We start from the raw sequence: 67344 nt of genomic DNA, 5'->3' as shown, positions 1-67344 counted from the left end.
CTAGAGGGGCTCCAGCCCTGGAGCAGCTCTGTGGTCTCCTCTTTCCCATAGCTTTGGGCATCCCATTTTCCTCCTCAGGTTTATCTTTCCTGACATTTGAGCTCCTCTGGCATTAAGATGGGGTGACCCCTGGATGACCCAAGGACACCCCACAACCCTGAGTGTCCCTCCAGCTGCTGCCCTGGGAAAAGGAACCGGCCTGGCTGATCTGTCTGATCTTCTCTCCCACAGATTTCCTTCCCCGGTGCCACTTGTGCTTTAGAGCTCCAATTAAATTCAGCAGCGACACTTCCCCGTGGAGCCGCTGGAATCCTGCTGGGGGCAATTACCGGCTCCTGCCGCGGGTTTGTGGGCAGCACTCACTGTCCCCACCCTGGGGGGAGCACACGCTGTCCCCACACTGTCCCCGCCCCTCGGCTCTGGGACAGCGCTTTGTTATTCCCGAGGCTGCAGCAGGGACAGGGATGGGCAGCTGGCTTTGCTGCTCTCCCACGCTGCTTCCATCCCCAGGGATGCTGGGTGGGAATTTTATTCCCCCTGGCATGGATGGGGGGGATAGGACATTTCTGGGTGATCCCAAATGAGGGATCTTCAAATTCCCTCCAGCTTCTCAAACTTGGGTGATGTGAACAAAAAAGAAAAAAAAGGTGGATAGAAGTTTCCAGCTGAGCTGGAAGAGCACGTTGGGTTTGGGAAGTGTGGGAAGGGGGTACCAGGGTCAGAGCATCCCCAGGGTGCATCCTCAACATCCCAATGCCCAATCCAAACCAGCTGCTCCTGTGCCACCTACTGGATCCCATCATCTCAGTGCTTGACTCTGCATGAATCCTTCTGTTCTATGGGATTAATCCAGCTGGGAACAGCACTGGGAGCTTCCTGTGCAGCTGGGCCAAAGTGCTCTGGTACCCAGCCCTGGCACAGGGCCCTGGCAGTGCCAATGGTGCCAGCTAGATCCCCAGGGAATCCAGATCCCTTGGCAGGAGGCACCAAGCTCAGGTGCAGAGAGTTGTTGGAGCCCCAAACTCGTGACACAGGCGTCAGAAAACCCAGCTCAACTCTCCCTGGATTCTCCTTTTGTAATTCATTCCTGCTGTTCAAAAAGCTCAGCAAGAAGGTGAGGGAAAAAATAAAAAAAATTCCAAACTGCAAAAGGCACCTCCTGAAAGACCTTGGAGCCCTGGGAAGGAAGGGCCATCCTGGGAAGGAAATCTGGAATAATCCAGATTTTCCTCCATCATACAGCAGCTGCCAGGAGGAGGCAAGGTGGGGGCAGGGATTTTTCTGAGGGCTGGGGTTCCTTGGAGGGGAGGTGCAGTTCCCTGGGCTGGAGGAAAGCTGGACACTGGTACCTGCTGGCATTGGCTCCCTGTGTTCCAGGGACTGTCCTCCCCCTGGAGTGTCCCGTGGTGGGCAGGAGCTCTGCTGCCCTGTTCCTCCCAGGTTCTCTGTGAGAAAAAGATCAGGAATTGCATAAATTATGGAGATGTGCTCACAAACATCACCCTGTGGGTATGGAGCTCACAATTCCATCTTTTATAGGAATCTTGGAGGCCGGGAATTATTTGGGTTGGGAGGGACCTTAAAGCTTATCCAATTCCACCCCTGCCATGGGCAGGGACACCTCCCACTGTCCCAGGGTGCTCCAAGCCCTGTCCAGCCTGGCCTGGGGCACTGCCAGGACCCAGGGGCAGCCGCAGCTGCTCTGGGCATATGTTCCAGTTTTACAGGGATGTTCGACTTTGCAGGATCTCGGTCCATGTAGGGATAATGTGATTGCAGGAAATGCCCTGGAGATCCTTCATCTAAATTAAATCAGTGTTTGCTGAGTGCTTGTGGATATCCACGGGCTGCAGGAATGGCTGGAATGTGGGAATGCCTCCAGCCTGGAATCGAGGCTGCATTGCCTCATCCCTGGCAGTGTCCCAGGCCAGGCTGGACAGTGGGGCCTGGAGCAGCCTGGGACAGTGGAAGGGGTCCCTGCCCACGGCAGGGGGGATTAGGTGACCTTTAAAGTCCCTTCCAAGCCAAGCCAGTCTGGGATTCTGTTCCATGACTCCTGAGCATGGGATGCTGCACAATTCCGACCTTTTTAGCCTTTAAATCCTCGTGTGTGTCGGGACTGACAGATGGAGATCTAACTCCAGCCACCTTTTGTTATCCAGGACTTCAATCCCTCGGAGCTGGAACAAACCCGTCCAAGGTTTTTGTGCCTTTAATTCCCGGCCAGCTCCTGCCGGGATCTAAATCAGCCCTGGCCACTCCGCCCCCCGAGCCAGCCGATAACCATCAGCACCTAATTACTGTTCCCGTTTATCCCACGGCGCCTTTCATCTCCAGTTCCTCCTGATTCTCCCGATTTCCTGCCCTCCCTGGAGCTGGCAGGGCCCACGCCCAAGAGCTGAGCGAGGGGAGCAGTGTTTGGGGCTGGAATTTTGGCTGCCTTCATCACAGTTGATTCCTGCAATTCAATCCATCCCCTGTGCAGCTGTTCTTGTTTCCAAAACATTCCCTTTTTTGTTTTTTTGGGAGCTCTGCTGTCGGTTTTAGGCAGTTTTCTGTGGATCTGTGCAGTCCAAGTATTTTTTTCCTGCTTATTTTTATCCATATATATAAAACAGACACATTTAGCAGTGGATATTCCCTTTCACTGATTAATTTAACATCTGCTCTAATCTGCTCCAGTTTTGGCATTCCCAGGAAAACAGAGAAAAAGAACAACAAATCCCCCGTCCAAAGGTCTTCCAAATCCCCCCTCCAAATGTCTCCCAAATTCCCTCTCAGAGGGAAGGTGACCACACTGACTACAAGCAATTTTTAGCGGTGTATCTATAAAAAAATACCTCCTTTTCAAAGTCCTAAATGTAGCCATGTCTAGAGGTGAACATTCTGAATTGGGCACACTGCTTGGAGAAGCTGTGGTTGCCCCAGCCCTGGAAGTGTCCAAGGCCAGGTTGGATGGGGCTGGGAGCAACCGGGGACAGCATAAAGGTGGACCAGGAGGAGTTTCAAGGTCCCTTCCAACCCAAACCATTCTGTGATTCTGCAGATTCTCCCAGTCCCCTCTCCAAAGGTCTCCCAGCTCTCGCTGCCTTCTCTCCATGGGCAGAAGTTTTGCTTTTCCCAGAGCTGGGATGCTGCAGCTCCTTGCCCAATCCTTTGGGATAGCATGGATGGGATGAGCAGGAGCAGCCTGGGGCTGCTCTGGGAGTGCAGCCAGCTGAGGGGAGGGAAGGACAGCAGCTGTCCCAGCCAGGGCTTTGCGTGGTTCCCTCACTTTTCCAGAGCAGCCACTCCAGTTTTGTGGCCAGGGTGGGAATTATGAGGGATTCAGACACCAGAGGTCCAACCCCGGGGACGGGCAGAGGCCTGGGCTGGTGGGAGCCTTGGAGCCATCCTGCTCTGCATCAGCAAAACATCTGTCTGGGCTGAGGGCTTGGCACCAAAAGCAGCTCTCCCTCCTTGCCAAGCTGTGGCCACATTTCTCTGCACAGAGAAAAGCAGGGCACAACTTCCCAAGAATATTTCTGAGACTCACATTCTCTGAAACTCAGAGAAAGAAAAGACAGTTCTTATCTCATTTACTGCTCCTGTGTTGTTCACAAGCAGAATGCATTGTAAAAGATTGCTTACCTAAAAAAAATTAATAATTAAATTCTAGTGGGAGTGTTTTGATTCATTAGCCAATTGAATCCATGTGTGTGTGTCAGAACTGTCAGCTGACAGTCACGAAATGCTGTGCAGTAAAAGGCAGCCGAGTGCTGAGCAAATTCAGTTTAAATGAAATATAATATAAAGTAATACAATACAGAATAATATAGTATAGTAAAGTAATTAATTAGCCTTCTGATAAGATGGGGTCAGATGCATCATTCTTTCCCCTGCATTTCCAATACCAAACCAATCCCTTTGGAAAACTCTTTATTCCCCAAAAAGTTTTTCCAGGCCTGGCACAGCTGCCCAGGGCTGGAGTCCCCACTCCTGGAGGGATTTAAAATCCCTGAGCATGCAGCATTTGGGGACATTGGGTATTGCCACACTTGGGAGTGGCTGGGCTATGGTCTTAGGGGCCTTTTCCCACAGAAATAACGATGATTCTAAGACCTGCCTATTTATTGGGATTGGTGATCCATAGTGTGGATGGCAAAACTTTGCCAAGAATTCTTCCAGGAGGAGCAGCTCCTGGTGAGCCTGAGCTGCATCCAGCCTGGAATTGCTGATCCCCACCTGGAACTGCTGTTCTCACCTGGAAGGGCTTCCACCGTGTCTCCCTTGAGGTCCAGGATGGGCTCGGAGGAGGACATGGGTTTTTTGGGGCTCTGCTCTGGTTCTGAAGGCTCAGGAACAGGAAGGCTGAGCCAGGAGCTTCCTAAAAATCAACACCCAAGGGAGAAAATCTTAGAAAGGAAATGATGCCCAGGGAATGTGGGAAGAGTGGTGGATGGGAATGGAATCCAAAACCCCTCCCAGAGTGCCACGCTGGGTTTCCAGGGGGAGAAATTATCAGGAAAACTCCCAGTGTGTCCCAAACCCTTCTTGGGGTCATCCCTGAGATTTGGGCAGTGCCTGTAACCACATCCCACATTTTCCACCAGGAATTGCCGTTCCTTACTTTGGTCCTGCTCTCCTGCCTTTTTCCTAAACCTTTCTATCCCTGCCTTTCCATATATTGCCTTATTTCCATGGATTTGCAAACAGGGAGGAATACAAATGTTTATCCTACACTGGGATTAGTGCTTAGCTTTCCATCATTTTCTTCCCTGACATTTCCACACAGACACTTCCATTTGCCACACAGCCTGGATGAGCCTTTGGATCCAGCTGCAGCTCCTGCCCCATCCAAGGGATTTGCCTCTCCATGGCTGAACGTTGGAGCGGGATCATCCCGTTGGCACAGAGAGCAGCAAATCCCCTGGGTGCTCCAGTTCCACAGCTCTTCCCACCAGGCAGGCAGGGAATCACGGAATCATCACCCAGGAAGATCCCCCAAGACACTTCCACTATCCCAGGCTGCTCCAGCCTGGCCTTGGACACTTCCACAGCTTCCCTGGGCACCCCGTGCCAGGGCCTGCCCACCCTCCCAGCCAGGAATTCCTTCCCAACATCCCACCTAACCCTGCTCTTCCAGAGGTGGACCAAGGCCACCCTGATTTGGTATAAAGGCAATCCTGCTCCACCTGGCCAAGGGAGGCAGGGGATGGAGCTGGGTGCTCCAGCTCCCCAGACCCCCAGAGCTGAGCAGGATTCTGTGTTCAGTGGTTGCCAGAATCCAGGATGGCAGGAATGTGCCCAGAGACAGCCTGGCCAGGCTGGACCTCCAGGATCCATCGTGATCCAGAAGAAGGTGCAGCCTCCAGGAGATGGCAGCAGGATCCCAGCAGGCCCTGTGCCCATGGCCTCCCTCATTAACTGTGGTTCCTGAGACAATTCCTGACTCCTGCCAGGCTCTACCCAGGGCACCCTGCTTCCCAGGACCACCAGCTTCATCCAGAGGCTTTGTGGTCACTGCCAGGGCAGCTGGAAAGGTTCCATTCCTAATTCCAAGTAATATCCCAGAGTGGCTGGTTTTGCACCCAGTTAAGTCCCAAAGTCCTGGAGGAGGGAATCTGAGCTGAGCTCCATTCCAGTGGGGCATTCCAAAGCCTTTTGGGCAGAACCACACCTAGCCAGGACACAGGGACATGGCTTGGGATGGAATTCCTGGCACACAAGTGGAAGGGGAAAGATTTTCTGTGGAATGAGAGCAATGCTGAATTTCATTCATTTCGTTCATTTCATTCTCACTGCTGGGCTTCTCCAGGTGTTCCCAAACATTCCAGCAGAGCTCCAGGGCTCTGGATTCCCACTCCCACGTGCTGACCTGCAGCCTGTGCTTATTAATGATTTAAAGGCCAAGCTGTCAGTGCTGCTCTGGGAATGGACTTTCCTCTTATAGCTCTATCCCTCTAATTCTAATAGGATTGGGGGGAGGAGGCGGAGGCTGGAGCAGTGCCAGGAGCCGAGGGAGGGTTTGCTCCTTCCAGAGGCTTTGCACACCTTGGTGGAGCTTTCCAGAAGTTTGTTCCTCTTCCAGCTCCTCCCGTCGGCTCTCTGGGATTTTGGGTTAATCCCTGGAACACTGGGAGCAGAGGAGCTGCTCTGTCCTGGTTTTCCCTCATCCCAGGGATAACAAAACCCCCTCCATGTGCTGGCTGTCTGTGCTCTGCTCTGCTGGAAAAGCTGCATTAATCCCATTTTATTTCAGATGGGCACTTGCTGCTTCCCGGGGTATGGAAGATTTCAAAGCCACCACTGGAAAGTGTTGGCTGAACTCCACTTCTGGCCTCAAATCCATGTTGTCCAACAAACACCACGGCTTTGGGGACATCCCATGGATGTGGTGAAGGGGTGGAAGCCACCAAGGAGCCACCAAGCTCTGGGACCCTTGGGAATCACAGCCACTGCTGAAACTCAGATGCTTGGGATCCTTCCTTGCCCCGGTCCCAGGTTTCCCCCAGGACATCTTTTCCATGGATTTACCTGGAAGGCTGCAGTGCCTGGAGAGCTGCCTGGAGAGTTGGCCTCGCACAACGGGACCTGGAAATAAAGGAGAAGGTTTGGGTCTGGATCTGTGCTCTGAGATCATGGAATTCTAGTGACCTCCCTCCACACCTACACACCCACATGTGGGTCTGGATCCTGCTCCAAAATCATGGAATTCTGCTCTTCCACATCCACACCCCACTGAAGAGGGATGCAAGGAAAACGAGTGCTGTGGTTGTGTCCTGTGAAAAATCATTCCCTAGGATTTTCCCCTTGGATGTGCTATGAGCTCAGCCAGGTTTTATTTTCCAAAATATCTGGGCTCCTCCCAACATTTCCTGCCTTTTGGAAGTTGGGAAACACCTTAATCCATTGGGAAGTTCTCCAGCTCAACCCCATCCCAATTTCAGCAAGAGTTGCTCCTGTACTAGCAAAAACCAGGAGCTGCTGGAAAGGGAATTTAGATCCCAGATGTCCTGTAGGAGCAGAACCAAAGCAGTGTCCTGGTGCATCCCCTTCCCCAGGATTTGGGATCAGATCAAGCCTGGGCACCACAACAGCCCAAGGTTTTTCCATGAAGAAGTGAGGGAGCCACCCTCATGCTCCTTGGAAGCCTGAGGAATATTCCCTGCTCTCCATCCCTGAAATCCTCAGCTGTGAAATGGGATCAAGAACCTGTTTTCCACTCACAGAGAAGGAGGGGAAGTCTGGAGTCATTCCCAATTGCTTTATTAATTCCATGGCTTTTGCTGGAAGCAAAGGGGGCTGGAATGAGGCAACTCTGCCTGGCTGGAGCCAGTTGCTATTGGAGTTTTCCCTGGAAACCCATTACCATAATGAGGGGAGGGAGGTGAAAATTACCTTTAATACTGAAATATTGTTGGAAAGGGGGAAATTGGGAAATTCTGTGTGGGAGCTGAAGGAATAAACACATTTTTTACCAGAAAAAAAAGGGATTTTCTGCGCTGTTTCCAGCCCTTCCTGAAAAATTTGCACCTGGTTCTAATTAACCCTAAAGCTTCATTAATGATCAGTTTGGCACCAGTCATAATTAATCCCAGATGTGCATTTTCCCATGGAATAAAAGGTTTACCTGAGCACATTTGCAAATTCCATTTAGGAATTGCGGCTGTGTGTTAATTAAACTGAAATCATAATTAAAAGCAGAATTAAGCCCTTCTAATAAACATGGGGGGGGGGGAATCCTTTGGTTTTATGCTCAGTCCACAAATTTGTGGCTAATGGAGAGCAGTTATTCCATTTTCCTGAGGGCTCTTGGATAAAGGCCCTCCAAGAGGCTCTTAGGGAAACTCTGGAGCCGAGGGGGGATTGTTGAACATCCAGCATGGATTAAAAGCTTATTAAGGGAGACAAAAGGAGAGATGGAATCAAGAGTTTGCTCCCAACATATAAATAATGGAATAATGGGATGTTCCCCAGAGGCCAGCTGGGGATGAAGGGCTTTTACTACCCAGGAAAGGGGGAAAGAGGAAAAGCCAAGAGGAAAATGGAGGAAATGGAATAATGGGGTGGTGGAGGTTGGTGGGAAAGGACCTTGGCATCAGCTCTGATGGGGAATCTTCCAGTGGGATGGACAGAATGACAAACAGGACACAGGAATGTGCCTTGGGAATGTCCCCTGGATGTCTCACAAACCTTGGTGGCGTTTAAGTCAACTTCAGAGGCTCATGAGAGAGCTAGGATTGTTTCCCTGGGGAAGGGAAGGATCCAGGGAGAGCAGGGGCAAGGCCAGGAGGGCTTTTATCCTTGATTTTTTTTGTGTGGAAGAATTAATCAGGAAATTGCAGCACTCTTGGCTTTAAGGTTGGAGTTAAATCCCTTTAAATCAGTGGCTCCGAGCTGCTCCTATTATTTAAATAATGGCTGGGGATTATTGTTTTTGGTTTGATTTTGGTCTTTGGAATATAAAGAGAAAAAAGGAACCCCACAAACAAAATAAACCAACCAAAAGAAACGTCCCTGGATCAGCATGGAAGAGCTGCTCTGAGCACACCCGAAGTGCTCCAGCCGTTCCCAGCCCCCTCCAACGCTTTCATCCACGATCCAATTAATTATCTGGAGTACACGGAGCTGCTGATCTCATCCACGAGCACGGGAGGTCGCAGTGACCACTCCGAGCCCCAGACATTGGATACTGGGAAGGAATTCCTGGCTGGGAGGGCGGGGAGTGGCTGGGATAGAATTCCCAGAGCAGCTGTGGCTGCCCCTGGATCCCTGGCAGTGCCCAAGGCCGGGTTAGAGGGGCTTTGGAGCAGCCTGGGACAGTGGGAGGTGTCCCTGCCATGGCAGGGTGGTACTGGATGGGCTTCGAGGTCTCTCCCAATCCAAAGCATTCCACAATTCCAGGCTGCTGCTGCTGCAGGATGCAGGGGGAACACGAGCAGGGCAGGTGGGACCAGCCCCAGCTGGAAGGGGCAGATCCCGGGTGGGATGGAGGGGAGAGAGGAACCTTCCTCCCCCAGGGGGAACCAGCCCCTCCCAGCAAACCTGGGAACAGAACTGGGAACAAACCAGGGAACAGAGCTGGGAATAGACCTGGGAGCAAACCCGGGAGCAAACCCAGGAGCAAACATGGGAACAGACCTAGGAACAAACCTGGGAACAAACCTGGGAAAGAACCCGGGAACAGACCCGGGAACAAAACTGGGAACAGACTAGGGAACAGACCTAGGAAAGAACCCGGGAACGAACCCGGGAACGAACCCTGGAGCAAACCCGGGAACAGACCCGGTGACAGATCTGGGAGCGCGGGGAGGGTTCCTGCCCCTGCCAAGGCTCGGTGACAGCAGCCAGGACAGTTTGTCCTTCATTTCCATGACACTGCCGGATGACCTCAGCTCCGCAGGGAGAGGAACCGCTCACGGTGGAGATCCCTGGTGCCAAAACCTCATTCCTCATCCAAATACAAATTAATCCCATTGGAAGGAAGCAGCTGCACTTTCCAGGAGCTGCGGTTCGCTGCGGACGGGGGGGGGATTAAAACCACTCCGAAATGTCAGGAACTGGGAGGAGTATTTAGCACCAGAACCTTATGGCAGCCCCTCAGTGCCTGCTCAGCTTTCCAGCCGGCTGGAAGTGCTTTCCTGGCCCCTTTTGCTGACTTCGGGAAGACCGGGAATCCTTCCAAACCAGGACCTGGGGATTTCAGTTTCCCTGGAGCCAAATTCTCGTTAAAGGCTGCGGCGCGGAGTTAATGGGGGTTTTTGTGCTCCCCTGGGGGCTGTGTTAAATCCCCTCCAGGCACGCAAAGGACAATAATAATTTGGGAATAAAATGGGAAACGTTGGCTGCGCCCTCGCTTCCCTCGGGTTTGGAGCTGCTCCGCTGAGGCTGAAGTGACGGTGACGGGGATGAGGAGCTGGGAAAGCAGCTGGGCCTTTAAAAGGTGCAAGAGCTGCAGGAAAAATCGGGAACCCCAAACGTCAGGGAGGCTCTGCCTGCTCCAGAATCCCCGCTGGGAGCTCTTGGAGTGATGGAGGCCGTGGCTGCTCCTGCTTGCGCTGGGTCTGGGGGAGCAGCCGGGTTCCCCTCCCGGGGAGGGGATTTTTAGGCTGCCAGGTTTGCTGCTGCACCCCCAAACACCGAGGGGATCCCGTGGGAGCAGAGGCATCCCGGGATCCAGGGAAAAACCCTTTTCCTGGGAAGCCTTGGGGTCCGTGGCGGCGGAGAGGAGCAGGGGAAGCTCTGGTGGCGGGAGGTTGCGAAACAATTTCCTGTTTACCTCTCTCTTCTCTCAGTTAAATGCAGACTCTGCTCCTGAAATGTCACTTGTGCCCTGTCCCTGTCCCCTGTGCTGCCTTTCCTTCACCCCCAGAGCCTGCAGCCCTCCCGGCTCAGGATCCCTGCAGCTGGAAAAGGCCGCTCCCAGCGGGAGCTCCTCCGTGGCATGGAATCCTTGGAGTTGATTAGAGCGCTCCATTAACAGCAAATTAGGGACGAATGGGAACAATGGCTGCGCTCGGGGAACGGCACCGAGCACCTCTAATCCCTTGTTCTGCCGGAGAGGGGAAGGATTTGGGATTATCCTGGGGTTTCTTTGGCTGGGAGTCCCAGCTGTAAGGAGCTGATCCCAGGTGGGGCCGAGCAGTGAAACTCGGCGGGGTTTTTATCCTGCCTGGTTAAAAACAGCTGGAGTGAGCGGGAAAGCGTTGGGTGAGGCTTGGAAAAACCTGGGATAGCGGAGGGGTCCCTGCCCATGGAGCTGCATCAGCTGTAAGGTCCTTTCCAGTCCAAACCATTCCATGATTCCAGGACAGCATTCCATGGTTCTGTCAGTGTTTGGGGGTCCAGATGTGGGCAGGCTGTGTTTGAGAAGAGCAAGGATTTCCCCACATCCCAGAGGGGAGGGAACTCCTGGAGCATCCTTTCCATGGCTCCCAGCAGAGCTCTGCTCTCCAGAACAGCCCGACAAGGACCTCAAAGGGCTCATGTCCCCATGCTGGGCCTGGGGAAACTGAGGTAGGGCAGGCTGGGCGAGGCACAAGCCCCACTTCGAGGTTGTTTTGTTGTCCCTTTGGGTTCTCCAGGTCCCCAAAGCTTCCTGAGCACTCCTCATCTGACCCCAATAAACACTCCCTGTCTAGCCAATCCCACTGCACAAGGTTGGAAAACTTGATTTTTTCCTTTTTTTTTTCCAGTTTCCTTTATTTATTCTTTTCATCTTTGAGCCTTAAACATTTGGGCTTTGTTTGGGTTTTCGGGGCTGGGCCCTCCCTCGTCCCGGAAAGGGCCCCAAACCAAAGGCAAACAAACCTTGATCCCTGCAGGGCCATTCCTGAAGGGCTGGACTGGATGAGCCCTGGGGGTCCTTTCCAGTTTGGAATATTCCATGGTTCTAACTGGATGGGAACTCAAAGGCTGAATTTTGAGGGAAAAATCTGATTTTTTAGGCAGTTTTCCTTGTGAAATGACCCCAAAATCTGCAGACCCGTATGCCTGCTCCTGCTGGAAAGGGGCTGTTGTTCTCTGGGAGGAACATTCCAGGGATTTCATGGCCAGGGAACAAGCTGCTCCTCCTCCCTGCTTCCCACAGGGATCCTTGGGATGATGGCACAGGCCCATGACAAGGCTCTATCTCCCTCCAAAATTCCAGATCATGTAATCCCAGACTGGTTTGTATGGGAAGGGACCTTAAATTTACTCCTGATATGAATTCTTAGGGGTGTGGAGGTGCAGGAAGGATTCATCCTTTAAGGATGTTGGTGGGCTCTGCAAGCCAGTGGATTTATCCCACTGGGATTTATTCTGGAGGGGGGAAAGGAGGGACAGCAAACATTTGGGATGCAGAGGTTGTGCTTTGGCTCCAAAGTGATTTAGCTGGAATCTGGTTCAGGTTATTTGCAGGAACATCTTTCCCTCAGATCCTGCCCAGCCCTCCTGGAGCAGGGGGGGGATAATTCCCAGGCATCCATCACCTGGAATGAAGGAAAACACTTTGGACTGCCAGAGCCTTTGAAAGGAGCCACCTGGATGTCCCCAAGTCCAGCCTGCTTAAGCTCAGCACAAACTGTCAGTGCAGGTTGAAGGAGATTTGTTTGGCAAATTCTCCGGCACTCGCCAGAATCCAACACATCCAACGGCTCCCAAAACCTCCAAGGGACCCAAACACTCATCTGCTTTCCCCCTCCTGCTCCCCACAGCCTTGGGCAGGAGGCCCAGAAGTCTCTCTGTGGTCAGAACACAGCAGCTGCAGCTGCTAAACCGAGCCCAAAGCCTTGTTTTGTTAAATCCCTCCTAACAAAGCATCCAGGCTGCAGTTTCTGCACCAGGAATTGGAAAATCCCCCTGCTTTCCGGTGGTTTTTCCCAGTGCTGGATGCTCATGTTGTTAAAGGGAGCTTTGGGGGGTTTATTTTTAATATTAATAGGATTTTGGAGGGAGCTTGGAGCAGCCTGGGATGGTGGGAGCTGTCCCTGTGTCTGGCAGGGGGTGGGACTGGCCTGGATGAGCTTTAAGGTCCTTTCCAAGCCAAACCATTCCCTGGTTATCTGAGAGAGGAAGAGGTTGGTTCCAACTTCCAGCTGCTTCTCCCCTCTCCTCCATCACCAAATCCTTTCTATTTCAACATTCCATCAAATCCCTTGGGTTTTTGTGGCAGGATGGCATTTCAGGAGTGGGAATGGGATTTTTGTGTCCCCCTCTAACCCCCACAGGAGCCTCCTTGTCCCCTTCTCCACCCTGTGGGACTGAGCTGCTCCACGAGGTGGGGAGAGCTCGGCTTTGGGACCCCTCTGCCTCCAAAGGGTGCCCCTGGAGAGGGGCTGGAGCCAGGCCGAGGACACAAAGTGCTTCCAGATGTTCTCCAGGGGTGGCAGAAGTGCCTGATGGAGACAGATGGGATCTGGCTTTTCCTTAAGCTCTGTTTTTGTGAGGAGCAACCAGCAATTTGTGGGCAGGAGCCTGCCTGGGAGGGCAGAGCCAGCCCCAGCTCTTGCTCTGCCTCCCTCCCACCAGGGGTTTATTTTGGGATGGAGGCTTTTCCAGGAAGCTGGAAATGAGAGGCTGGGCTGTGCTGCTCCTCGGGAAGTGCCCTCGGGGAACATTCCTGGGTGTGTGCTGAGCTCTGGGGGAGGGCAGGGGAGGGACCCACACGGGATCTGCTGCCTGGACACCCCTTGGGACTTCATTGCCTTAAAACCCATCCCAAAGCCATCCCAGCCCTCAGCTCTCGTTCCCAGCAGGATGAGAGAAGCTGCTGAGTCCTCAGGGCAGGCAGATTTCAGTAATCTCAGGGATCCCTGCCGGCCCTGGTTTTCCCAGACAAGGTGGATAATTCCCCCCTGGAATGTGCCAGCCACCCCTGCTCCAGGTGTGCTCTGCCCACGTGCCTACCCTCGGGGTGCCAGCATTCCCAGGGATGAGCTGGGGCATCCCAAACCTCTGCCCAGGCCTGGAAGGCAGTGGGGTGGGGAGGATCTGGGGATGGAGCACCTGGAAAAGAGCAGGATGTGCCCCCAGCAGCACCTGGAGCTTGGCTTAACCCCGCTTGCACTGGCAGGAAGCTGAGGAGCAGGGTCCTGTCCTCTTGGTGGGAAGGGAAAGCCACCTCCAAGACCAAACCCAGCAGGGAAGGAGCTGGACAAGGCTGGATTTTCTCGGGGACAGCCTGGGGGTGGGAGGTGCTCGGGGGAGCACAAGGACAGAACAAGCAGAGCAGCTCTGGGTGATTTGAACAAGCCCAAGGGATGGCCCAGAAGGAGCTTGGGGTCTGGGAATCACAGAAATATGGGAATGTTCCCAGGAAAACCAGGCAGCATCAGGGAATTGGTTCTCCACTGTCCCCCCGAGGCCCTGAGAGCTCCCAGCTCACTCCAGCCATTCGCTGCCTGGCTCTTCCCAGCTTGCCAGGACTGTTCACAGGAGGAGACCTCCCTGAGATGATTTTCCATGCCACCATTTCCCAGCAAATTTGATCTTATTTGATCCAAGGTCTTTCCTGGGGATCAAATGAGCCAGGTTCTCCTCCCAGCCATGACAAGGACACTTCTCCTATAACTAAATACATGCAAGGAAAAGAAACAACCCCAAATCGGGTGCATTTTTGTGGAGATGGATCTCAATAAAAGGGTTTTTTTCATGAAGTCTCAGTTTCCAGGAAAACCATCGGGCTCTGGAAGGATTCAGGAATAACTCCTGCTCGTGTTTCCTGTGGGGGATCAGCCCTGATCCCAGAACCTGCCACATCAAAACCCCCAGAATGGTGACTCTGCCATTCTGGTTTCTCCCTCAGGCAAAAATTCCTCCTCTCAGGAGATCAATTTTTCAGCCTAGTTCCAGTGGGGAAAAAGATCAAAAGGGCCCCATTTCCCACAAGGCAGAAATTTCTCTTCCCAATCCTACTTAGGAAAATCTCGAGTTCAAAAAGATAAAGCAAATATGGAATGCAGGTCCCCTCCCCCTTTATTTAAAGGTTTTCTTTGTGCACACACAGAGCTCAAGTTCCTTTTTCTTGTCCTTTTAAAAGCCTCTTGTCATTTCCTCTTCCAGAGGTTGTTGGAATGAGGAACAGGACCATGAAAAATGTCAAAATACCGTTTTTGCCTTCCCCTTTTTCAGGAGAGAGGGAGAACCTGGTTTGAAACTTCTGTCGGCCCCAGAGCCCTCCCTCCTCTCCAGGAAGGAGCTGCAAACCTTCCTCCCATATGAGTCCCAAGCTGGAATGGCCCCTTGGATGCTGTCCAGCCAGGGAAGAGATCCTGCAGCTCCAGGAGCTTCACAGGGGCTGGGGTGGGTGGTGGGAGCAGGATGGAGGGTGTAGGAGCAGGGATGGGAGGTGGGAGCAGGGATTGAGGGCAGGAGCAGGGATGGAGGGTGGAGGGGCAGGGATGGAGGGTGAAGGAGCAGGGATGGGTGGTGGGAGCAGGGATGGATGGTGGGTGCCAGGGATGGATGATGGGTGCCTTGGGTGGATGGTGGATGTCAGGAATGGGTGGTGGGTGCCAGGAATGGGTGGCAGAGAACCAGGGGACAGGCACAGGCAGCAGACAGGGACATCAGGGACATCAGGCTCACCTGCCCTGCAGGCTGAGGCCGTGTGCCAGAGCTGGGGCTGGGCATCACCCAGGGTGATGTGCTACCCTGGGATCCTGCCCAGCAGGCACAGCAGGGGCAGAGCAGGGCACAGAGGCTCCCATAACTTTGTGTTCCTTCCTTCCTTCTCCTCTTGGACCCCCCCAGCAAACCTCCCCAGTCCTGTGCCAGCTGGGCACGGGGGCACACGGCCACTCCGGGCTGTCTCTTTATTCTGCATCGCCCAGTGGGGGAGAGCAGCAGCAGCAGCTCCAGCTCCAGGAGGGCCTGGAGAGCTGGGATTGGAGACACCTCATGGGGGATCACCAAAATGGCCAAAATTCCCTTTGCTGGGTGAAGCTGTGGCCTGACCACCACCAGAGCATTCCAGCATCATCCCTGTGATTCCCATTGTGCTCCCAAGAAAAAATGAAGGGACATTTTGGCTGACAAGGCTCCAAGGAGTTGGAGAGCTGTATAATCATTTTACACCCCAAGCACATCAAACCTTCCCCACTCCCCCCCACCTCCCTCACAGAACATCTGCCCCTCCCACCCTCCCCAAATCCCCCCCCAGAATCCTTCCCGAGGCATCCCGGAGCTGCGGCGATGTCTCAGCTCAGAGCTGCGAGCACAGGGGGAGCCTCTCCCTTTCCCAAGCGCTGCCAGCCTCAGGCTAAGCTGCTTACAGGGCTCCTGCCAATCCAGCCGTGCTGCCAGGCTGCCACTTCCCAACCCCCACCCCCTCCCCGGCTCTGCTTCCCACCTTTCCCATGTCTTTATCCCAAAGATTCCTCTCCGAACCCCCTTGGCAGGTCCTGGTGTGTGCAGCAGGATCCCGTGGAGCTGCATGGGACAGAGAGCCCAGTCCAGTGTCCAAGCCCATCCAGCTGCAGGAATGCCAGCCCAGAGCAGCGTCCAGTGTGTCCCACCCCTCCCACCCAGCCCACGTCCACAGCAGTGTCCGAGTCCACACATCCAGGGAGGGTTGGGAGCGACTGCAGAGGTCACAGAGAGGGAGGAAGGTTGGTGGTCAGCAGCTGCTACCAGGAAGAGCTGGGCAGGTTCAACGTGGAGCAAGGAAGAGGGAAAAAACCCAAGAACCAACTGAAAAGGAGGCAAAGGGAGGACGCCGGGATTCGGGGGTGGATCTCTACCTTCTAGGCCACAGCCAGCATGGGACGGGAAAGGGAAAGTCAGCGGTTGGTTGGCGGAGGGTCGGTTTTGTGTCACTCACGATAGAAAACATATTCGGTGTAAGAGGTCCAGATCCTGTCGTCCGTCTGCTCGTGGGCGAAGGCACAGGTGCCCGTGGAGTTGCAGGCCACCATGTGGAAGCCGGCATCGGCCAGTTTGTCAAAGGCTTGCTCCAGGAAGGTGAATTTGAGGTAGTACCTGGACGTGTACCTCTCCGGGGGCCTGTCCGGGTCCCTGCTCTCGTTCAAGGTGTCCCCAAAGACCTCCTTGGCCAGCGAGGTCTTGCCGCACACCATGATCCGGGCCACCCTGCGGAACTTGGCGTCCGTCTGGCTGTCCCTGCCCAGCGTGTAGGAGCCGCGGTAGCCAATGGTGATGAATCCTGCCCTGCGGCCCTCGATGCCGGCGGCGGCGCCGGGCAGCGCGGCGGCAGCCGAGCCCAGGCTGCGCGCCGCGTCCGCGCCGGGGGACGGCTCCTCGGGGTCGCTCTGGCAGGGATCGTCCCCCAGGGAGTTCTGCTCGCTGAGCTTGGGCACCAGCAGCTTCACCAGCTCCGGCAGCATGAAGTACTCGGCCTCGCGCTGCAGCCGGCCGCGCTCCGGGAAGTGCTCGGGCAGCACCAGCTGCTGGTCCCTCATGTAATCCAGGATGTAGCGGAACAGGAACCCGTCCCGGTCCACGAAGAAGCGGCCCTTGCTGTCGCGGGCCAGCGAGCGCGTGTTCTTCTGCGTGAACATCTCCCAGAGCCGCGAGCCGGGCACGCTGACCAGCGTGGGGTGCCGGGTGATGTACACCTGGCCCCCCACGTTCAGCTCGATGATGTCAGGGAACGGGCTGTTGTCCTCGCTGCCTTTGGCACAGCTCGCGGGGTCTGCCAGGGCCATGGTGAGCTCCCGCTGCTCCCTCCTGCAGCACAAACGGGTCGAAACCGTGTTAGAACTGCCAGAAAACACAGCCCGCTGCCCTGATCCCAACTGACTACAGGGCATCCCAAGGGGCCCCCAGCCATTGCCCCAGTCCCAGGTGATTGGAAACGATCCCAAGCCGGATCACACGTGGAATCATGGAATTGTTTAGATTGGAAAAGCTCTCTAAGATCATGGAGTGCAATCCAGCACTGCCAAGCCACCACTAAATGCCTGGTTTGGGTCAGCAGGCAGGGCAGGACCGGATCCTTGTCTCTCCAGGAGTCTGGAAGTCATCTCTCTTCCCCAGTCCCTGGCTCCTGGAACAAGCAGCATTATCCAAAGCCACCTCTCCTACCGTGGCACACTGCCCGTGGGCTGCCCGTGCCGTCTCCACCTGAGCTCTCCAGGCAGCAGAGGGGCTTGGCCCCTCTGCCCAGGAAGGTGCAGGGACGTGGGGCTGCTGTCAACAACAGGAAAGGCAGGGCTGTCACACCCCGGGGACCCGCCAGCCCCGCGCCCTGCGGGAGGCAGCAGCTGCCGAGGGAGGAGTTCCCGGTGCAGGGGCCCCGCAGAGCCGGGGCTGGAGGGGTCGTGGTGCCACACAAGGAGCACCCCGGGGGTGCTGGGCAAAACCAGCACCAGCTCCCTGAAGGACAGAGGGACAGAGGAACAGAGGGACAGAGCCTTTTGGCACTCCTGCTCTGTCCTTGCTCCTGGAAAGTGCTCAATACAGACTCGCAGCCAAGCTGGGAGATGGCAGAACATCTCCAAGGGGCTGGGACCAAGACAAATCCTGGGCTGCTGCTACAGCAATTGCTCCGTGGCAGATGCCACGGATTTGTACATTTTCCAAAGACAAGCCGATTCTTGGATATCTCTTGACACTGCAAATCAGCAGCTTACATAAACCTGGCTCAGCAGCCGGAGCCTGGATCCATGCCGTGCTCTTTGCAGGCATTTGGGAGACCACGGAGGGAAGGGGTTCCCTGGGCTGACCTCCAGCTCTGCCCCCTCCCTGGGCGATCTCAGTGCTGCCCTGGGTCTGCTCGGAGGTTGGGATCCCCCAGGACCGGTCCCACACCCACGGAACAGCCCAAGGGCTCACCCCGTCCCCATGTCCTGCTGCAAATATTCCCAGGAGCTGCTTCAAAGGATCCCAACACAAATTTTGGAGCAATAAAAGGACAAAGACAGAACTCTGTGGGCACTTTCGGGCACGGGGGCAGAGCTGAGCCAGCGTTCCACTGCTCCTCCCGGCTCACAGGGAGAATCGTCTTTGAACAAGGAGTGACTTGGGCAAGGAAGAGACGGAAGGATGGAAAGAGGATCAGCGAGGTCCCGGCTTCCCGATCCCCTCCCGCAGTGGCTCTGACTCCCTTTCCCTGCCGATTCCATGCCCAAGGCACAGCCCAGCGGGCAGCAGCCGCCCGTGCCCGGAGCTCGCATCCCTTTGTCAGGCTGGGGTGGCTGCCCACGGTGGGCTGGGGGCTCGGGGGGCACGGGCAGAGCGGCCCCGCTGTCCCCTCTGCCCGCTCCAGGCGCGGACCCGGCGGGGACAGCGGGGGTGACAGCGGCGGGGACATAAGCCGGGACAGCGGCGGGGACAGCCCGGATCAGCCCCGCAGCCGCAGCCGTCCCGGCGCTCCCCGGCCGGGGGACCCCGACCCCGCGGCCCCCGTTACCTCGGCAGGGAGGACCGGCCGCTCCGCTGCGCTCCCCGCCGTGCGCTCCGGCCTCGCCGCTCCGGCCGCGCCACTCCCGCCGCTCCTCTCCGCCAGCCCGGCCCTGGCCCCGCCGTTTTATGGCCGGGAAGGCTGCGAGCGCCGTCCCCCGCTGTCCCCGGGACCGCCTTCACCCGCCTGCCTCCGCCTCCATCCGACCAGCCCCCACCGTCCCCGTATCTCCTGTGAGCACATCCCGCATCCCCTGTGAGCACATCCCGTATCCCCTGTGAGCACATCCCGCTCCCCTCATCCCCTGTCAGCACATCCCGCTCCCCGCATCCCCACATCGTCCCCCGTCCCCGCATCCTCCCTGCTTTGGTACCGGGCGGGACTGACTGGGGAATTCCAGGGGCACCCTTGCCATCGCCTGGGAATGCAGCAGGGCTTGTGAAAAAGATGGTGCCAGGACAAGGGGAACTGTTTTAAATTTAGTTGAGACATTGGGAAGAAATTCCCCCCCATGAGGGTGGGCAGGCCCTGGCACAGGGTGCCCAGAGAAATGGTATCTACCCCTGGATCCCTGGCAGTGTCCAAGGCCAGGCTGGACAGGGCTTGGAGCATCCTGGGATAGTGGAAGGTGTCCCAGCCCATGGCAGGGGGTGGAACTGGATGAGCTTTAAGGTTCCTTCCAACTCAAACTATTCCATGATTCCATAATTCCAAACCCAGCCAGCAAAAACCTTACAGCAGCCAAACTCTTGCTACTCCTTGGATGATTTTATACTGTTGAGCTGCAGGAACTGAAATCCCCTTTCCCAAGGTAGGAATGACACAGTGGGATCATAAGGAGCTTAGGCTGTTGTGGCAGCCTGTTTGTCCAGACTGGAAAAGCCAAGCCCGAAAGAGAATCCAGCTCTTTTTAGTTTACTTGAAAAATCCAGTTTTATGTAAATCCAGGAAAATATGACAACTCCAAACAACATCCCAATATTTACACATTTCCTGGAAGTCCTATGAAGCTTAAATACCAATATTCTCTGACAGCAGACCTGGCCTGAGTTCATCCATGAATTTTTGTCCTGGTAAAATTTTGTAAGAGCAGAAGATGAGATTTCTTCTTCACTTACAAATCCAAGGAATTTTTCTGTTTGGGTTTCTCCTTGTTGTTTTCTTGTATTCCAGGGCTGTTTGATTATTTTCCCATAAATTACAGGAACTGCGCCCTGTTGATATTTTGTGGGACATATTTATAGGGGAGAGTTGGAAACCAGACCAATTTGTTGGATGGATGGATGGATGGATGGATGGATGGATGGATGGATGGATGGATGATGAATGGATGGATGGATGGATGGATGGATGGATGGATGGATGATGGATGGATGGATGGATGATGGATGGATGATGGATGGATGGATGGATGGATGATGGATGGATGATGGATGGATGGATGGATGGATGGATGGATGATGGATGGATGATGGATGGATGGATGGATGGATGGATGGATGGATGATGGATGGATGGATGGATGGATGGATGGATGATGGATGGATGGATGGATGGATGGATGGATGGATGATGGATGGATGGATGATGGATGGATGGATGGATGGATGGATGATGGATGGATGGATGGATGGATGGATGGATGGATGATGGATGGATGGATGGATGGATGGATGGATGGATGATGGATGGATGGATGATGGATGGATGGATGGATGGATGGATGGATGATGGATGGATGGATGGATGGATGGATGGATGGATGGATGGATGATGGATGGATGGATGGATGGATGGATGGAGGGATGGATGGATGGATGGATGGATGGATGGTGGATGGATGGAAGGAGGGATGGATGGATGGATGGATGGGTGGATGGATGGGTGGATGGATGGGTGGATGATGGAGATTTGCTCAAAAGGTACTTGAAGCATCTTTGAAATTGGCCTGGGGGAAAATTTAGGCACCATGGGCCTGTTGGATTTTTGGGATTGGGATGAAATCCAGAATGGTTTTGTCCCACTTTTCTGGAGGTCTGATCCAATGTAACTGCAAATTCATCAAAGAAATCCCAGAGAATTTTCAGCTCTGCTGGCTCACAACTCCCTGTGTCAGGGAGACGCTGTGACCCCAGCCATGATCCAGGTCACTGGTCCATCCCAGAGCCTCCATCCTGGGCAGCTGTGCCATGGCTTGGCAATGAAGATTTTTTTCCTAAAATCCAATTTAAACTGATTTATTCTAAAGGCTGTGCTGGGAGAGTCGGGATGGGAGCTCAGGACAGGCCTAGTGACAGGAGCAAAGATGGCACTTCCCATTCTTTTTTCCCTTTCCCTTTCCCTTTCCCCAGCTGCCTCTGTGCTTTTTCCTCACATGCCTGAGGCTCATGGGAGGTGAAAATCGCACACAAATTGGCACAAGTATTCCCATGAGCTGATGTGGAAATCATGGAAACCATCCAGGCCACTGCTGATGTGTCCAGAGGCAACTAGGGATGGGATCTCCAGGGAGGGGGAAGATCTTTGGCACCATGGAAGCGACCAGGGGGCCTGGAAACTCAGGAGAAGTTGCCAGGAGGTTTCATAAAGCAGCTTTCACAAATTCTTCCAAGAAGAGTGGAACAGGAATTTGGGTCCCTCTCTGGCTTCTGAAGACTTTTATCAACCACAAGAGTAGCAGATGATTCATCCTCACCCCAAGAGAAGGCAGGGAAGGGTTTAATGAGGGTTTGTTTGTGTCCACTCTGGGATTCCACAGAGTCATTGTGAGGAAGGCCCTGGAGTCTCTTCCTGGCTGCTATTCCCATGTTTTCCGAGCTTGGACACAAATCCCTTCACCCCACGGTGCCTCATTCTCCTCATCCCCCTCCAGAGAGTCCTGCCCACTCCCCAGCACTGCTAAAACCCCCTTGTGCTGCCCCCAAACTCCTCAAAAGTTCCTGAAATTTGCATTTTTAGGGATTGAGGAGTGTAAATTGGAAGTGAGACATAAATGTTTCTATTGCCTGATTTTTCCTTGGCTAAAAAAGCCCCAGATACAACAAACTGATTGTGAGCCACGCTGGGATGAGGATCCCATGACCCACCATGTTGCAAGGACGTTGTCCCAGAGCCCTGATGCTGCTCCATCCATTCCTTGTCCAGAGATAACAAAGGGAATTGCCTGTGGAGGCAGGAACATTTACCAGAGGAAAAATCCCCTAATTCATGGGTGTCAGAAGGGTCTACACAGAGGTTCAGATTCCTCGGTGCCACGGCCGTGATTCACGAGCCAGGGCTGGAGGCAGGAATCTTTCATCCTTAAACAAAGTGGAGCTAAAAAGTCCTAAAAAGGCAACAGAATCCCTGAGTGCCAGACTCCTGTGGGGCACGGAATTATTTTTAGGACATTTGGGGCACGGCATTGTTTTTATAGGTTTGGGGCACTGAATTATTTTTAAGACATTTGGGGCACTGAATTGTTTTTAATCCCTTCAGGGTCTTCTGGCTGTACGTCCACCAGTGGGAAAATCCTCCTTGGCAGCATCCCCGCTCCTCCTGGTGCTCCCAGCTCTGTCTCCCTCTTCCCCATCCTCATTCCCTCTTCATTCTCCCCCCGTGCAGGGTTTTCCTCTCTGGGTTAATTAAAACCTCACCCTGGGGTTTGGGCTGAGAAGAGCTCAGGCCTGAAGGAGCTCTCACCCTTGAATAGCTGGCACCGTGCAGGCTCCCAGATTCCCAAAAAACCGCAGGAAACTCCCCCCAGCATCCCCAAACCCCATCTTTTTCTCTTTCCCTCCACCTCCCTCCTCCCGGAGCTGCCAGCTCTGCCGGCAGCGCGGAGCTCTGAGCGCCTGAGCCTGAGGAGAAGCGACAGAAGCGACAGAGGCGACAGAAGGGACAGAGGCGACGTCCCCGGTGTGGCTGTGCCCGAGCCATCCCCGCGCCTCCCTGCGCCTCCCCGGAGCTCCTGGAAGCGGCAGTCGCTGCTACAGAAAGGGTTAATCTGCTCCTACCGGAGCTCAGGTGGCTCGGCAGCCCCGGGGAGCAGCGGCCACCCCCGGCTGGCCCCGGCGGTCGGAGCCCCGTCAATAATTCACCGGCCCGTCTGGTCCCGCCGCTCTCTGCAGCGGCCGCCGCCGCGCCCCGCGGCTGTCGCTGCCCTGTGGGGACAGATGGGCTCGGTCAAGGCAGGAAAAAGGCTCTGCTTGGCTTTAATTGGCTCCTCATTAGGGGAGCTCAGCGCAGGGAGGTGAGGGCAGGGCTGGAAGCTCCTCCCGGGGTAGCCAGGGCCTGGGGGCGTCGCCACGGGAGGGTTTTCTGCCGTGCTCTGATGGGAGCAGAACTGTCACCACCAGGATGATGGAAGTGCTGTGTCAGGGACCTGCTTCCATCCTGGATTTGCCGAGAGAAACAAAGGAGAGTCCATGCCATGCCATGCCATGCCATGCCATGCCATGCCATGCCATGCCATGCCATGCCATGCCATGCCATGCCATGCCATGCCATGCCATCCCATCCCATCCCATCCCATCCCATCCCATCCCATCCCATCCCATCCCATCCCATCCCATCCCATCCCATCCCATCCCTGGATGGACACTTTGGAACTGCTCATCCCTACGGCAGAGATGTCTCATCCCGACCTTTCCTTGTGGCTTTTCCAAGCTGGGTAATTAAAATCCTGATTAATGAGCCCAGACACCTCTGGATTTCAGGCCAGAGCTGTCAGCTGGAGCAGGGTTGGGAATATTTCAGCCTCAGAGGGAAAGGGGTGAGGAATGGCCTGGCCAGAGCAGGAGCACCTCCTCAGGAGCAGCACAGAGCCAGAGGAACAAGGGACTCCAGGGCCTCCCAGTTTCTCTGCCTTGCACTCTCTGTCAGCTTTCTGGAGGACTTTTCCCTCTGAGGGAATTCTCCAGACTGAATTCTGCTCCCAGAACAGGAGAAGCCAGTGAGTCCAGCCTTTTCCTGAAGCAGGTCTTGTGGCCTTTGCCTTCTCACTCCCCTACGGGTGCTTGGGCCCTCTGCAGGCTCCAGGGAAAGCTCCAGCAAACAAAAATTAATGGGTTAAAAAAACACTTGTGAAAAGCCCAGGGGATTTCCGGGATGTGGGTCATCCCCACAGCAAGCTGGGAACAGCCTGGGCTACCAAACTCCCCCCAAGCACTCGGATTTCCACGCACAGAGGATTTATTTTGGTGCTGTCCAGTAAGACCCAGCTGAGATGGGATAAGAAGAAGGGAGGAGGTGGCAGGTTGGTGACAGGAGGGACCTGTGGGGGCCTGGTGCAGCCAGTCTGTTCCTCAGGCTCTGCCAAGGCACTGCCCTGGCACGAAGGTGCCAGCTGGCTGCCAGAGCCAGCCTGGGAATTCTGCTGGGGCAGGGACAGGGAACAGGGGGATATGTCTGGGCAGCAAGGAATCCCCCAGAGCAAACCCAGGCGTGCCCTCCCCTCTCTCCCCTGCAGATGGGAGGGATCCAGCCTCAGATCTGCAGGTTTCCTGGCTTAGACCAGTTTCAGAAGGGTGCTGAGATCCTTCTCTTCTTCACTCATTTCGTCCCAGGAAGGGCTGCCCAGCACTGGAAAAGTCTTTCCAGGGCAGTGGTGCCATCCCTGGAGGGATTTAAAGGCCCTCTGGTTGTGGCACTTGGGGACGTGGGTCAGAGCTGGAGGAATGGTTGGGTTTGATGGTCCCAGAGGGCTTTTCCAGCCTCAGGGATTCTGTGATATCCAGCCCAAATGGGTCCATGGCTTGTCCTTCCCACTTCTTCCCATGCCACCCTCACCCTTTAGCACAGAGTCCTTGTCCCTCTGTCCCCTGGAGCTGCTTTCCCAGTGTCTCAGTGGGTCAGGGACACGTCCAGAGCCACCCCAGGTGGGGCCAGCCCAGCCAGGAGAACATTCCCTATGCTGGGAACACCAACTCCAGCCCTGCTGGCCGTGCAGGGAGGGGTCCCTGCTGGAGCTGCAGCTGGGCAGGGCCAGCCCAGGAGCACCAATGTCACTTTGCCAGCCAGGGGTGGGTTTTGGAAGGCACATCCCTACCCCAGCACCGTGCCAGGGAAATTGGTTGGCCCATTTCCCTGGCTGTGTGCCCCGTGTGCCTCATGGCTCCGAGAGATCCAGCAGTGCCAGGGCTCCCAGGGACACAGGGCTGGGAAGGGAGCATTCCTTGGGCTTGGAGGGGGGTTTGGAGCACAGCTCCCATCCCTGGGTCAGCTCCCCAGATCCCAGCCCAGGTCTCTGAGGGTGGTTTGGAAGAGCAGAGCCCTGCAGGGACTGAACCTGGCACGGGGACAGAACTCTGGAGCTTCCTGAATGGACAATTTGTCCTTTCAAAGCTGAGAGAAGGATCAAAAATCCCCAAATCCTGGATGGGAAGAGACCTTAAAGGCCATCTCATCCCAAGCCCTGCCATGGGCAGGGACCCCTTGGAAGGGTGGGGGTGGCAGTGACCAGGCTGTGCTGCTGTCCCCGAGTCCCTCCAGTGTCAGGAGGGGTCAGGGACTTCAGCCCTGCCCTGAGTGACAAAGTGACATTTCACACGTGCTGGGCATTCCCAGGGGTGTTCTCTGCCAGTTCTGCCTGGCCCTCAGTTCCCTGAGCCTGCCTGGCTCCTGCTTCCTCTGTCAGGAGCATTTGGAAGTGGAGCAAGGAATCATTTTTGGAGAAATGTCTCCCAGCTTCCCTCCCTCCTACTTCCCTCTGGCCCAGGGAGCAGTGCAGGGATTTGGGACCTTGGTGGCCCTGCTGGATGTGAAACCTTTCCAAGGGCTTTCATTCCCAACAGAGCTTGGATTTGGCCCTGGATGAGTTGTCCTGGAGGATCTGCAGCACCTCCCAGGCAGGCTGTGCTCCCTCCATCCTAACAGTGACAAGTGACGTCCATGACAAGGGACAGGAGGAGAGCAAACAGCCTCAGGTTGTGCCAGAGGAGCTCCAGGTTGGATATTAGGGAGGATTTCCCCACGAAAAACTTGTCCAGCCCTGGAGTCCCCATCCCTTCAGGGATTTCCCAGCCCTGTGGCACTTGGGGACAAGGCTTGGGGTGGCCTTGGCAGTGTTAATGGCTGGAGCTGGAGCCATCATTCCAATTTATCTAAAGAGTCAAGGAGCAAAATCCATGGAATTCCAGCTGATCAACTCCTGTAGGATTCCCAGCTGACAGGAAAATTTGTATGAGTCCCACTTTTCCCTGTGTCCAATTCTCTCTCCCCTCCCCCCCATATAAAATTAAATTCAATTAATCTGATTATCTGTACAGTCTATCAGAAAAAGAAATCTTAATAGCCTGCTCAACGTGATGAATTAATAGATATTAATTAGAATTCATGACATTTATCACCATCTCACTGGGCTGGAACTCTGAAAACATTGGGGGAAAGAGGGAAAATTGTCATTTTTAGTTTTATGTCAGATCATACCTTTATCTCATCTGGACGAGTGTCACACAAAGCTCCAGCCCTTGTGACACCCAGGTGGGGAGGCACACACACACAACAAAGAAAGGGCCATAAATGGCTGTGGGGTCACCTGCAGGTGGTCCAGAGGTGGATGAATGTTTTTCAGTCCTGCTGGAGGCTGGGGTGGGAAAGGGATCTCCCAGTGTGTGCCAGGTCCCGTTGGGTGCTGAGGGATTTGGGAATATCCCAGTCTGTGATCCCCACCCCTGGCTTGGGCTCACTCCGTTTGCTGGTTGTGTTTACTCGAGGGGAAAAGCGAAAAAAAGAGAAAGTGGGGCCATAAAGCAGAGGCAGTTTAAAGCTGTGGCAGCTCTGGCTGTGCCGGACATAAATCAGGAGAGAGGGAAGGGAGGGGAGGGAATGAGGCCGCAGGACCTAGCAGGGATGGCCCGGGAGCAAGCAGAGCCTTTCCGTGATTCCCAGCACCCTCTAGTGGGATCTCCGCCTCCGAAGAGTCCCAAAAAACCACCGAGCATCCCAAAAACCTGGCACGCGGGGAGGGTGAGGGCATGCAGCCCTGTCACCCGCCAGGGCTCGGGATCCACTCCAGGGCTGCTCTCGCAGGAAGGGGAAGGTCCCTGCGGCATCAGGAGCTTTTCCAGAGGAAGGGATGGCCCTGGAATTGTCCACACTGCAAAAATCAGGGCCCCACGGTGCCCCAGGAGCTGAGTCTCTCCTGTCCCCTCCTGTCCCCTCTGTCTCTGCTCCCTGGGATGGTCAATGGAGCCAGGGGTCAGATCAGAGCACCGGGAATGCTCTGGGATGAAAGAGCCCCCAGAAAGCGATGGAGCCACGGCTAGCTCTCCAGGCAGTGCAGGGGATCAGCCCAGGGTTCCAGGGTGGGAGATCCCAAATGGTGCAGCTTCCCTGCATCCCTAGGCTTGCTTCCTTTCTGCCTGCAAAGCAAGAAACCTGGGGAATGGGAAATCATCCTGTGGGGATTTGCCATTAAAGGATATGAGGCAAAACCCATTCCTGCTCTTCCCTGGAACAAAGCAGCGCCTTCTTGGCCTGATTTTTTTAGAATGGAAAATGAAATTATGGAATGGTTTGGATGGAAAGGGACTTGTCTTAGCTTGGAAATGCAAGGTGTTATTGGGGGTGTGTGCTCTATTCCCATCTGTCAGAGCTGGGGCAGTTCTCTGCTGTTCCTGGGGCAGTTGTCTTTATCTCTCCCACAGCCAACCCTCCCTCCAGGAGATCTCTGCTGTCCATGGCCAGGGAGTGTCCCTGCAGGGCTGATCAAATTCCACCATCCCATGGGGAGATGCTCCACCCAGGGGAGGAGCCAAGCATTCCTACCTGGATCCAATCTGCCCTGGGAACAGCCCAGCAGCCTTTGCCCACTGCATTCCCAGAGGAGCAGCTTTCTCCTGCCCTGCATTCCCAGAGGGAGAGCAGGCCCATCTCCAGCAGCCCTGGAGCTGCAGAGGAAAACTCCCCCCTTGTGCAGGATCCCTGCTCCAGCAGAACCACAGCTGGCACTGCAGGAGGGCTGAGCCCCCCTGGGATGGGACTGTGCCACCACCCTGAGCCCCCCTGGGATGGGACTGTGCCACCACCCTGAGCCCCCCTGGGATGGGGCTGTGCCACCACCCTGAGCCCCCCTATGATGGGACTGTGCCACCAGCCTGAGCTCCCCTGGGATGGGACTGTGCCACCACCCTGAGCCCCCCTGGGATGGGACTGTGCCACCACCCTGACACACAGGGGCCAGGGCCTGCTCTGATTCTGGCAGTGTTGGTTTGTATCCCTGCATTTTTATTTTTATTTTTCTTATTAAAGAACTGTTATTCCTATTCCCATACCTTTACTTATGAGATCCTTAATTTCAAAATTATAATAATTCGTAGGGAGGGGGATTACATTTTCCATTTCAACGGAGGCTCCTGCCTTCCTGAGCAGACACCTGGCTTTTCAAACCAGGTCAGACTTCAGAGCTCATCCCATCCCAGCCCTGCCATGGCAGGGGCACCTTCCAGTGGCCCAGGCTGCTCCAAGCCCCAGTGCCCACCTTGGCTTTGGACACTGCCAGGGATCCAGGGGCAGCCCCAGCACATTTTCCTGACTAGACCTGGATGAGATCTGTCACCCTGATATTTCCGGAAAAATCCCTTCACCAGCATTTCTTCTCCTGGGAAGGTGAGAAGTCTCAGCTTCTCCATGTTTTGCTCTGGAATGTGGTCTGGAGAGTGTTTATCCAAACATGTGAATTGTTTTTAATTCATGACCAATCACCATCAGCTGTGTCAGACTCTGAGGAGTCAGGCACGGGGTTTTGTTATTCATTCTTGTGAAGCCTTCTGATGTATCCCTTCTCTTTCTTTAGTATAGTTTTATAATATGATATGATATGATTATATGATATGATATGATATAATATAATAAATATAATATAGTAATGTAATAATGATAATATAATATAATATAATATAATATAATATAATATAATATAATATAATATAATATAATATATAATACATCAGCCTTCTGAGGACATGGAGCCAAATTCTCATCTCTCACCTCATCCTGGGGACCTCACAACATCACAGAGATCTTCCAGAGCAGAGGCTGCCCTTGCTGGGATCAGCAATTCCAGCCCTCCTGGGTTATCCTTTGGAACACTCCAGCCAGTTTTCTTAAACTGTTGGAGCCATTTTTCCAACTGGAATCCTGAGGATGTGGCTTCCCCAGGGCAATTCCATGTGACCTAAAAAGCTGCTGCTTTGTGTGTTTCAAAGCTTTGCCTCTTCATTTGCAGAGTGGCTTTTGTCCCCAAGCACTGGGTGGGGGACAAATAATGCCAGGGGACTTTATGGGGCATGGAACAGAACAAATGGCTTCTCCTGAAATATTTTCTCTCTTCCATAAATCTTGATTCTGCTGCTCTGTGCTTTCCTAACATGAAGCAGCTCAGAACCCAGGAAAAAAAAAAAAAGTTGATTGGTGAGGTTTTTATAATCCCAGGTGTGATTCCTGTGTGGGAAAGACGAGAGGGCAAAAATTCACTTTTTAGTGTCGGCATATCCAGATCCCACTCGGCTGCTGCCGCCTCCAGCCATCCTCTCCAGGAGAAGGGATGGGATAGGAGCAAGACCAGGTCATGCCACATCCATCTCCTGCCAGGGAGCTGCTTCCTGACCTGATTTCCCATTTTCAGCTGCCTCCAGGCTGTTGCTCCACAGCCTGCGAGGAATCCCCCACCAGTGGCTTCTCCACAGTCCTGCTCCTCATCCAGGGTCTGGAGGGATGACCAGGAGAGCTGCAGGGCTTGTAAATCTGGGAATGTCAGGAGAAGTTAATGGGAGCCTCTGCGCTACCCTAGTTTGAGCTCTTGGATCTTATAATCATGGAAAGGTTTGGCTTTGGGAAGGAATATAATCTATTTAATCTGTTTCCACCCTCCCAGCTTTTCAGAGCTGTCTGCAAGGTGGTTTCATCCAGAAGAGCCTGGAAAAGGCCATTTCTGCATCTTCCCATGGGTTTTACCAATTTCTCCCCTGAAAAATGAAGTGGGAACACCTCCAATCCCAAACTCTGCTCATTGCCACCAGGGAAGAGGGGACAAATCAGCTTTCCTGGGGTGCAGCTCCAGCACAGGGCCCTGGTTTGTCTCTGTGTGCAAGAAAGCAAATTGAGAGCCGAAGACAAAGAGCTCCCCTTGAATCCAGCAAGGCTCAGAGCACACGGGCAGAGCAAGAGAAATCTTCATGAAAAATGAACGAGGAGCAGGCGGCTGCAGGGAGCGGCGGAGACGGAGCTCCGGAGTTATCTGGGGCATGAAGAAACCCAGCAGGCCAGAAAAATGTGAGCAGAGAGCAGCGGAGGTGAAAAGCGAGGCTTCATGTTTAATTAATCACCCTGTTTGCATGGGAGTGGCTGCGTCCTGCTGGGGACAGCAGGGACAGCAGGGACAGCAGGGACAGCAGGGACAGCAGGGACAGCAGGGACGTGCCAGGCCTGGCTGTGCCACCTGGTCCTCACCAGTGCCACTGGCTCCTGATGTCCTGTTGGAACCCTGGGTGCTGAGAGTTTCAGACTTTCTGTGCTGCCAGGCACTGACCCCCAGGAGAACACTGCGCTGAGGCTGTGGAGAAGTTTCCAGAATGGAATGACAGAGCTGGGACTGGGGGTGTGGAGTTTGAATGGAAGTGTGGGATATCACAGGGTGGAACACTCAGGGTTTAGGGGTTTAGAATGTAGCAATATATATAAAACAAGATGGAGGTTTTAGGGTGGAGGCTGCTCCTTCTCCACCTTCTCCTCTATGGGTTTGGGTGGTTTTGTGTAATTGGATAAAAAAGTCCCCATTGCAGGGCATGGGTAGTTGGTTATTGGGTTAAAAGTAACAATAATTTAGGTGTCATTTCTTAATTGGACAGTCTAGCCTTAAAAGGCCTTGTAGAGAGAGAGATGGGGCTCCATTTTCAGTTTGTTAGAGTGAAGTGCTGTAAAACTCAGGGTTTGTGAAATTATAGTTTGGATAAAGACGAATAAACATCTGAGTCCAAACAAAAAATACAATCTGGTGCACTTAACCCCAACCCTAGCAAAAGAAACCCCAAAAACTCCACAGTGTCCCATGCAGTTTTCCCTTTTCTCTGATTTTTTGGGATGATCTAAACCAGTGGAGCCTGTGCTCACAAGCCCTTAATGCTGAACATCCACACAGGAGCCCACGGGAGGAGGCAGTGCCAGGCCTGGGAGGGTTGGGATGTCTGGGATTTTCCTGCCTTTGGCACTGGGAGGTGAATTTTAAAAGGGAGATGAAGAAAAAGAGAAAGAAAAATCCCAACCAGATTCCCCTCTGGAGCTGCAGTTCCGTGCTAGTTGGGTGGCAGGTGAGCTCATATGGAGGAACCAATTCTCCCTAGAAAGACTGACACTTTTTGACCAAGAAATAGGAAAGGGAGGCAATTTAATCCCTATTTCACTCTTTTTATCAGAGAAATAGGAAATGGAGGTGATTTAACCCTGATTTTGACTGTTTTTAACAGAACAATAAGGAAATGAAGGGGAATTTAACCCCAATTCTGACTCTTTAACCAAACAAAGAGGAAATGAAGGGGGATTTAACCCCAATTCTGACTCTTTAACCAAACAAAGAGGAACTTAAGGGGGATTTATTCCTGATTTTGACTCTTTAACCAAACAGAGAGGAAATGGGGTATGATTTCACTTTGTTTTGCTTTTCTCCCTCTGCAGCACTGATGCTCCTCCTGCACCTGAGGATTTCCTGCCCCAGCCTCAGCTCAGGGCTTCACCCAGGTTCTTCAGGCTTCCTGTTTTGCTCTCAGAGCTTTCATTTCACCCACAAATCATTTCCTGTTCTGAGGCTCCCTGCGACTGATCCCCTCCATTTCTGCTCCTCTGGTAAATCTTTGCCCTCCCCTCCCTTTCCCGAGGTGCTTTCCCTTTTCCCAGCAGCTGGGTGGGTGATGGGGGAAGCTCAGGAGCTTTCCCTGACATCTTTAAGTCTCTCAGGTTGTCTCTGGATGCCGGGGGGTGGCGGGCTGTGCTCCTGCTCTGCTGCTGACAGCTTTTCAATTCCAGCCACGGGAGGCGTCGAGCCTCCCGAATTAACTCATCCAGCAGCACGGAGCCCTCTATTACCCTGCCTTTCCATAATTTTCCTGGAGTTCAAGTGCTGCTCTAAATGAATTAGTGTTGGGAAATGGGTGTGGAAAGGGAAACACTGTTGGAGAGGCTGAAAACCTGACAGGAATGGAGGAACCAGGGTAACCCAGAAAGGTCCAAAGGGATGTGGTGCTGACAGAATCATTTTAGCTGCAAATCACAGTTTATTTTGGGGGGTCACAGGCATGGTAGGAATTTTTAATAATTGGGGATGTGATTCCAAGCTTGTTAAATGTGTGGCTGAGCTGAGGGAGTAACTGGGAGGGAGTCATTGAGGAGTTAATTGCTTTCAGTTCACTGCAGAGCAACAAATTCAACAACAAATTCCTCCTCCCAAACATTCCCAGTGCCTGTTGCAAATATTATTATTATTATTAATTTTATTTTTATTTTTATTATCCTGCAGTCTGTATTTTTATTTACCTCTGGTTCTCACTCAGACATTTACAAAACCTGATGTTTCAGCTGTAGCCCCTTGGTTTTTCCCCACCCCACGCAGCTCAGAGGCTGTGAAAGGATGGCTGCTGGTCTCCAAGCATTTATCCAGGACCTACAGGCCTTGGATTACCAGGAATCCTATTATTGCTGGGTCTGCTGAGAATGGAGAAGCACCCCAGTAATATCTCCCGTGGTAGGGGTGGGAGGGAGAGGAGCTTTAGGGTGTCTTCCAACCCAGCTTCCTGAGAGCTGGGAGTGCCACAATTCCAGAGTGGCTTGGGTTGGAAGGGACCTTAAAGCCCATCCCATCACCCCTGCCATAGGAAGGGAACCTTCCAGAACCCAGGCTGCTCCAGTGCTTCCAGGGATGGGGCAGCCAGAGCTTGTGTGGATCATTTCATCCTGGCTGTGTTTTGCAGGGAGAGGCCCCCATGTCCCAGATGTTGAGGGGATGCTGGGAGGTTTCCTTCCCTCCTGGATCATCCATCTCTAATTTAGGAAAGTCAGCCTGGCCAAACACCTGACCTGGCCAATACCTGAGCGTGGCTGAGCAGTCACAGTGGTGCTCACTCACAAGCTGGACTTGATTTTGGGGTCCTTTTCCAAGCCTGTTCCATGATCCCCTGGTGGTGCATGGACACAGCTTCCAGGGAAGGCCCAGGAGCTCTGGAGCTGTTTGCAGCAGCCCAGGGAGGCTGCAGAGCTCTGCTCTTGTCCAGCCACAGCCAGGCCCATCCGGCCATAGGGACAAAGCTCCTCGACAGACAACCCCATAAGGGATTTAAAGATTGGATTCACTGAAAGAGGGATTATGGAGGGCTGGGGTCAGCAGGACTTTGTGTCTTTAGTGTGACATTAAGGTTTTGGAGAAGTGCAGCTTGGATCAGGTTCTCCCTTTCTGCTGCTGGGGCTGGCAGAGTATCGTTAACATTGGGATAATGAGGGGTTTTATTAATGGGAATGTTCCAGAGGCTTTGGAACACGCCTGGGGTTTCACAAACGTGAAAATAAATGGGGAAAAGAGCAGCTTCCCAGTTTTACATCCAGAACAAATGAAGTACAGCATGGCTGGCAGGAAAAATCCCAGTGCAGATACCAGATCTGCTGTGAGCCCTCATTATCTCACATTTCCCACACATGAGGAGATCAGAAGCTCCCACCACACCTGAGAATTCCTTTAGCAGGTGAGCCTGGCTCCTGCAACTGCTTTGGCTCCTCAGGAATTCAGAGTAGGAGATACCTCCAGGATTTTCAGTCTTTTCCCCCTCATTTGACATCCCATGGGATAAACTGATCATACTGATCCTAAATATTGGTGTATTTTTGCCCCCCTCCTGCTGGGAGGCAGGGAGAGAACCTGGCTCTCCTTCCTGTAATTCCCAGCCTGTATTCCTGCCCCATCACTCCCACTGTGCTCTGATGTCCTTTAGCTCAGGCAGCTCTTTGCCTTCCCAGATGTATTTTTAGATTGCAGCCTCCTCTCCTTTCACCTTCCTGCTGGCAGGATGGGCAGGATGACCTCTTCACATCCTCCTCTGCTGGTGCCAGGACACAGGAATGGCTTCTCCCTGCCAGAGGGCAGGGATGGATGGGATGTTGGGAATTGGAATTGTTCCCTAGGAGGGGGGGGCTGCCCAGAGCAGCTGTGGCTACCCCTGGATCCCTGGCAGTGCCCAAGGCCGGGTTGGATGGGGCTGGGAGCAGCCTGGATAGTGGAAAGTGTTGGAACAAAATGGGCTTTAAGGTCCCTTCCATCCCAAACTATTCCTTGATTCTCCAGTTGTCTCTTCCCCTCACCATGCCTGGAGCCTCTTCCTTGCCCCTTCCTGGCTCCCTGCATGCAGCCAGCCAGAATTATCCTTCTCATCTCTCAAATGGGACCCCCTCAGCAGCTAGAATTCAAACCAGGCTTTCCCTGGCACCAGCAAATGCTGACACAGCAGATCCAGCCCTGCTAAAGCTCCCGCTGCCTTGACCAAAACATCATGAATATTCATGAGGCAATTAATTAACGTGTCCCTGCTTTAATAGCTCCTCACGAAATTCTGTGCCATCCCAGGGGCTGGCACCCGGGTGGAAGTGTCTCTTCAAGGTATTTTGGAACAACCTGGCCAGGAGTGAACACGTCTGAGGACTGCAGTGACCCCAATCAGCTCCCCATGGCTGTGATGGTGATTAGTACCCATAATTAGAAATTCTCCAGGAGGGTCAGGCTGTGCTGCAGAGTGGGGGTGGTGCAGAAAGGAGTTTCCAGCTGTGGGATATTCCAAGTTCAGCAGCCTCCATTGTTCTTGTACATACAAGAAGCTTAGTGGCAAAACTGCACCTCCTGTGCAGGAGATGCCCTCCAGGAGACAACATCCCTTGGGAAGAGGGAGATGGAAACATTTGTATGGATGGAAACAACATGGGAAATGCCAGGAGTGTTTCCTCCCTGTCCATTTTCCTTCCCCTGCCCGGACATGGGATGCTGGGTTACCCACATTATCCACACTGCCTCCAGAGGGATTTCTGGGCTGAGCTTGGGGAAGCCTTCTGGGGCTCCTCTGAGCATTCCCAGTCTGGAGTGAAGAGATCTCAGCAGGATGGGGATTGCAGAGGGAACATCTGCAGTGGGGGTGGGTGCTGAATTTATCCCAAATTCTTACCTCCAGTTGCTCACCCTTTCCAACTCATTCCCGCAGGATGCTGGAAGTGCCAATGCTCTGAATAATCCCAAAACCATTAGAGGAGAGCAGGGACGGCAGCTCCTTCAAGGGCTGTTAAACACAGGGCTGTGCACCCAGCCTCCAGCTCGGGGAGCTGCTGGATCATGGGATCCTGGAAGCTGCCAGGGAATCCTGAAGGCACCAGAACTCTGGGCTTGCTTTGGATCTCACTGGCCACTGTCAAAACTCATCCCCCAAAACTGCAGGAAAAGGTGAAGGGGTTCTGTAATGTGGAATTAAATGAGCTGGACCAGGACTGGTTGAACCTCTTTAATTGATGTGTTAATTACCTGTGGGTATCTAGGCCAGCCTGGACTGTGAGCTTCACTTGGAGAAGTTTTACAAGTGGATCTCCAGCAGCTTGGAGGAGAAGAAATCCTTCCTCGGTGCTTGTGGAAGCTGAACCAGCACTGTCCCCTTCGTGAACGACCCCTCAGTGCAGTGGAAGGTAATTAATGAATTAATTAGTTAATTAATGGCCTTGTCACACTCAGAGCGCTCTGAGCTTTTTGCAGTGTTCCTGTCAGTGAAAGGTGAATAAATTCAGGCAGTGAATGAGGGTGGTGGGACAGGGTGAGGTGGTGTCTGGAGAGGGGAGCAGCAGGAGCTGGGTTTGGGTGTCTGGTGGCACAGCCATTGCCTGATCCACTGCCCATGGATACACAGAGCCAGACTGGGAATAAAAACACTTATCTCATTTCCAGCAGTGGCTGGTCTGGGGAGATGAGGCTGGTAACACCAGGGCAGGAGCCTGGTGACATCCCCTCATCAAGGAATAAATACATCTGTGAATATAAAATGTATTTTATATACATGCATTATTTGTATGTATGTTTAACTCCACAACAGATGACTTTCAGTACATTTCATAGAAAAACACGGGTTTGGGTTGGAAGGGACCTTAAGGACCATGGACAGGGACACCTCCACTGTCCCGGGCTGCTGCAAGTGCCAATGTCCAACCTGGCCTTGGGCACTGCCAGGGATCCAGGGGCAGCCACAGTTTCTATGGGAATGGGTGCCAGGGCATCCCCACCCTCATTATCAAACCCTTCTTCCTCGTGTCTAATTTGAATTAGAGGAGTTTCTGATTTAAATCGAGGAGTTTCTTCGCCTCTGGAATTTGTCCCAGCTTTGTGTGACACATGAGGATGGCTCAGCACACAATCCTGGACACACGAGCAAGGAAATCCCAACCCAGCCCCAGTGTCTGTTTTGTCCCTCTTGCCAAGCTGACTCTTTATCCCACACCCATCTTTCTTTGCCCCACTCCATGATCTCATTCCCCCTGCTGGATTCCCCCCTCAGCCTCAGCGGGCCCTGATTGGAGCAGGGCTGCTGAAATGACCTCACCAAAGGGCTCTGGCCATCCCCATCCCACAGGGATGTATCCATGCAGGGAGCCCCCAGCCAGGGAATGATGTGCTCTGACTCCATGCTCTCAGAAGGCTGAACCAATGCTTTATTGAGCTATTCTATATTACACTAATACTGTACTAAATTACATACTAAAGAGAGACTTGACCATACTATAGAGCTAGTTTACTGCTGAGATACTAAAGAAAAACCCGTGGCTGTCTCAGACAGTCAGGACACAGCTTTGACCCAATTGGCCAAGGCATGAAAACAACCCTCACCGGTGTCCAGTTAACAAATCCCTTTGGGTAAACAATCTCCATGACACATTCCACATGTGCCAAACAACAGGGGCAGCGAGTAGAGATAAGAGTTGTTTTCTCTTCTGTCACTGTGATATTTTATGAAAATCCTTTTGCTAGGATTATTCTCCTGAGGACCTGAGAGGCCTCAGAAAAGAAATGTAAACAATAACTACCTAATGGCTGTGGAATTGGTCTGGAGATGGTTCACCAACAGGAGCATCTTTGATTGGTCTCATGTGGATTATTTTACTTGATGACCAATCATGGTCAAACTGTGTCGAGGCTGTGAGCAGTCATAGGATTTTATTATTCATTCTTTGCCTGCCTTCTGATGTCTCCTTTCTCTTTTTAAAGCATAGTTTTAGTATATAATTTTCTTTTAATATAATATATATAACAAAATAATAAATCAGCCTTCTGACACATGGAGTCAAGATTTTCATCTCTTCCCTCGCCCTGGGGACTCTCAAGCACCACCACACTCTTCTTCTCTCTGTGCTTCTCACTGCCTTGCCCAGGAAAAACCCTGAGAGAGAGCTGTGCCTGCTGCTGTCTGTGAAGAGAGCTGCGGCCCCGGGATGCAGCAGGACGGGCAGGAGCGGGCGGAGGCTGAGCTGCAGGAGGGGCTGAGTGCCTCCCAGGAGGGGCTGAGTGCCTCCCAGGAGGGGCTGAGTGCCTCCCAGGAGGGCCCGGGCACCTTCCAGGGGCTGAGCGCGGTGGAGGCCGCGGCCGTGCTGGCGCTGATGGAGGAGCACGAGGAGCCCCTGCTGAGCCACTCCGTGGCCTTCACCGAGCACCTGGATCAGGAGCTGCGGGGGCTGGAGGAGGTAATGGAGCCATGGAGTGCCCAGAAGGAGGAGCTGAGTCTCTGGGCATCAGCAGCTCTTCCCTTCACCTGGGGAGAAATTCCAGGAAGTTCTGGGAAGGGGAAGTTCAGGGAAGGGAAAGGGAAAGGGAAAGGGAAAGGGAAAGGGAAAGGGAAAGGGAAAGGAAAGGGAAAGTTCTGGGAAGGGAAGGTTCCAGGTCGGTTCCAGGTAGGTTCAGGGAAGGTTCGGGAAGGGGAAGTGTCTGACTGTGGGGTGCTGGGGTGTGGGGTGCTCTGGGGCTTGCTGAGGAAGGGGAAAGGACAAAAGGGGTCCCTACAGAAGGAAAAGCAGGATCCAGGGAGAGTGAAAAGGGGAGAAAAATGAAACAGAGCTGGAAGGAGATTGAAAAGGAAAATGTAAACCAGTAGGAAGGGCCAGTGGAAAAGGCACAGGATATTTCCAGAATTCCTGGTGAGGGTGGGGAGGCCCTGGCACCGGTGCCCAGAGAAGCTGGGGCTGCCCCTGGATCCCTGGAAGTGTCCAAGGCCTGGTTGGATGGGGTTTGGGGTAGCCTGGGTTGGTGGAAGTTGTTAGAACAAAATGGGCTTTAAGGTCCCTCCCATCCCAAACTGTTCCAGGATTCTGTGGTTTTCCATGGATTTGGAAGGGAAAGGGAGGAAATGAAACAGAGGAGATCAAAGGTCCCCTGGAAGAGGATCCTTCAGTATCCCTGGCTCCCATCCCTGGGTGGATGGAACTGGATGGGCTTTAAGGCCCTTTCCAATCCCAACCATTCCATGACTTTTGACTACTGAGCTTTACTGACTCCATTTGGGTTGCTGAGATTTATTGCATTTCTGCAGAGGAAATTTCTCCTTTAAGTGCTGGAACAAAAGACCTAGGAAAGCTGCTTTGAGCACTTATCATCTGCTAAAATATCTGGGATTTTATGGTTGGTAGCCAAGGAAAACGGGGGATAAAATAAGCCAAAGGAAATATCCTAAACCATACAAGAAACCACAAACCCTAAATCGAACCTCCTTTAGCTGCAGAGCTTGCTGTATTCCCATATATGATTTATTACACTTGGAAGTTAATCTGGAAGCCCAAACTCCTGAGGTTTGTTCCTGCCAGCTCCTGGCAAGGAATTCAGGCACTTTGTGACTGTTCCCAGCTGTAAAACACCCTGGGAGAGCAACAAATGCATCTTTATTAAGTTTTTTGAGATGAAAGGCACCGTTGAATACATTATTTTAATGCCCTCTAATGAATAAATGTGACTTCCCTCTAATACAAATTAATTAATGAGCATTTCCATTTCCGAGCCTTAATCTCCAATATTAAATGTTATTAATCCCAGCAAGTTAGACCAGCACATGCATCCATTTCAATGTTTTCCTCACATCCCTGTGATAGCACCTTGGCTTCCTCTCCCATATTAATCACCCTACTCTGACCCAGCTGTTCTGGGAATCACAGAAATCCCTGCACTGGCAGTAAGGAAAAGTTGATTTCTCCAAAGGCAAGAATGGCACGGCCGGGACACCAGGAGGCCAAAGGCTCTGATTTGGACATTGATATTCCTCCAGAATTCCAGGATCCCAGCACATGTGGAACTGCAGGCAGCTCCCAGCAGCTCTGTGCTGTAGCTGGGTTATATTCCTGTTCCTGGAGCCTCTGGAGAACCCCTTCCCACAGCACTGTCCCATCAATGTCCCATCAATGTGACAGCCTGAAGGAGTGGCAGGGACAGGCCTGGGGGAGGCTTCTGGCTCTAATTAAAGAGCAATTAATAAATGGGAAGCTCTGGGCAGAGCTGGTGGGATGGGATGGGGTCCCTGGGTGTGGCAGGGAGGCAGAATGTGGAGCATGGTTGGTGCTTTTGGAGATGAGTGTCCAGGGTTAGAGAGGCTGGGAGAGCTGGGGGTGTCCACCTGGAGAGGGGAGCTCAGAGCCCTTCCAGAGCCTGAAGGGGCTCCAGGAGAGCTGGAGAGGGGCTGGGGACAAGGGATGGAGGGACAGGACACAGGGAATGGCTCCCCCTGCCAGAGGGCAGGGATGGATGGGATGTTGGGAATTGGGAATTGTTCCCTGGCAGGGTGGGGAGGGGCTGGGCTGGAATTCCCAGAGCAGCTGGGGCTGCCCCTGGATCCCTGGCAGTGCCCAAGGCCAGGCTGGACACTGGGGCTTGGAGCAGCCTGGGACTGTGGGAGGTGTCCCTGCCCATGGGGTGGAATGGGAAGAGCTTTAAGGTCCCTTCCCACCCCAAACCAGACTGGGATTCTCTGAAATCTTGTGGGATGGACACTCAGGTCCTCAGGAGACTCCACCACTTATGGAGGGGAGGGTTTGACACTTCCTGCAGTGACACATTCCCAGGGCACACAACCAGCAGGGCTTGGTGGCCTCTCTGAAACGATGGAGATTTTTCTGCTCATGGCCAGATTTCTCTGGACACTCCCCAGAAATTTGCTTCCTGGGGTAGCTGGAAGTGCCCTGAGGGGACACCTTGCCCAGGGCAGGGTTCTGTGTGCCCTGGCCCTGGGGACATGCAGGTGGCCTTTGGCCAAGGTAGGACAGTGGCACTTCCACCAACACCCTGCAGGTTACAGCGACATGATCCCTGCCGTGCCTCAGGAGGGTGAGAGACAGGACATTTGACCCCAGGATGGTGACACATCCCCTGCCAAGTTCTGAATCCCTCTGCTCCTGCTTCCCACAGGCCAACCTCCGAGCCATCATCTCCTCAGAGCAGCAGGTGGCCCAGCTGATGAGCTCCCTTGACGAGGCCCTGGCCGAGGTGGCCAGGGTGGAGGAGACCCTGCAGGTCTGTGATGAGCTGCTGGGGGCTGTGAGGCAGCAGATGGATCACATCCACCAGGAAAACTCCCTGCTGCAGCGCCTCGCCTCCAACAGGAGCAGGCTGATGGATGAGATCCTGTTCCTCACGGTGCGTGGGCTTGCGAGGACATTAATCTTCAGCTGCTGAATCTGCTGGGAAAAACTTCCAGGGAATTTTAAACACTGAAAGCTCTGATTGTCTGCAAGGGCCATGGAGCTCCTCTGCAAGGCTGGGAAATGGGGGATGGTGCTGTAAGCCCAGACGAGGGCTGGGATGTGCAGGTCCCTCACCATGGCCCAGAGGGGTCTCTGAAAGGCCTTTTCCAGGGCAGGACTAGGAATGACAAAGCTGATTAAATAACCATGACCTGGGAATACAAAACCAACAATTAATGAACTAATTAATTCATTAGAGGCAGAACTTGCAACACCAGGCCTTCCTTGGCCACCACTGCAGCTGTTCCTGAGCAGAACATTGGTTTTCATGGGGACTTCCATGGATTGCCTGATGGACACAGCAGCTGCTGGATTCCCAGCCAGCAGCATTCCCAGTGGGATGGGAATGGATGGGAAGGGATGAGAAGGAATGGGAAGGATGAAGGGCTGTCTGTGTTTGCAGCTGTGCTCTCTGGCTGTGTTGCAGAGCCAGCTGCTGCTGAGGGCAGCCCTTGGCTGTTCCAGCCAGCAGCATTCCCAGGGGGAGGGGAAGGGATGGGATGGGATGGGATGGGATGGGATGGGATGGGATGGGATGGGATGGGATGGGATGGGATGGGATGGGATGGGATGGGATGGGATGGGATGGGATGGGATGGGATGGGATGGGATGGGATGGGATGGGATGGGAGGGATGGGATGGGATGGGATGGGATGGGATGGGAGGGATGAGGGGCTGGCTGTGTTTGAGCTGTGCTCTCTGGCTGTGTTGCAGAGCCAGCTGCAGCTGAGCAGGGAGCACCGCGCCGCCCTGAGCCGGGTGGATCTGTCCAGCCCCGCAGCCATCGGAGCCTGCACGGCTGCAGCACAGGCTCTGTCCTCCTGCATGGACCTTCCCATCCACCCCAGTGAGTAGGAGCAGGGATTCCTCCCACGGGATCACCCCGCCAGGCGTGGACACCTCTTGGAGCACAGAAAGGAGCTGGGGAAGCTGTGGTTGGAAATCCTGGTCGGTGCTGTCTGTGCTCCAGCGTGGAAAACAGCAGTTTGTTGTGGCAGGATGTGGGAGTTTTTGGATCCCTGGAAGTGTGCAGGGACTTGATCCTGGCAGGAAATTCCAAGTTTTCCTTGTGGTGAGACTGGGCGTGTCTCCTTGGCTGAGGTCAGACTCATGGATAATTTTTATTTTTTAAATTTTATTTTCCATCCCTTGTCTGTATTTCCTTGGTACCACAGGAAAGCTTTTGCCCATTCATCAGCTTTTGGGTGGATTTATCTCAAGACTTCTGTCTAAGTTCCCAGTTTTCTGAGGGGTGTGGGTCTGCACCTCCCCCAGATCCCCTCAAATCCCCTCAAATCCCAAAATATCCTTTTTTCCCTCGAGGTTACCGGAAGCTGCAGGCAGTGGCAGAGCAGCTGATCCTGTTTGAAACCCTCAAGCAGAACTTTGAGAGCTCCTTCATCAACCACATCACCAACATCTTCGAGCTGCAGGTAGGCTCCACTCTTCATGGCAGCCTTAAATCCTGGGAAATTGGGGAGGTCAGGCCAGTGGTGCAGGAGATGCTGCTGTGACAGGATTTTCCCAAATTGTCTCTCCAAAGAGATCTTCCCACATACCTTCCCCTTGCTGTTGTCCTTCCCTCTTCAGGTTAATTTTCCAGGGATGTAGGAGAAATCCATGCTCCCAAAATCCCTCTGGTGACATTCCCTAAGTCCTTAGGTCTGGAGATTTTTCATTTAGGTTTTCTTATTTTATTTTGGGGGTTGTTGATTTGTTTGTAATCTAAAATCCCTTTGATTAACACCTTCCACTACTGATCTGGCAGTTCAAAAGGTTTGATGGACAAGACCCCTGTGGGCAGCAATCCCAGAGATTTCCTTCCGTGGATAGGAGCAATTCCCAAATCCTTACTTCTTTAAATCCTTTGCTTTCAAGCAGTAGTTCTGAGAAGGGAGCTGGGAAGGAGCTGTGGGATTTCCATCCTTGGAGATTTGCAGAGCTTGGCTGGGCACATCCCTGAGTAAACTTTTCCATCTGGATCTGCTCCGAACCCGCCCCACTCCAACCCCACCCGCACAACTCTGCGGGTGCAGTGTCCCAGCAGATTTTCAAGGCTGTTTGATGTGAATTTTTTCTGTCATTTCTCTCCCTTCAGGGCAATTCCCAGGCCCCTGCTCTTGGTGCCCCCGTTGGCACCGTGGCTGCCCCAAGCCATGGACCCCACCACGAGGAGCTGCTGCCCTACACCCCCCTCATGGCCTGGCTGAAGAACACAAACCCTTCTCTGTTCTGGGACCTCCCCAAGGTAGGGCTGAAACCCTCAGCAACCACTGCAAACCTTCCTTGGGAACAGGCAGGTCCAGCTGGGGAGTTCCTGGTGGGACCTGGCTCTCACCAGAGCTGTGAGACCCCTGAGCTTCCAGAGCTTGGTCCTTCTGGGGATGTCCAGCCAGCCTGGAGCTCTGTGCCCGACAGGAAGCCGGGGGGTCCCAGGGTTGTGCTGAAGTGAAAGGTCTGGAATGCCCAGATCTGGACTTTTTGCTCTTACCTGGCCTTTCCTCCCCATTCCAGGTGTATTCCCAGAACCTTGGCAGGCTCTACGAGCGGGAAATCAAAGCCCTTTTTGAACAGGCCAAGATGTCCCTGTCAGGAAGAAGAAAAGGAAGTGAGTGGTTCAAAATCTGCCCCCTGTGCTGCTGGGCAGGGTTTGGCACCCAGGGATGGTGACAGTCACCTCCAGCACAGGTGGCTCCCCCAGGCTTGCTCCAGGACTTTATTTCCTGGCCCTGCAGGTGGCAGGGTGGGAAAAGCCAGCTCTGCTCCACAGCAGGCAGTGTTGGTGAGAGCCTTGGCTCCATGAATTCCCCACTTTTGTTCAGCTGCCCCTCAGAGCCGGAGCTTTTGTGTCCTTCCCTGTGCAGGGCTCAGGAATGACACACTGGTGGCTGGGATGGCGTTCCAAGCAGCCACAGGAGAGAGAGGGGGATGTAGAAAAGCCTGGAAAACAAAGCCTGTTGTCAGCTCCCTTCTCCCTGGCTCTCAAAGATTCCCACTCCACCATTATCTCCTAAAAAAACCCCACCAGGTTTTCTCTTCCCTTGCCTTCACCTGCTCCAAGGGCTGGAGCTCCTCCCCTGTGAGGACACGTGGAGGGATCTGGGGTTGTTCAGCCTGGAGAAGGCTCCAGGAAGACCCTGTAACTCCCCCATCCCTGGAAGTGTTCCAGACCATGTCAGACAGGCTTGGAGCAACCTGGGATAGTGAGTGAAAGGTGTCCCTGCCCGTGGCAGGGGTGGAATGAGATGATTTTTTGGTCACCCCAGCCCAAAGCATTCTGGGATTTTAGGATTCTCTCAAGCCTGGTCCATATTTCATGCCAAATTCCTCAGGCACTTTCCCCTGCAGGGGGAAGCCTGTCCCAGAAGACAGAGGGAATTCACAGCAATATTTATGGAATGATTTCACAGTGAGCTGACTGCCAGACCCTGCTGTCCCAAGGTGCTCATTTCCACCAAAATCGCTGGGTCTGACTCAAAATATTCCAGTCAGGTGTTTCTGAAGATAAAAAGAGAAACTGATCTGTCTCCTCTGGAAATTTTTTATGGCCCACAAGTCACATTTTCCGTCAGCAAAACAAAGGGCTGTAATGGAAATTTCCAGGCCAGTTTGGCCCAGTTTGAAGGTCAGGCTGATGTGTTTTGTCCATCAGAGTCAGTACTTCCAGCTCTGCACTTCCTTCAGCGCTGGTGTCCAGATCCCAAGCCAGGGGATGGAGCTGAAGGAATGGGGTTGGTGGCTCCCACTTTTAGGGTTCCTCACACCCAAAACCTCCCCACCATCCCCTCCAGCTCCTCCTGCCCAGCATCACTCCCCCGGGAAAGACACTCAGCTGCTGGGAAAACAGGGCACCTCAGACCCTGGGATCAAAGCAGGATGGGGAGTGCTGACACAAATACCTGCACAGCAGTCTGTGAAAAAAAAGGAGGAAAATTTCACCTAAATAGTCCTAATGGCACCTAAATGGGCACCACTGGACCATTTCTGGGAATAAAGTTGTTAAATTAAACAAAAGGGGATGCAGGGCACGTGTGGCAGCCAGTCTGCCCCATCCCCTTCCATAAACATTAAAACTGGGATTTCCTTTCAGTATTTTACCTATCTTTAAATCCTACATGAGTCTGTAAACCAGGAGGGATTAAACCCCAGGAGAAAACCCTTGGCAGGCTACAGGGTGTTCCTGCTCCAGTAGAAATCAGCCCAAAGTGTCTGCCCAGCACTGGGGCTGCTCCACGGGCAGGACAGGACAGGTGAATTTGGTTATCCTGGGGTGTCCCCGCTCTGCTCCAGAGGGTGAGGACAGGTCTGGGGTGGGCAGAAAGCCCCAGGGGCTGTTCAGCCCATCCTTGATGTGAGCAGAGCATTGGAACAACCTCACAGTTTGTGAGAAAAGGGGGAACTTTTAGCAAGTTGTGCCCACAGAGGCAGTGGCACCTTCCCCGGGGCTGGCGGTGCCCCAGCCGAGCTCTCTGTGCCATCTCTGCAGCACTGAGGGCAGAGCAGGGGGACAGCATCCCCCTTCCTCTGCAGGGGAAGGTGACCCCTTCCCACCTCCAGGACAGGCCAGAATTCCCAGTGTGGCTCTCAGGGTGCTGCACACGCTGCAGGAGCTGCCCCAGGGCTATCCCTGCTCCTGGAGCCTCCTGCTGCAATACTCCTGCAGAGCTGGCTGGCCCGGGAGGCTGGCAGGACAGGTTTGGCTTTGCTGCACTTCTGCAGGAACCTCATCCACGGTCCTTCCTGCTCATGGATGGAGCCCGAGCTGTGAGGAAACCTGCCCAAAAATATCCCTCATCCCTGCTGGAAAATATCCTCCATCCCTGCCCCAAAACATCCCTCATCCCTGCTGTCAAACTTCCTTCATCCCTGACCCAAAACATCCTTCATCCCTGCCCCAAAATATCCCTCATCCCTGCCCAAAAATATCCCTCATCCCTGCTGGAAAATATCCTCCATCCCTGCCCCAAAACATCCCTCATCCCTGCCCCAAAGCACCCCTCATCCCTGACCCAAAACATCCTTCATCCCTGCCCCAAAATATCCCTCATCCCTGCCCAAAAATATCCCTCATCCCTGCCCCAAAACATCCTTCATCCCTGCCCCAAAATATCCTTCATCCCTGACCCAAAATATCCCTCATCCCTGCCCAAAAATATCCCTCATCCCTGCCCCAAAGCACCCCTCATCCCTGCTGTCAAACTTCCCTCACCCCTTCTGTTAAAAATCCTTCATCCCTGCTGGAAAATATCTCAGTCCAGGTCTCCAGGCCATTTCCTTTCTCCTGATTATCCCAGTAAATTTTTTGGGCTGATTCCCTGCCCTCATAAAGGATTTTCTTTATGGCACCACCTGCTGATTTCTTGCCTTATGTGATGGGAGAGTTTAAAAGGCAACCTCGAGCTGTTTATAATTAATTAGGGGCCAGTAATTAAGTCCTTTCTCATTTTGCCATTCCGTTTTCTGTAGGCTTGTTAAATTCTTTCCCATTTGCTGTTGGAAGATTTATGTTTTTCCTGGTTTTGCCACTTCCCAGCTGGTGAGATTATAATGAAATGGTGAGAAAAAGGCTAAGAAGCAGCTCCTTAGTTTAGTCCTGGTTTTAGCAAGGCTGAGGTCATGAGCAGGGCTGGCTCATCCCTCATCCCTGCTTAGTGTGGAGCTCACAAAACCTTCCCAAAGGGAAAACCCTTCAGGAGTGGCTCAAATAAGGATATTTGAGATACTATGATTGATGGAGAGGTGGCCTGATTCCCCCAGAACCTTTGGAATAGGGGAATGATTCCCATTTCTGGAAATAATTAGGAAATAATCTGGATGTTTCCCCACTGATTCCTTTCAGGGAATAGAAAAATGTTTTTTAAACACATCTTTCAAAGGATTTTTTCAACTTTTCCATTCAGGCCAAGCCCCCAGTGCTAAAACTGCCAATGTTGGAGAAATATATTTATTTCCAGGTGAAAGATTTTAATTTTAAAAGGGCATTTTTTGAGAAAAAGCCATTCCCACCTCCCCTGGATATTTTTTATGGCAATTTACAATCAAAATTAAACACCAAATAATTTTCCTGAGGCTTTTGCAGGTTTTTGTGCTGATCTGTTCTCTTATCCCTTGGGATTTTCCACAACCCAGTTGTCAGGAGTAAGCACAAGGCAGCAAAAGGATAGACACCTCAATCAGTGAAATCAAAAGGCAGTTTAATGAAACAAAAATAATGAAAAATAGGGAGAAACAGGTGAGAAGGCAGAGGAAAAAAAAAAGGGAATTTCATCTTAATTCCTCATTTATCTGAATGCAACAGGAAAAAGATTAATTCATGCATGAGGTCAGACATAAAAAGAGACATTTAAGACTTTAGCTGTCCAGGACTCCAGGAGCTGGAGAATCCCAGAGGGAGGAGGTTTCTGACATCCCACACCCCGTGCAGGTCTGCAGGAAATGTGGGAGAAGCCAGCAGGGACCAAGCAGCCCCGGTGGAGCCTCCCCAGGAGCAGGGACAGCCAGGAGGACACCCTGGCCAGGGGGAACATGCGCAGGGTAAGGAGCTGGGGGCTCCTCAGCACTTCCCCATCCCTCCCAGCCCGAGGTCCCTCCCTGGGGCAGAGCCTGAGGCTCTCCCTGTGCTCCCCATGTCCCCTCAGGTGGGCAAGGAGCTGCTCCGGTGTCCCCAGCGAGTCCCAGAGGGTTCCCAGACCAAAGGTGGTTTCTCAGCAGGTGTTGGAGCAGGTGCTGAGCGAGCTGCAGCCCCTCTGCACCTTGGAGCAGCAATTCCTGCAGGAATTCTTCTGCCTCAGCTGTGGCTCCGTGGAGCTGGAGGAGAGGGTGAGCACCGTGTCCTCTCCAGGCCCGTTTCCCAGCCTGGCACATCCATGGGTACCTGGGCTCTCATCCTCCAGGAACCAGCAGTGGGGAAGCTTAAGGGGAGAATTAAATGGAATTTAATTCACAGCTCCAGGAAAATCAGGGGTCTCCAAGCATTAAACGAGAGGCAGCAGAAATAAATCCAGAGCTCATTTTCCTGGCTGAGGGAGAGCAGACAAGTCATCATTTGGTGGGTTTAGCTGGGATATTGGGGAGGAATTCCTCCCTGGGAGGGTGGGGAGGTGTTGGGATAGAATTCCCAGAGCAGCTGTGGCTGCTCCATCCCTGGCAGTGCCCAAGGCCAGGCTGGACAGAGCAGCCTGGGACAGTGGGAGGTGTCCCTGCCCAGGGAGGGGGTTTGGGGCCCGTCCCAAAGGGATCCTTTGATAATTTCCACTCTAATCTTTTTTCAGGGATCTGCCACTAAGGGAGGAGAGCCCACGGCACCTCCAGAGGACCCTCCTCGTACCAAGAGCCAGAGCCAGTAGGTGGGGGATGGGATACCCTGGGTCCTCTGACGGGACACAGGCTGAAGTGTCCCCTCCCAGGTAACTCCTGACCTTTCCCATGATTTGGTGTGGTTTTTAAGGCCAGAAGAAGCCACAACCCAACTGCTGAGTCAGCTCTTCAGCTGCCTGGAGCCGGAGCTGAGGGCATTTCTGGATGTCTGCAGCAAGGCTCACCCACTGGGCTGCCTGCAGGTGCTGGTGACCCTGAGTGACTCCGTGTTTGGGACCTGGGGCCCTTGCTCAGCTCCCCCCTCGTCCTTCCTCCACACCCTCCTGGGGAACGTGCTGCTCCTGGCCAAGAACAACTTCAACAAATGCATCGTGAGTGTCCAGGGTGGGAGGGAGCCCAAGAGACCTGAGGGATGTTTGACCTCTTCCAGAACCTTCCAAAGAGAGCCATGGAGGTTGGAGAAGACCTCCACAATCACTGAGTCCAAGCTGTGCCTGATCCCCAGCTTGTCCCCGGCCCAGAGCTCTGAGTGCCACATCCAGGTGTTCTTTGGCCACCTCCTGGGATGGGGACCCCAAAGCTCCCTGGGCAGCCCCTGCCAATGACACAGCTCCATGCCAGCCTCAAACTTGGAGTATAGCATCCCTTGGGATTGCAGAATGCATTGTAAATGGCAGAAGCCTTCCCAATCCCAGTTCCTTGCCCTGTTTCCTGGCCTGTGCTCCTCCAAACAAGGTCAGATCTGAGGGTGCCACCTCTGTGTCATTCTCAGGGGACCTTGTGCAAGGAGATGGAGGAGGCCAAGGCTGCCAGCAGGACGAGAGGGGGGATCCTGCCCAGTGTCAGCCGCTTCCAGGAGCTCGTGGCCCTCTCTGAGGAGGTGTTCCAGACATCCCAGCGCCGGGGGGACCTGGACAAGGCCCAGCTCAGGCTGGCCAGCAGTGTCTTCAGCAGCAGTGAGTGCCAAGGCTGGGTGTGCTGGTCAGGAAATGTCCCCTGCAGCTGCAGGAGTGACCAGCTGGGCCAGCAGGGCAGGGTGAGCTGCCTGTCCCTGAGCACTGAAATCTCTGCCCGAGCAAGGTCCTGGGAGCACCAGGCAGATCCTGGGTGCTCTGTCAAGGGGGATGGGCCCGGGGGGTGACTGGGCTCAGCTTACACACAAGGGCTCAGCTTTGGATCCAGTTCCAACATCTCCTGCCCCACTGTGGAGGGAGAGCTCCTCATGGATCAGTCTCCTCCTACAGGGTCTTGGGAGCCAGAAAAATTCCCACAAAACCACCAAGGGCTGTTGGTAGGGAGAGAGGGGTTGGGAGAGCGGGGTGGGGAGCTTCCAGTAGATCCCTGTGTTGTCCCAGCTGGAGCCCTCAGCTTCCTGTCAGTGGAAATATCCTGTTTTCCTGCCTGGAGAGGACCTGAGGGGCTGCAGAATTCCCAGCTCTGACCACAGATCACGAGGTGGGGCAGAGGGACAGCTCCCACCACTAGGTGAGCCTGGGGTGACCCACTGATAAATCCATGGACATGGACACGGCCCTGCCAGGCTCCAGGAATGTTGGCAGGTCAGGCAGGGAATAATGGACAGGGATCAGGATTCATGTTATAATTACTCTCTCTGAAGTCAGATGGTTCAAATGAGCCATCCCAAAGGCACATCCCTCCTGAGAGCCTGCAGGAGCTTCTCTCCACACCTGACTCCCTCCCTCCTTTCCAGTCAGCAGCCTCTCCTCAGCAAACCTGAGGGTGAACACGGATATGGTAATGATGGAAAATTTCCACCACATCCACAACTTCCTGTGCCAAAGGAACATCCCCTGCCTGGAGGGCAAGAAGAGAGAAGCCAAGCAAAGGTCCAGGGAGCACATGGAGAAATACATCACCACGTACGTGGGCCAGCCCCTGGAGAGGCTCAAGGTGAGCACAGGACCCTGGCCTGGGCCTCCAAGGGCTCTTCCCAAAACTCTGGATTTACTGGTGTTCAAACCTCCCTGCCCTGGATCCAGTCTGGGATCATCTTACTTTGTTGTCACAGGATATGACAGCCCCTGGATTTCATTCTGCTCAGGGATTCCCACAATCCTGGCATGGCCTTCTCCAGCTCTCCCAGTCTGAGCACAGACACCAAGGGAAGGTGCAAAGGGGTGTGAATCGTGCAGGAGCCCATTCCTGGTTCTTGGAAACAGTCTGTACATTTGGGAACTCTAAATCCTTAGGATTTAGGGTATTTCTCCACAGAAAAATTGCAGCAGGAATACCCAAACAGATTCTTGGGCTGTATGAAGTGACAGGAGGATGAAGGAAGGGGAATGCAGCAGATGTGGAATGCCCTGCGCAGTGTTCCCTTCCCTGACCACTGCTGGGTCTGGCTGTGCAGTCCCACCTCAGCAGCATCACAGAATCCCAGGCTGGAAGGGATCCCAAAGGATCACCCAGCCCAAACTTCACTGCTTGGGTGAGGTTCTGTAGCTCCCTGTCCAGTCACATCCTGAAAGCTCCAGTGGTGGGACTCCATCACATCCCTGGGCAGGTTTGATTGACCATCCCAGCTCGTTCTCACTGGAAGAAGTTCCTTATATCCAGACAAGGTGACCAGCCCTCCTCTTCCCCAAGGAAGCCTTTCCCACCCCCTCTTCTGACAATCCAAACCATGGGTGGGTTTTTTCATTTTCCTGCTGCCTTCTCCTCGCACCCATTTCCAAATGGTGAACCAAGACATGGGGGCCAGAATTCCAAAGCATTGGTGGGGAGCTTGCTCCCAGTTTGCTAACAGTTTGCTCCCAGTTTGTTAACAGTTTGTTAACAGTTTGCTCCGTTTGTTAAAAGTTTGCTCCCAGTTTGTTCCCAGTTTGCTCCCAGTTTGTTCCCAGTTTGTTCCCAGTTTGCTCCCAGTTTGCTCCCAGCTTGCTCCCAGTTTGCTCCCAGTTTGTTAGCAGTTTGTTAACAGTTTGCCCCGTTTGTTTCCAGTTTGTTTCCAGTTTGTTTCCAGTTTGTTTCCAGTTTGTTCCCAGTTTGCTCCCAGTTTTTTCCCAGCTTGCTCCCAGTTTGCTCCCAGTTTGTTAGCAGTTTGTTAACAGTTTGCCCCGTTTGTTTCCAGTTTGTTTCCAGTTTGTTTCCAGTTTGTTCCCAGTTTGTTCCCAGTTTGTTCCCAGTTTGTTCCCAGTTTGCTCCCAGTTTGTTCCCAGTTTGTTCCCAGTTTGCTCCCCATTTGTTCTAAGTTTGTTCCCAGTTTGTTCCCAGTTTGGTCCCAGTTTGCTCCCCATTTGTTCCCAGTGTTCTCCCATTCCCACTCCAGTTGCGTGCCGGCATCTGGCAGATCCCAGCTCTTTTTTCACAGCTGCCTGGGCTGATCCATCCAACACTTCCCAAGTGGCTGCTTTGTTAACTGAGCTAAGAGCATCTGGCTCTGCTAATTCAAACAGACATTCCCTCCTTCCCGAGGCTGCAGCTCTTCCGCTCCTTCCATCTCCCTAAAATGTCTCGCAGATGGAGCTCAGCTGGAATTATTTATGGGACCTGTTACTTCCAATTTGGTTCCAGTCCTTGCTGTCAAACATTTGTTGGCTTGGCTATAAAATCAGCTCCGTGTCTTGTGCTACCTGAGCTCTGCTATGGCTTCAATTCCTCCCTTTTCCGAGGGAAAGGATCATTTTATTTCTCACAAGAAATTGAGTGGGATATGAGAGCACCTGAAAATCCTAGCATGGCCTTCTCCAGCTCTCCCAGTTTCTCTTCACCAGGAGGAGGTGCAAAGAGGTGTAAGTAATGCAGAGGTCAATTCCTGGTTCTTGGAAACAGTCTGTACATTTGGGAATTCAAAATCCTTGGGATTTAGAGTATTTCTCCACAGCCAAGTTGCAGCTGGAATACCCAAACAGATTCTTGGGATGTATGAAGAGACAGGAGGATGAAGGAAGGGATTATTCCCTTGTTTTACAGCAGATGTGGAGTGAGGGTCCTGTCCAGCTCTGGCAGAGATGTCTGGAGAACTGAGAAAAATTCCGGCTTTGCCTTACACCTCTGCAGGTTCTGGGATCCCCCTTCCCCACCTTTGGCTCCAAACCCTCTGTGGGGAGAAAATTGAGGGGAGCACCAAGGAACTGGAGGGATTTTCCAGCAGTCCCATTGCTCCATGGGCCTGCCACCCTTAGGGATGCTGCTTGTTGAGCAGGGAGGGGAGGGAACCATGAAATTCCCTATGTTCTGCTTTCCTGGAGGATAAAAATCTCCAGCACTCCATTAAACATCCTTAAATTCTTAATTTTAACTGAATTAGACATGGGAACTGAGGGCAGCACTCAGGTGTCAGCCCTGGTGCAGGAATCCACCTTGGGATGGCTCCTCATGGAATGTCTCCTTCCCTTCCCAGCATTTCTTTGAGGGAGTCAAGGCCCGCCTGGCTCAGGGGGTGAAGGAAGAGGAGGTCAGCTTCCAGCTGGCCTACAGCAAGCAGGAACTCCGGAAAGTCATCGAAAAATATCCTGGCAAGGAAGTCAAAAGGGCCCTGGAGAGCCTCTACAGGACAATCCAAAAACAGCTGTCCCCAGAGGAAAATCTTCTGCCGGTAACTGGAGTGGGATGGGTGTGACACTGGGATGGCTGGGATTCAGGACTGCATTGCCTGGGTGGCTGCAGGGGCAGGGGAAGGAGCTGAGATTTGCTTTTCCAGGTGGTGTGGCAGCCAATGGAGCAGCGTTTCTCCTTTTCCAGGTGGTGTGGCAGGCCATGGAGCAGGGTTCTGCTTCTCCAGGTGGTGTGGCAGGCCATGGAGCAGGGTTCTCCTTTTCCAGGTGGTGTGGCAGGCCATGGAGCAGGGTTTCTCCTTTTCCAAGTGGTGTGGCAGGCCATGGAGCAGGGTTTCTCCTTTTCCAGGTGGTGTGGCAGGCCATGGAGCAGGGTTCTGCTTCTCCAGGTGGTGTGGCAGGCCATGGAGCAGGGTTCTCCTTTTCCAGGTGGTGTGGCAGGCCATGGAGCAGGGTTTCTCCTTTTCCAGGTGGTGTGGCAGCCAATGGAGCAGCGTTTCTCCTTTTCCAAGTGGTGTGGCAGGCCATGGAGCAGGGTTTCTCCTTTTCCAGGTGGTGTGGCAGGCCATGGAGCAGGGTTTCTCCTTTTCCAGGTGGTGTGGCAGGCCATGGAGCAGGGTTTCTCCTTTTCCAGGTGGTGTGGCAGGCCATGGAGCAGGGGTTCATCCAGCAGTACCGAGAGTTTGAAGAGCTCATCCAATGCTGCTATGCAGGAGCAGGGATTGCCCTCGACTTCACCATGGAGGACTTGCTGAGCTACTTCAACTCCATCACCATGTCCAACATGTAGGGAAATCCCTCTCTGGATGTCGGGAGCAGCTCTGGAATCCTTGTCTGTAGCCACACCTCTGAGGAGCTGAACACAAAACCATTCCCAAGTTGGATATTTGGGTTCCTACCCTGAACTTAATCCCAATCTCCCACCTGTTGGTCCTAGACTAAATCTCTCTTGGGGAAGTGGAGTTGTCAGACCCAAACCACAACTTCCCTGCTCCAGAAAACCATTTTGCCAGCAGGAAATGACACTCCAAGCCTCAGATTTCCCCCTAAGTGAGCGCTGATGCAGCAAACCCTCAGCAAAACATTTACAATGGAAAAATGTCTTCTCTCCAGGGACTTTCTCCTTTTCTGTGCTCGAATTTTAGTGAGCCTGTGCTAAACCAGAGGGTTAAACCACTGAGACACTCTGAGTGTGAGGTTTCCCACATCCAGGTATCCCAATAGGCCCCGCTGCTCCACGGCTCTCCACTGAAAGTCATCCAGCAGATGAAAGTCCAGAGCTGTAAATATTAATGGATTTATTGCTTTTAGCTCAGATTTACTCACATCTCAACTGGAGTGGAGAAATGTGCAGTTCTAGAGATCCAAACCAATCCTGCAGGGAATTCCTGCTTTTAACCCACTTTTGTAGGAATCTTCCTACAGCAACTCACCAATACATTGCCATTCTTTTAATGTTGTCTGTTTCTTGGGATGATCATGGGGCTCACATGTCTTCTGCCACAACCTTCTTCCTACACAACTGAACAGTTTGAACTTCTTGATATTTGCCCCACAGGACAAAGATTATTTTATTTATTTTGTGTGTTAGAAAATTATCTTGGAGGCAAGATTGCTTGTGCATTGCCAGGGAGGTGGGAGGCTTCTGTGGCTGCTTGGGCAGCCCCTCTTCTCCAGGGATGTCCTGGCTTCTTCAGTGGGAGCTTTAAGCCAGCACATAAACCCAACTTTCCCTTGTAAAGGGAAAAATCCAGACTATTTTTCTGGGATTTTTCAAGCCTTGGGTTGGCCTTTGGGTCAAGGTCCACCTCTACAGGGAACATTGTTTAGAGTTCCTGTTTCCAATCTCATAATTCCCTCCCTTTGTCCCATGACGTGGCTGCTCCCAGCAGGAAGAGGATGGTCACAGGAAACCTCTCAGCGCTGCCTTCCCAGCTCTTTGTCCCTCTGCAGGTAACAGGAATTTTGCAGCCCCGTTTCTTTCCAGGTTTTGGCTCAGGGACCCACTTGGGAGAGGAGGGCAGGAGGTGAGGGCTGTGGGACATGAAGGTGCTGCAATTTGGGAGCACCCGAGAGGATGCCCCGGGTGAAGGGATTTGCAGAGGGGTTGAGCCAGGTGGCTCCGAGGTTGTTGAGCACCAAACACAGCAAGGAGGGGCAGGGATCCCTCTGGCTCTGGCCATGGCTCCCCCATAACCAATGCAGTCACTGGGCACAGCCCAGGCCATGCCATGGAAGGGGAAAATGGGATCTTGCTCCAAACAGGCTGCAGGGAGCAGACATCCCAGTGAAACTGCTCCTGGCTTTACACTGACCCTGCTCCTCTGCCAGTGGGGCTGTGGGATCTCTCCTCACCAACCACTTCCCATGCAGAATCATGGAATCATTCAGTCTGGAAGAGCCCTCTGAGGTCATTGAGTCCAACCATTCCCCCTGGCCTGCCAACTTCCTAACCCACATCCCTGAAAGCCAAGGGCAGTGCCAGAGGGTCTGAACCCAATTTAAGCCACCAGGGACCTGTGACCCCAGCCCAGGGAGTCCCCACACCCAGGTGCTGCATCACCCTGTGCCCCTGGCCTCACCCTCTGCCTGGTGGTGACATCTGGCAGCGTAAAGAAAAATGACAAGAAGCGTTCCCAGATGTTTCCTGCTGCTGTGCCAGGCCCCAGTTTGTCTCCACTCTCTGGCTTGGCTCCACCTGGATGAGTGTCCACACCTGGGAGGACCCCAGAGGGGGCTGGAGGAAGGATCACACACATGGTCCCATCCTTGGTGCACACGGGGTTTGTGTGTTGGGAGCTTGGCATCTTGGTGACATCAGCCCTCAGCGATGTCACCAGCTGCCCTCAGCTGGTCCCCACACCTGGCTCAGCCAGGGGCTCTGACAGGCTCGGTTGCCACCAGATCCAGACCAGAGTTCGAGTCTCTTGCAGAGAGGAGGATTTATTGCTTCTGTACTTCTGCCACCTGCAGGACAGAGGAAAACCTGGGCGATCCCTCTCAGCCCTCAGCTCCCTGGACCGTTTTCCATTTCCCTGCATAGCTGGATGCTCCTAACTTCCATATTCTCTGTTTTTCCATGCCAGTTCCCAGCCCTGAGAGCATGGCTTGGAAGGAAAGGGGCACAAGCCCACCCTCGTGTTTCATCCAGCACCTGGACCACCTTGTGCTGACTGTGAAGAGCATTGAGGACACTGTGGCCTTTTATTCCAAAGTCCTGGGCATGGAGGTGGTGACTTTCAAGGTAACCCTGACCTGAGTTAGCAGGAGCCCACCAGGCCCCCAGGGTGTCCAGAACTGCCCGGGGGGTGGGTGCTGACGGTCTCCAGCCCAGGAAGGCTCCCTCAGTGTTGCCTTTTCCTCTGGGAGCAGGGCAATCGCAAAGCTTTGTGCTTTGGCCAGCAGAAGTTCAACCTGCACGAGGCTGGGCAGGAGTTCGAGCCCAAGGCCCAACACCCCGTGCCCGGCTCTGCGGATTTCTGCCTGATCACAGCAGTGCCCCTGGAGCAGCTGCTGGAGCATCTGCAGGTGAGGCAGGCCCAGAGTGTCCCCAGGGCAGTGTCACCCAGGACACACATCCAGGGCCTCTAATTGACACTTTCCTGGGGAATGTTGGGGTTGTCTCATCCAACAGTTCATGTTGTCAAGGCTGGGGGAGGAGGGCACAGTGATGATATGACCATCAGACCCCTGCTCTCCTGTGTCTTCCAGGCCTGTGGGGTGGCCATTGAAGAAGGTCCTGTGGCCAGAACTGGTGCTGTGGGTCCAATAACCTCCATCTACTTCCGAGACCCTGACAAGAACCTGGTTGAGGTTTCCAGGTACTGCACGGATGTGGCTGCAGGCACTGAGGGGGAGCCCTGACCACAGCCCATGCTCTGCCTGCGTCCCAGGTTTAGCTGGCCCATTTAAAGGTCCAGTCTTTAATTGTGTAAGCCTGGGACAAGCCTCAAATCATAGCCACAAAGTAGGGCTGCAAGGATGTTGGTAGTTTTCCCAAGGCAGCCTGCTCTGCTCTGCTCTGCTCTGGGTGTGAATCCTGCTTTTATACATCTCCATCATGGAGATTTCATGGCTTTCTGAGAAGATCTGTCCTGCTGCTGCTGCACTGCAATTACTGGGACATCTTCCCTAATTCCTGCTTTGCCTTTTGCTACACTGTCCACCTGTCACTCTTCTCCTCTCCAGAGTCACTTTCACAGTTGGAAATTTCTGTCTCCCTTCCTTTCATCCTCCTGTCTCAAGCTGCCTGGTGCTGGTGGCTCTCCCACCATGCCAGAGGTTTAAATCCAACTGTGACTGTCCAAACACATTCCTCCCCTGGGGTTTGGGAGTTTGACTCAGAGTGACACTCAAACACTCCTGAAACTGAAGCTCCAAGTTTCATCTTCAGTTCTGTATCAATAATTGTGGGGTTTCCGTCACTCTGGAATGGAAGAAGCAGGGATGAGGAGCCTACATGAAGGGCAGAATGTCAGAAGTCCAGGAGTTCACCTGGATTTATGCAGGGATTGAGGATGATCTGACGCAGAGGAGTCTGACTCTGATGGCACCTGGTTACTTGCGGGACTGTCCTGAGTTTTCTTCTTCCTTTAGTTATTTAAAAAGCTATTTCAAAGTTATCTAAAAAATATAAAACAATGAAGGACCAGGAGATTCTCAAGCAGAGCAGTTCCGAGGCTGGCCACACTGAGGTAGCATTGATATCCTCATGGGAAAACCGCTGGAAAGGAGAGAGGACTCTTCTGACCTCTACAGTGCAAATCCTCTATAAAATTGAAACAATCTCTGAATCGTACTCATTTTTTCTTTGCTGGAATTTCGTGGGAAATCCAAAATTCTTCATGGTGCGAGAAAAGGCGAGGTCACAAAATTCAGTGCTTCGGACGATCAGCGGGGATGAGCCGGTTTCCATTGAGTCCTTTGTGGGAACTAAAGACAGGAATGCCATGGAAGAAAGCCATGGGCATCTCCTCGAATGGAGATCCGGGAAGGGATCCCAGGGAGGGATCCCGGGGGGGATCCCCGGGAGCGGAGTCCCCTCGGCCCCGGCGCCCGCGGAGCATCCGGCGGCTGCTCTCCAGGGTGCTGATGTGCCCCGGCCGTGTCCAGCTACGGCGGGACCCCTCGGGGGGTCCTGCCCACGGGAGAGGGCCAAAGCCCATGGGGGAGGGTTAATCCCCATGGAACAGGATTGGTTCCCATGGAAGAAGGTCAATCCCTACAGGAGAGGTCAAAGCCCACGGGAGAGGGTTAATCTCCACAGGAGAGGGTCAAAGCCTCAATCCCCATGGAACAGGATTGGTTCCCACGGGAGAGGGTCAAAGCCCTCGGGAGAGGGTCAAAGCCCATGGGAGGGGGTCAAAGCCCATGGGAGGGGGTCAAAGCCCATGGGGAAGGGTTGGTACCCATGGAAAAGGGTCAAAGCCCATGGGAGAGGGTTTAGTTCCCTCCACTGGAGCCCATCTTGGTTCTGTCCCACACATCGATCCCTTGAAGACCTGGAGGACCTGCCTGGCCCTGGGGCTCTCCCATTCACCACAGGATGAAACACGGAATGACACTTTTGGGGATCTCACACCTGACCCAAACCACGGGAAACTCAAAACTTTTCATGGAAATTTATCAAATATTTGGAATGCACAGCTGATGGAGAAACTTCTCTTGGAGTGACGGTGTTGGAGCACCGGAGGCTTTGCTGGCTAATGGTTGTGGCTGTCTCTGGGATAAAGAACCTGTGGGGCTCAAGGTTTTTCCCTGAAGGAACCAGCATTGCAGTTGTCCCTGTCCCAACCTCTGCTGGCCTCCCCATCTATTGGAAAAGCCTCTGTATTGTGAGTATTCCAAATAAAACTGATGGTTCACACAACACAGCATTAAATCTTTATGGAGAAAATTAATTTAATTCCATTCTTTATTCAGCAAGATTCATTGTGAATATTGGACAGTGGGAGAGAGTGGATGAGCAGAGGTGGGAAAACAGTTTTCTTCTGGGTGGTTCATTCTCTGCACAAACCACGACCAGCAAGAGAAAAGGACCTTCCTTCTTGTCTGCTCCCATCTCATCCCTCTTGAAATACTGATTCTCACAGCAGATTCCACAATTTTATCACAATCATATTGGAAGGAGCTCTTTGGACCAGCAATCCCAGTGTTTAGTATGGAGAAATGCTGAGTTCTCTATCTCACTACTCAGGGAGGGTGTGGGGTAAGGAGTCTTTCAGGGCATGGCTGCTCAGGAGCACAGATTCCAGATTTCATCCATTTTCATGAAAAGATGAGTTAAGAGGCAAATCTCAATGAGTTTCCCCCCCTCTCACAGGAGGGAAACAGGAGATTCCCAATGGGAGTCACAGTGTGTGTGCCCAAGTCACCTCCCAGAGAAGCCCATGGGCCACCTGGTGGGCCAACTCAGAACAGGTGCTTGGGAAAACCAGGAGGGATGGTGTGGGACAGCCCTGGGATGGGCAGGGATCAGCCTCAGGGTGCAGATCTGATGTAGGATTCCTCACCTACCAACTGTCTCCTTGAGAAAAGACACCCAGGTCTCAAGGGTCCTCAAACCATCCTTTGTACACAGAGAAGTGGCAAACATTGCCCACGGGTTGGAGAAATGGGAGGCTTTTACTGGGAAGGAAAAGAATCCCTCTCTCCTGAAGAGTTCTGCAGGCTGGGCTGTTTGCAGCAAGGATGGATTTCTCCTGTGGCCTGTGGGACTGCCTGACCTCGATCCCAAAAGTGCCCAGAGAAGCACTGAGAAAAGCACAGGCTCTGCAGCTGGACTTCCTCCTCTTCCCAGACTGGGCAGTCAGGCATTCTGCACAGAAAAAGCTCAGAGTCCCACTGTAAGAAATGCACAGGCACCATTCCTTCTGGAGAACTGGATGATACCCCAGGATTCTCAGAGATTTCTATGGGAGTTTTTTATACTTGTGGTGGCCTTTCAGCTCCTCAGCCAGCACCAACGAGGAGATGAAGTTTACTCCGTGTGCTAACCCAGACACCTCCTGCCACGTGGGTTCCTTTGGAATTATCTACTGGAAGGGGTGGGAACTTCCCTGTCCTTGGGAATCAGTAGGAAAGCACCAATGAAGAAAGGAATCGCAGCTTCACTAGGACAAGCCCCTCACCAAGCCCCCATGCTGTCCCCTCACAGGCTGCAGGCCAGCTGGGAGCTGTCTGACAGGTTCTCCAGGTTGTCCACCAGAGTGATGATGGCTTCTATTTTTTCTTCTGGAAGCACGTGGGAGGCGTTGGATCGAAACTTCTTCAGGAGCGACTCTTTGCTCAGGGGCTTCCTCCAGTGCCCATAGAAAGTGTCACATTTGCCCGTCAGGACGTCCCCGCTGTGCAGGAGCAGGGCCACCTCTCCGTACATCTTGTCAAAGTTGGCCACGTTGTCTTCAGGGTGCTCCACCACCACCTTGTCCAGCAGCTCCCTGAGCTCTTGCCGGTGGATGCTGCTCTCAGAGAAAGAGCCCAGGCCCACCTCACCATCCAGCAGGGCAGCACAGGCGTTGAACTGGAAGGAGTGCCTGGCCTGGTGCTCCGAGCAGGGGAAGGGCCGGTTGATGTACTTGGACATCGGGATCTTCAGCATAATGGTGCGGATCAGAGACGGCAAGAAGGATCCCGCGTAGTTGATGAAGAGGTTCCGGACGGACAGGGCAGCATCCACCACCCAGTGCATGCCCAGGTGGGCTGGGAATCGCTTGAAGGCAATGTCCTGTTTTTCCAGGAGGAACTCGTGGTGCTCGCCAGGCACAGACAGCGGTTTGGGCTGGTAGACGCTGTAGAAGGCGCTGAACCCCGAGCAGCCCGGGATGTCATCCAGGATCAAGGGGTTGGCCTCCATCCCTCGGCCTGCCAGCAGAGCAGCCTCCAAGCCCAGGCGGGTGGCGTTGCCCACATGCAGCGGCTTGGCCTGGGTGGCCGCGTTGGCCATGGGCGCCCCGGCCAGGGAAGCGGCGATGCCCAGGGCGTGGCAGCACTGGGCCGAGCTGAGGGACAGCAGCTTGGCCGTGGCCGCAGCACTGCCCAGGGTGCCCACCACCGAGGGAGGGTGGAACCTGCAGGGGGACGGCAGAAATGAGCAGCCCAGGCTGCCTGGCACAGGGAACACCAAAGGACCCCTCCCACATAAAAATTAATGGGAAATGAGCAGCCCATCAGCCAGAGGAACTCTCTCATGGCTTTGGTGCAGGTGGGATTCACCTGACTCAGAATTTAACCATAAATTTTAACTGATAAATTAACTTTAAAATCAGAGTTTTACTGCATTTTAGTTTAACTCTAAATTTAGAGTTAATGGACATAAATTTAGTCTAAAAATGGCATTTCTCCTTGAAACCTCCTCAGGAACTCCAGGGTGAGCTCAGCATCTCCAAAGAGCCATTTGAACTTTCTCCAGGATGTGCCATGGCTTGTGTCCACACAGCCAAACTTTCTATCCCTCAGAAAAATAATTCAGCCTCAAATACCCACAAAGGAACAGTTCCTGGTTGATTCCATTGCTTGGATCACACCAGGGCACTGCTGGAGGCAGCAGTTGGCCCAGGGGCCATGCCCACCACCAAACTCTGCTTGGTTCTGGGATCCTGCCCTGGCTGGGTCAGGCGATGGCACTGCAGACTCCCTGGGAGTCCTCCTGAGGATTATTTTTGAGGCAAAATCTCTGTAAATCACCAAATAAGTGCATGGTGCAATCACGTCTGGCATTGGGCCCTCAGTAAGGCTTAACCCTGGAGTAAAGCTAAATCAAACTGAACTTAAACTTGGCTTAACCTAAATGAACATTTTAAAACCCAGACTCACCAACCCTATTCATCCCTTGGCGAGGAACAGGAGCTTTACCTTTTGGGAATGTCGTGAGCCTCTGTGGAGAAGTGCATGAGCCTCCCTTGCACTTCCAGGCCCACATTGAAGGCCAGCAGGAAATCCAGGCCGTTGGGTTTGGTGTTTGGAGGGAGCATCTGGGAAGCTGCCAGGAGAGCTGGCAGGATGGCCCCAGAGGGGTGAGTGGCAGGGTGCCAGGTGTCATCAAAATCCATGGAATGAGTCTGCCAGGGAAACAGAGATGGGAATGTTCTGGCTGGATGCTGAGGAAATGAGGGCTCCCTGCTGATATTCCTGAGGAAATTCTGCCAAAGCCTCCACTCAGTGTCCCCACAGGGCAGTTCGGCTCCTCTAAGAGCCAGGAGATTCCCAGCTTTTGTCCCCCATCAGTGACCACTCTGTTTCCTGGAATGCAAATTCCTGGCACCACAGATTTCCCTGGGAGAGCCAGGAGCACAAATCCCCCTTGGAAGATCTGGGAGCACAAACCCCCCTTGAAAAAGTCAGGAGCACAAATCCCCCTTGGAAAAGCCAGGACCACAAGTCTCCCTTGGAAGATCTACAGCACAAATCCCCCTTGGAAGATCTACAGCACAGATCCCCCTTGGAAAATCCAGAAGCATAGATCCCCTGGGAAGATCCAGCCTCACCGCCACGCCGTTGGTGAAAGCAGCCAGTGTTGGAGAGAGCTTCACTCCTGGCTTTCCATAGACTGAGCTCACGGCCACGGAGGAGTACAGCTCCTGTGGGAAGGAGGGAATGTCAGGAGGGCCCTGGAGGTGATGCCTCAGGTTTTGCTTTTATGTATTTCAGATCCTGTACTGCTTTAGTGTGTGGGTCTGGTCTTCATATTATGGGATGGTGAGCTCTCTGCACAGAGCAGGGAGACAAAACAATTCCTGCTCTAGCTGAGGCCAAGGACAAATGATCCAAATCTCAGCCCAAGAGCACAAACAGCATGGGCTGAAGAGAGAAAAGCAGGAAAGGTGGGACTTCATCGGCTGGGGCTGTAGTTGGGCAATTGGCTCCAGTGTGCTGGTGGACCAGTGCTTATAGAGGTGTGGGACCCCATGACAGTCAGGGATTTTTGTGACCATTTTGGGTTCACCTGGGGTGCAGCCCTGTCTGGGCTCTTGTGCTGCCCAAGGTGGATCTATTGAGGCCTTTTAATAAATTCCTACTTTATTCTTTAGCTCCATCTAATCTCTGTTCTAGGTCGGCCTTCACAAGGCATCAGAGGGAGTGGGGATGGCACTGGCCACAGCAGCCACCAGGATCAGCCCCAGGGGCGGCGGTGGCAGGGGCGGTGGTGGTGGCAGTGGCAATGGCAGCGGCAGTCACACTGACGGTGGCAGTAGCAGTGGCAGTGGCGGCGCCAGTGGCAGTGGCAGTGGCAATGGCAGTAACAGTAGCAGTGGCAGTGACAATGGTGGTGGCAGTGGCAGTGGCAGTGGCAATGGCAGTGGCAGTGGCAGTAGCAGTGGCAATGGTAGTAGCAGTGGCAGTGGCAGTAACAGTAGCAGTGGCAGTGACAATGGTGGTGGCAGTGGCAGTGACAGTGGCAATGGCAGTAGCAGTGGCAGTAGCAGTGGCAATGGTAGTAGCAGTAGCAGTGGCAGTAACAGTAGCAGTGGCAGTGACAGTAGCAGTGGCAGTGACAATGGTGGTGGCAGTGGCAGTGGCAGTGGCAATGGCAATGCAGTGGCAGTGGCAGTGGCAGTGGCAGTGCAGTGGCAATGGTAGTAGCAGTGGCAGTGGCAGTGGCAGTGGCAATGGCAATGCAGTGGCAGTGGCAGTGGCAGTGGCAGTGGCAGTGGCAGTGGCAGTGGCAGTGGCAGTAGCAGTGGCAGTGGCAGTGGCAGTGGCAATGGTAGTAGCAGTGGCAGTGGCAGTAACAGTAGCAGTGGCAGTGGCAGTAGCAGTGGCAGTGGCAGTGGCAGTGGCAGTGGCAGTGGCAGTGGCAGTAGCAGTGGCAATGGCAGTGGCAGTAACAGTAGCAGTGGCAGTGGCAGTAACAGTAGCAGTGGCAGTGGCAGTGGCGGGGCTGTCCCTACCCGGCAGTAGCGCAGGGCGATGTCGAAGACACGCGTGGTGCTGCCCACGAGCCCCACGCCGATGCTGTCCAGGATCATCCTCTTGCTCCGCTGCCGCACGGTCGGGGACAGGTGCTCGGGCCGCGCCGCGTGGATGAACGAGGCGAAGCTGCTGGTCACCGTGTCCTCGGGAGCGCTCCGGGCCGCCACTGCAGCACCAGGACACGGGGAGGGGACAAGGACAGCGGTGAGCCCTGCGCTGGCGGCCACAGCTCCGCACCCCCGGTGTCACCAGGCCCAGGCAGCTGCACCTGCCCGAGGCAGGTGGGTGGGTCTGGGGAGCCTGCAAGGGCAGGGAGCTGGAATTCATCATCCTCGTGGCTCCCTTCCGACTTGGGGTACTCTCTGATTCCATAGGTTCTATACTTAAAATTTCATATTCCACAGATGGGGTGGCTTACAGAAGGTTCAGGTGAAGAAACTTCAGAGTTCAGCCCCATCCCCTCACCTTGGGGTTCCAACAACCATTTTTTGGGAGGGATCAACACAAATTATGTCACTTTATCCAGAGGAAAGCCAAACATGAATGGACCACAGAAACCCAAAACTTCCATAGTTTTTTGGAAAGCAGGACTAGACCCAAAGCCTGGATTTATCCAGGTGTTTCATCCTAAAAGACACTAAAGTGTCTTGACTCAGCCACTTAAGCCCTATGTACTCCAAAGGATGCTAATCTTTAAAGGAAGTTAAAATTCTATGGAAAATACCCAGTTTGTGTCTATTGTATGTTTTAATTTCAGTGACAAATTGCCTTGTTTAGATTATATATATATAATTATTATATGTTAATTTTATATAATTTTTTATAATTCAAATAGTAATTTATAGTTTATAAAATTATTCATAATTCTATAATTAGAATACAGAAGATAATTAATATAATTATAACTCACAGAATTATTATTGTTGTGGCCTGTTACAATTTATACTGCTAATTTGAGAGTGCACAGGAGAGCAGGAAAAACAAAATTCCATGTGGACAACATTTGCAGGATGCCAAATCCATGCATTTACTCATGGGTGGATGTGGGAGTGCACAAACATGGAGATAAAAGATGAACTAATGTCCAAATTTAATGAATCATGGGTGAAAAAAATTAGAAATATTTTGCTGCAAGAGGAAAACTCATCCAGATCGGCAGGTACACAGGAGGCTTTGGTTTAGGAGCAGCAAACATGGCAATTAATGAAATGACCATTCCCTAATATCGCTAGTTTGGATTCATCCCGAAATGTCACATCAGTGACTCACGGAGCACTGGCTCATGTTCGGGCTCACCTCGAGCCCAGTCTGAGGCTCCTGTAAACACAGCTGGGAATGCCATCACCGCTGACTCACCGGGAGAACGTTCCCCTCCCGGGACCGCGTTCCTATAGGAATCCCGGCACTCAGCACTCGGGGACCGCTGTCCAGCCCAGCCCGGGTCCCCGCAGAGCATCCCCGGCTCCCCCCGCACCCCCCCCCCCCCGGGACGGGAGCAGTGATGTCAGGGCTTGGAGAGGCTGCAGGAAAATCTGCTCCCATCACTCATCACCCATCACCCAGAAAAGCTGGATTGGTTCCTCCCTGTCATCAAATGCTCTCTGTCACCTCAGCAGGCAGTGGGGTTTTTTAACCCTTCAGCTAAAAGCATTCCATGACTCCAGGGTTTTCCTCCTGCTATGGCAGGACTTCATAAAAAAATTGAATTTTATATAAGACCAAATAAATTCCAGAGGATTATTTCTTCTTTTGTCCTTAAGTCTCATTAAGCAACATTCCTTGCATTTATTGTATTAATAACTCATTTTAAAATAAATTGAGACAATAAACTAGGAATATATTTTAAAATGAGATAATAAACCTATCATAAAACTTACAATAAACCAAGAGCCCTTTTTAAAAGAAGCTAATAAACTTATAATAAACTTATACTAAACCAAGACAACTTTCAGAAAGAAGGTAATAAACATAATAGACCAAGAACATATTTGAAGATCAGTTAATAGACAAACTTAGACCAAGTTAAGAGATAAAATGTAGACCAAGTGTCTACACAGCCAAGTTGTGGTTAATTTATCCAAAGGTGGGCAGTGCTGGAGCCACAGAAGAAGATCCATGAATGTCTGCAGGCAATGCCCAGAGCAGGATCAGGTGTAAGTAGGAAGCAGTGACAAGTGGAGCAGTTAAGGATCTGAGCCACCCTTTCAACACCTTACATTTGTGGTCAAAGAATTTGGAAAGTCTGGTTCTAAACCAGTTTAAGATCTGGTTTAGCACAGGACTAACAATCCACATTTTTACTCCTTGCTGCTTTTCTCCTGGTCCTTTATCCCCGAGGGCAAGAAGAACCACAGGACCCCCAAACATTTGGAAGCTTTGCCTTCCAAGAATTTAAGGATTTCTCTTCTGAGCCCAGCACATTCTTTTCCAGCAATTATTTAGGGATGCCCGCTAGGAAAGGATGGGGAATGCTGAGAGATACACACCATGAGTGGCAGTTTTGTGGACTTGCCGAGAGCTTGCCAAGAACTTCTGGGATTTCTAGAGGAGAGACACAGAGAGGGAATTTGTTACTGGAGCTGCTGGAAGGTTTCTCGGAGCAGTTTTCCTGGTTGTGCCTCTCATCGTGAGACACTCAAAGATCAAACGAGCACGTAAAAGTAGGAACATATTTAAAGGAGGGAAAAAAATATTTTCCGAAGCTGCATCCAGCAGGGATGCCAAGAACATCCAGGGGAATAAAGCCACACAGCTGAAGGGGCAGCAGAGCCTTTGCAGCCCTGCCACAAGATCCTGCAGCGAGTGGGACCAGCTTGGAGCGGGCACAGGGAGCAGAACCTATGGAGCACATCCCAACAACAACAACCCCCACGTGGCACGGTCCAGGGCATGTTTGGGACTCATGAAAGGAGCAGGATGGCAGGAAAAGGTCAGTAGCTGAATTAAGGGACTGAAAACCATTGGAATTTGTTAATTTTTGGGCAGGTTCCCATTTAGTGCCACGATCAGCTGGACCAGCGGAGAAACTGCCCGGAAAGAGACATTTCCTCCTTAAAGTGCAAAAGGCGAGCTCAGGGATGGGGAGGGTTTGCATGGAAGAGTTTTACCTGGAAGGTGGAATAGACCATGCTGGTGGCTGCTTTTCCCAGTGCCTTTCCCAGCTCGGTGTGCTCGGCGTGAGGGATGGCAGAGGTGTGTGGCTGGAAGGTGCTGGTGGCAGGCTTTATATCTGCATCCAAAAGGCAATTTGCTTTCTGTTTTGTGCAACTGAATTTCCAGGGGAATGACATCAGCCCCTGGGGAGCCAGAGGGTGGGGGGAATCCGTGAGGAGGGGTGGTTTGTCCCTGCTGGACAGAAGGGAAACCCCCTCCCACACACACCCCCCCGGTTTCAGGAAATAAATAAATAAAGATTTCAGACAATAACTGACAAGGTTCCAGGAAACTCCTGTCTCCAAAGTGCCACAGGTGCCAATCGGTGAAGCAACTGGCTCCAGGCTCCTCCTCCCGAGGAGGACTATAAAAGTGGGATTCACCAGGAAATGAGAGGGACAAGAGCATCCTCCCATTGAGCTGAATTGTCACCAAAGCAGGTAAATCCCAGCTGCAGAGGCAGAAGTGAGGCGGTGGTGGTTTTCTTGGATGCTTTTCTTGAATACCTTCAGTGTCTGGGTGTTTGGCTGAGTCTTTCCCAGCTCTCCTTCTTCTCCATCTCCAGCTCTGCTGGGTCACTGAACTGGGAGTGCACCCTGGAGCTTCCAGGGAACACCGGGAGCCTTCGTTCCCAAGGCAATGTTTGGATTTTGGGGGAATGCCACGGCTCTTTGCTTTGTTCAGCAGTGGAACCTGGGGACATTTATTATTTTGGGCAGAGTAACAGCCTGGAGGGACACACCTTTATTTAAAATTGGATTTTTTACTAACCCCCATGCAGACCTTTGTTGTAGCAAGGCATCCCTGGCAATTCTGTCGTGGTTTGCACCAGAGGATAGGCAGGGTTGTGATGTGAAATCCAGCTG

At 53.0% G+C, this 67344-nt stretch overlaps 5 protein-coding genes across 8 annotated transcripts in view; 2 read left to right on the top strand and 3 right to left on the bottom strand.

Moving 5' to 3' along the window:
- Positions 1 to 6890, bottom strand: part of LOC132333815 (spore coat protein SP96-like) — a 9259-nt gene extending 2369 nt beyond the window's left edge. Inside the window, exons 1-3 of the mRNA XM_059859274.1 lie at positions 6517 to 6890; positions 4244 to 4366; positions 1350 to 1445 (exon numbers count right to left, since the gene is read on the bottom strand). Coding sequence (XP_059715257.1) covers positions 1350 to 1445; positions 4244 to 4366; positions 6517 to 6622 — 325 coding nt within the window. The 5' untranslated portion in view covers positions 6623 to 6890. The remainder of the gene's footprint in view (positions 1 to 1349; positions 1446 to 4243; positions 4367 to 6516) is intronic.
- An 8598-nt stretch (positions 6891 to 15488) lies between these two features.
- On the bottom strand, positions 15489 to 18937 carry LOC132333816 (BTB/POZ domain-containing protein KCTD12-like). Its single transcript, XM_059859276.1, has 2 exons — positions 18836 to 18937; positions 15489 to 17151 (listed from the first exon to the last, which is right to left on the bottom strand). The coding sequence occupies exon 2, from the start codon at positions 17127 to 17129 to the stop codon at positions 16278 to 16280; it is 852 nt and encodes a 283-aa protein (XP_059715259.1). The 5' UTR covers positions 17130 to 17151; positions 18836 to 18937; the 3' UTR covers positions 15489 to 16277.
- A 16087-nt stretch (positions 18938 to 35024) lies between these two features.
- On the top strand, positions 35025 to 53869 carry LOC132333795 (exocyst complex component 1-like). 2 transcript variants are annotated; one of them, XM_059859235.1, is made up of 16 exons: positions 35025 to 35267; positions 35360 to 35503; positions 37235 to 37543; positions 40245 to 40472; positions 41295 to 41427; positions 41904 to 42013; positions 42679 to 42828; positions 43095 to 43188; positions 47005 to 47114; positions 47292 to 47399; positions 47852 to 47922; positions 48028 to 48268; positions 48670 to 48853; positions 49609 to 49808; positions 52261 to 52455; positions 53049 to 53869. In XM_059859235.1, exons 3-16 carry the CDS (start codon positions 37295 to 37297, stop codon positions 53202 to 53204), a joined length of 2229 nt encoding a protein of 742 aa, XP_059715218.1. In that variant the 5' UTR covers positions 35025 to 35267; positions 35360 to 35503; positions 37235 to 37294; the 3' UTR covers positions 53205 to 53869. The 2 variants fall into 2 exon arrangements, with proteins under 2 accessions (XP_059715218.1, XP_059715219.1); XM_059859236.1 differs by lacking the exon at positions 53049 to 53869 and having other exon boundaries at positions 49927 to 52368.
- A 137-nt stretch (positions 53870 to 54006) lies between these two features.
- Positions 54007 to 57207, top strand: GLOD5 (glyoxalase domain containing 5). Of its 3 annotated transcripts, none has more exons than XM_059859239.1 (4): positions 54007 to 54367; positions 55501 to 55658; positions 55820 to 55942; positions 56126 to 57207. In XM_059859239.1, the coding sequence occupies exons 2-4, from the start codon at positions 55518 to 55520 to the stop codon at positions 56276 to 56278; spliced, it is 417 nt and encodes a 138-aa protein (XP_059715222.1). In that variant the 5' UTR covers positions 54007 to 54367; positions 55501 to 55517; the 3' UTR covers positions 56279 to 57207. The 3 variants fall into 3 exon arrangements, with proteins under 3 accessions (XP_059715222.1, XP_059715221.1, XP_059715220.1); XM_059859238.1 differs by having other exon boundaries at positions 55787 to 55942; XM_059859237.1 differs by lacking the exon at positions 54007 to 54367 and having other exon boundaries at positions 55494 to 55658; positions 55787 to 55942.
- A 2357-nt stretch (positions 57208 to 59564) lies between these two features.
- LOC132334002 (cis-aconitate decarboxylase-like) lies at positions 59565 to 64781 on the bottom strand. The gene is made up of 5 exons (XM_059859660.1): positions 64682 to 64781; positions 63304 to 63491; positions 61900 to 61992; positions 61268 to 61473; positions 59565 to 60483 (listed from the first exon to the last, which is right to left on the bottom strand). The coding sequence occupies exons 1-5, from the start codon at positions 64779 to 64781 to the stop codon at positions 59565 to 59567; spliced, it is 1506 nt and encodes a 501-aa protein (XP_059715643.1).
- Positions 64782 to 67344: the final 2563 nt, after the last annotated feature.

The sequence above is a fragment of the Haemorhous mexicanus genome, chromosome 14 (genome assembly GCF_027477595.1).
Source record: "Haemorhous mexicanus isolate bHaeMex1 chromosome 14, bHaeMex1.pri, whole genome shotgun sequence".
NCBI classification, from domain to species: Eukaryota; Metazoa; Chordata; class Aves; order Passeriformes; family Fringillidae; genus Haemorhous; species Haemorhous mexicanus.
Note: the sequence above shows the minus strand (reverse complement) of the source record. Positions and strands in the feature narration are given on the sequence as shown.

Excerpts from the sequence above, each read along its gene's own strand:
- LOC132333816 (XM_059859276.1), bottom strand. The coding sequence starts at position 17,129 with ATGGCCCTGGCAGACCCCGCGAGCTGTGCCAAAGGCAGCGAGGACAAC.
- LOC132333795 (XM_059859235.1), top strand. The coding sequence starts at position 37,295 with ATGCAGCAGGACGGGCAGGAGCGGGCGGAGGCTGAGCTGCAGGAGGGG. Across the intron at positions 47,115-47,291 it reads CCAGGGGGAACATGCGCAGG|GTGTTGGAGCAGGTGCTGAG; the intron begins GTAAGGAGCTGG and ends GTTTCTCAGCAG. Across the intron at positions 47,400-47,851 it reads CCGTGGAGCTGGAGGAGAGG|GGATCTGCCACTAAGGGAGG; the intron begins GTGAGCACCGTG and ends ATCTTTTTTCAG.
- GLOD5 (XM_059859237.1), top strand. The coding sequence starts at position 55,494 with ATGCCAGTTCCCAGCCCTGAGAGCATGGCTTGGAAGGAAAGGGGCACA. Across the intron at positions 55,659-55,786 it reads TGGAGGTGGTGACTTTCAAG|GGCAATCGCAAAGCTTTGTG; the intron begins GTAACCCTGACC and ends CTCTGGGAGCAG. Across the intron at positions 55,943-56,125 it reads AGCTGCTGGAGCATCTGCAG|GCCTGTGGGGTGGCCATTGA; the intron begins GTGAGGCAGGCC and ends TGTGTCTTCCAG.
- LOC132334002 (XM_059859660.1), bottom strand. The coding sequence starts at position 64,781 with ATGCTCTGCGGGGACCCGGGCTGGGCTGGACAGCGGTCCCCGAGTGCT. Across the intron at positions 63,492-64,681 it reads GGGAGGGGAACGTTCTCCCG|TGGCGGCCCGGAGCGCTCCC; the intron begins GTGAGTCAGCGG and ends CTGGTGCTGCAG. Across the intron at positions 60,484-61,267 it reads GCTCACGACATTCCCAAAAG|GTTCCACCCTCCCTCGGTGG; the intron begins GTAAAGCTCCTG and ends GTCCCCCTGCAG.